Below are 72,089 nucleotides of genomic sequence, written 5' to 3'. Positions count from 1 at the left end.
ATTCCTAAACCCAAATTATTCCCCCAATGGCATGTTGTGTCCCACTATTAAATGTCTTCTTTAAATAAATATCACATTCCCAACCCATCACCATATGTCCCCCATGCCTACATTAAATAAATGCCACATTACCAACCCATTACAATATGTCCCTCATGCCTACATTAAACAAGTACAAGATTCCTCCCCATTATGTTTTGTCTTGTCCCCCATTATATTAAACAAGTACATCAAAAACCCCACCCCATTATATTTGTCCCCCATGCTTAACATAAAGAATCAAAATAATGTTCAATTACCAAACTACCCCTCCGACCTCATTGCAATTACAAATCTACCCCCGAATGCAATGCAATTTACCAAATTACCCCCATCAGCTCTAAACACTCAATTAATCATAACTTGACCAAAATATTATCAATTTCTCAACAATCTTCAACAACAATCATATGAACACGATGAACAACACAACTCCAAATTGATGGAAATAAATTAACCATATCGGGAACCAATCCTGGTTAATTTAGACCATCAATGGATGAACAAAGAGACAACAATACAAACAACAATATGCATGATTCAAATTAAATCAACAAATCACAAACAAACATAAACTCACATTAAATCACTGGATTTAAACATGAACTTCAAACCAAGACGAACATGAATTAAATCTATTTTTAAGCAACAAAACATGACGGATTCACATGATTCAAACAACATTATTAATTTCTGGAAAATACATAACAACATGAAACAATATGAAGAAATAATTAATTAAATTTCAATTTGAATCCAACAAATATTAGACTAACGAATATTTATATAAACAATAATACAAACATGAAATAACATGAAAAATAATTAATTAATATTTCATTTGAAATCTGAAAAATTAATTTAACAAGAACACATGAACATGAACAAAACAAAAAAAATCATTTCTAACGATTTTAGATTCGAGAAATATCAAAACGAAATACGGACAAACATAAAACTCAAAATCTACTAACCGGATCGAAAGAAATATGTACGGACTGTTTTGACGAACCTCGAATGGGAATGAATCTGTCCGGACTCAACGACGAACTCAACGACGAGCTCGACCAAACGATGATGACGACATCGACCAAAGCTCGTCCATGTGCGAGAGGCAAAAGTGAAGAAGACGAAGTGAGGCAGTAGCTCGGAGACAGAATAGGCTGCTCGTCGTGGCAGCAACACGATGAAGGTACAGTAGCTGCGACGGTGATCCATGGCTGGCCGCAGCAGCCGCTACAGTGACGACGGAGGAGCAGACAGTAGCAGCGGTTGACGCGAAACAGAAGCAGCTGGGTGCGTTCGCTCGTGAATAAGCCATGGACGATGAGCTGGAACCGATGCAACTCAGCCATGGACACGAGTTTGAAACAGAAGTAGCAGCAGCTGGAGCAGAAACAGTGACGAGCTCCGATGAAGCTGGAACGAGGTCGGGGGCAGCTGGGTCTGTTTGGACGTGACTGGGTTTGGACAACGCAGCAGCGGTTGCTGCTGCTTAACGTGGAAGGAGGGATCGTTTGGGCAAGGTGGTGACGACGATGTCGAACCAGCCGTGGTCGTCGAAGGAGAAGAATGCAGCAACAACTGCTCGAGCTCCGACGAGTGGGTGACGACGAGGCTGGACTGCTGGTTCGTGAGGTGGAAGGGAAGTAATGAGGGCAGCCATGGATGGGGTCTTTGAGCTTTTGGAGAAGAAGGAGCAAAAAAAATGGGGGCGGATGGTTTAGGTCCTTTTTAGGGTTTTTGTTTTTTTTTCTATTTTTTTGTTTTGTTTTGTGTTTTTGACAAATGAAGAATGGATGTTGGGCAAATGGGTCAATGGGGCGGACCGGGTCGACCCGTGTGAAGTGGACTGGGTCGTGGACAAATATTTGGGCCTAGGGTTGAAAATTGAAAAAGTGGCCCAATCCGATTTTTATTTGTATTTTTGTTATCTTTTCTTCTTTTATTTTCTAAAACTAAATTATAAAAATACTTAAATTATTATTAAGAACTAAATTAAGTTATAAAAGTGCAAATTAACTCCCAATAACAATTAACGCACAATTAAGTAATAATTAAGCATAAGATTGTTCATTTGGACATTAAATGCTAAAAAATGCAAAAAATGCCTATTTTTGTAATTTTTAATTTTTTTGTAAAACTAATTTAATTACTAACAATTGTAGAGAAATCCTACATGCAAAATGCGACATATTTTTATATTTTTTATTAATTTAACAAATAAGCAAACACAGACAAATACAAATAATTATCCAAAAATATCACAAAAATACTCAAAATTGCACACCAAGGAAAATCATTTTATTTTGCATTTTCTGGGAGTATTTCTCATATAGGGCAAAAATCACGTGCTTACATGTATGTATCCAGTTATTTCTTTTGCCAATGTGTTTGGCCTTGCATGTCTGATATTTCTGTTCGTTCTATTTATATGTCAAGGTGCAGAATCATGTTTCTTTCTTGATTGATCTTGATTTCCTCAATATTACGATTGATTGGAAAGGGTTCCCTTATAAACCTAAATTTTTACTCATTTGTTTAAAATTGATTGATTCCCTCTTTTAATTACTGTGATGTTTTACCTTGCTGAATCCCTTCCCAAAACTAAGCGTATTTTGTACTTAGACTCAATTATTTACTTCATACTTTTACTGCCCCCTTATATGGAAATAATCAATCTGTCTCAAACTGATTTCTTTTCTTAATTAACCTTGTTAGTATTTGTTTGAGCAGTAATCCCTTGAATAAATGGGAGTACTTGTGTTAATTGATTCTGATTGTGGTTATTTCCATGTTTGAGTGGAAACTTTACTGGTTACCTTATTTTTCACTAGTTTTCAAAAATATAAATACCCTACCCTCTCTTCTTTCAAGGACACGAACAATTGAGTTCAAAAACACACTTACACTCAAAACTCTCTCTTTCTCTATTACTACCTGTGCTATTGCTTTGTCTAGCCGGCTAAAAGCCAAGGCTAGATTGTGGAATCCTGCGTACTTTACCTTTCTGTACCTTGCTTTATCTACTGGTATGCCTAGTTAATTTTTTCAAGCCTTAACAATAACATGCTTCTTTAGTTGTTTCAGTTTCCCTTATTCTCGTCTACTCATGTTTACGGTTCTGCAGTCAAGTTACATTATTAGCATGCTGTAATATGTTCCCTTCCCCTTAGATTAATGCTTCCCCTATGTGTGTTTTGAAGCATACTCTGGTAGTCACTTGTTGTGTACTTACTGTCTTGTGAATCCCAAACCCCCATATCCCCTCTATGTGTTTGTGTTCTTTTGGCTGGTTTGTGACTATGTCAGCATCAACTATTGATATGCATGTCCAAACTAGACCTCTGCTAAGGTCATGTGCTTATAGACAAGTGTATTCCCAAAATCCCTTGACCCCCCTTGTATGACTACTGATTTTGTTTGTTTGAGTTTTGAGTTTTATTACTACAACTACTTTCAAATTGCCTCTGTTACTGATTACTTTCAACTCAGTTTTAAACAAACTCTTTTTCCAAACTATGTCAAGCACTCTCACCTATTCCTAAAATCTAGGTTCTGCCCCTCTTGTGTGAGCCATGCCTTGGGACCCTTAAGCTCCCTCTGGACTTGGACACATAAGAGCTGGCCCTTCCACACTGCACTAATTCTGTTTGGTTATACAAATTTGGGTGTGAGCACTGCCCGGGATCCCTTGAGGTCCTTAGAGAACTCTGACACACCCAGATATGAGAATGTCTTTGAAATATTGGTGTTGAAGTGGTTCATTACATAACTCAGAGAGGAAGTCAAGATCAGGCTTCCTTTGGTTGTAATTTCTTATTTCTGCACTTCTTTTGTAATTCAATCATTTGGTCTGTAATAATTTGTAAACAATTATCGGGGTGATTAGTGAAAAAAGGTGGGTAGTTTTATATTGTGGGTAAATTGGGTGGATAACATGCCTATAGGGTCTATTTTTCAGATATGGTCTGTTAGATAACATGCCTATAGGATCTGCTCTGTTTTAAAATGAATTCTGCATGCTTTACTTTCACACAATTAGAAACCATGTCTATAGGATCTAAAATGGCTTAATAATAGAAATCATGCGTATAAGGTTAAAATCAGCTTTATAATTAGATATCATGCCTATAGGGCGTAAAGTAATTGAAGTTTAGATTTCATTACAGCATGTATTCAGATTCGTCTCCCTAGAAAGCATGCCTATAGGTTCAATGTCAGCTTTTAATACTTAGATACCATGCCTATAGGATCTAAGTAGCTATAATAGAAATCATGTCTATAGAACTTAAAACCAGTTTAGTTGGAGAAGCCATTTAGTTCACGATGTTTATTCTGAATTGGATTAGTTAATTAATCTGCCGCTTCTTTAATAAGTTTTCAAACATTGCCTTTAGTTAATACCGTTAGAAAGCATGTCTATAAGATCTCAAGTTGTCCGTCTTAAATTAATCGCTTCTCTACTGCATTCCTAATCATTATAGATATCATGCTCATAGGACATCACTATTACGCCTAGGCAAGCCTTAGGTAATTGCTTGAACAAAAACTGGAATTGCCTTTGTTAATAATCACTGCTACAACCAGCAGGAAGGCCTGATTCAGACTTCTTTTCTGAGTTATATAATGAATCTGGTTGTAACTCAAACTCCCTGCTTTAGGATTTTTAAAATTTAGACCTTAACTGTGTTTAAGTCATGCTATTTATATGTATCGTTTGCGGAGGTATACATAAGCCTTCTAATTATTTATATGTTCCCCCTCTAAATGTAGTCCTACGTGTTTTTGTATGTCGCCTTAGCTTTTTACCTTTAAACCTAAGTGTCAGTCTAAAACCTCCCTCTTATAGGAATAGTAGTCCTAAATTCCTTCGGGACTGATAGGAATGGGACGGGTAACAGCATGCAGTAGAGATGAGACCAATCCGCGCTTTAATACCTTAACGGGGTGGGAAGGGTAGATATGGATATGATGACCGGTGCGCTAATGCCACGTGTATCCTCTCTTCTGAGAAGTGTCATACCGGGTATTGCATTGAGGTGATCCATATTACAAACAAACCTAGTACCCCCCTTTATTTTTTTTACGAGCATGTCTAGCCTGTAACTCTTTTTCAAAACCCTTTTAAATCATTTTTTACAAACGTTTGTGTATTTTAACTTAATTCCCCTATTACTTGAGCCTTTATTTGTTTACTTGCTAATTGCACAAAATCACAAAAAACTATCTGGCCGGGAACCACACTAGTGGATCCTAAGGAGTTCCTAACACCTTCCCCTTGGGGTAATTTCAAGCCCATACCCTATCTCTGGTTATCAAACATAGTTGCAGTTAAATCTTATAGGTTCCCTAACTCACCTTAAAATCGTTAGGTGGCAACTCTTCAAAATACCCAATTCCCAAAAGGAAAAGAGTCATTACACCCCATGAATGTCGAAACTCGGACTCTTTTCCAACGGAGAGGAAAAAGGGGGGCGCGACAATAGTTACATAGCCTCTCGTTGATAAGTACAGACGTCTTTGTACTGATCTGTGAGACTCTAATAAACCGGCTTGAGATTCATGACTCCTATGAACCTAGAGCTCTGATACCAACTTATCACAACCCAAGTTTGCCCTCCGTGAACTGTCGTGACGGCACCTAGTCTCTACGACTAGGTAAGCCTAACAATTTGCCGAAAAAGGAAACGAAAGATAAAACTAACCAAAAACTGCAGATAAAACATAATTAAAACGTTCAAGATGCCGCTTGGCATTTACAATATAAATTCTCAAACTGAAACAACTCCCAAAAACCGAAATCTCATGAAATTGCAAGCTATGGATACTATATAGTGTTCTAACTCCAGAATGTCTAAATCAAAAGAAATATGAATGGATATAACTACAAGAGAGAATGGCTATATATATATAAAGTACTAACAGTATGAAGTAACACATGATAATAAGAATAACAACAACTACAATAGAGAGAAAAATCATAGAAAGAATATAGCTCCACATAGAGATAGCAACCGGGGATCTCCCAGGATATCGTCCTGTAGTCGCCAAATATAAATATCCAGTGGATCTTCCCAGGATATCGTCTCGTAGTCCAAATCATAATGCGCAGGGGATCTACCGGAATACCAATCCGTAGTCCCAAATGTAAATATCCAGTACAGGGTAAATCTATCGGGTGCAGTCCCGCAGTTCCAATGTAAATGTGCGGGGGAATCTACTGAAATACCAATCCGTAGTCCCAAATAAACAGGCAAGGGGGATCTACCAGGATATTGCTCGTAGTCCCAAAATAAACGCACAGCAACATCACGAAGAATATTCAATTCTATCCAATTCCATACCAAAGAAAAATAGGTATTTCTATCCTAGCATGCTTCACAGAATTCCAATAAGGCAGTTTGAGCAAGTAAAACAGTTGTCACTTAGACATGCTTACTTAAACTAACAGTAGGCTTAAATTGCAAGTAATGTACAACAAGGACAAAAAATACAATTATAGTTACTTAATAAAAACAGGATTTCCAACAATTAGCACATGTACACACTCGTCACCTCACGTACAAGGCATTTCATATATCAACAATACCAAATCCTAAGGGGAGCTCCCCCACACAAGGTTAGGCAAGCCACTTACCTCGAACCAGCTCAATCAACTCGAAATCACATTCTTGCCACGAGTACCTGACTCCAAATGGCCCAAATGTATTCAAATCAATTACATAATGTAAATATAACTTCAAGTAATTAATTCCACTAATTAATTCGAAGCTAACATGCAAAATTAAGAAAATTGCCCAAAAAAGTCCCTCAGGCCCACGTCTCGAAATCGGGTAAAAGTTACGGATTATGAACCCCCATTCACTCACGAGTTCACTTATACAAAAATTATCCAAATCCGATGTTAAATTTCAAATCAAAACTCGAAATATTAGTTGAAGAACTCTATTCCATTTTTCCAATTTTTCACCCCAAATCCAAAATTAGATTATGAATTCATGTTTAGATTATTGGGTTATAAGCAAAAAGGAGTTAGGAATCATTACCCACAAACTTCCTCCGAAAATCTCTCCAAAATTCGCCTCCTACCGAACTCCCAATTAAATTTTTGTGATATAAACTCAAAACCCTCGCTTTTGAAATTTATGATCTGCCCAGACGTGTTCTTCTTCGCGAATGCGAGACCAATTTCACGAATGCGATGCACAAAAAATACAGTGGCCAGTGTTTCCTCTTCACGAATGCGAGGGTCCCCTTGCGAACGTGTAGCTTACACTAGCGGACCCTACGCGAACGCGAGGACCATGCCGCGAACGCGAAGGCTAAATGGTCCATACCTTCGCAAACACGGGAACTTCATCGCGAACGCGAAGCACAACTCAGCTGCTTCACTCAGATGCTCTGTGCAAACGCGAGACACCTCTTGTGAATGCGATGAAGGTTTTCTCTGCAACACAACAACATAAAATCTGCAACTTCTCTAAACCCAAAAATGATGTGTTGAGCATCCGAAACACACCCGGTAAAACTAACTCCACCAAATATGAGCCCCCGGTACCTCAACCAAATATGCTAACCAATCCTAAAACATCATATGAACTTATTCCAATCTTCGGATCACATCAAATAACATTAAAACCACAAATCACTCTCCAACTCAAGCCTTATGAACTAGAAATCTCAAGAATCCTACATTTGATGATAAAACCAGCCAAACCAAGTCTGATTGACCCCAAATTTTGCACACAAGTCACATTCAACACTACGGAGCTGTTTCAACTTTCATAACCGGATTCCGACCCCGATATCAAAATCTTGCTATCGATCCGGAAACCTCAAAAATTCAACTTTCGGCATTTCAAGCCTAAATAAGCTACGAACCTCCAAAACTCAATCCGAAGACGCTCCTAAGCCCGAAATCACCCAACGGAGCTAACGGGAATTCCATTCCAATGTCGTCTTCACACTGCTCCGACTACGGTCCACATTCTAATGCGTAAGCTCTCATTGAGGGACTAAGTGTCCCAAAACACTCGAAAACTAAAAATAAATCATCCAGGCAAATCAAAATAGCAGAAACAAACACGGGGAAAGCAGTTAATAGGGGATTGGGGAGTTAATTCTTAAAATGACTGGCTAGGTCATTACAATCATATTCCACTCGTACCCAATTAATACCATAGTGTCACTTGATGAGTGTCCGTGCTTTTTCAAAATTGCCCTTTAAATTTGGAAATTCTTATTTGTGGTAAAACTAGTCGGTCAGCGGTGCAGTCGATGGTTCCGTACCTTTCCCTCTCAAGTTGTCCACTTGAGGGTACCAATCTAGACTCTTCTAGAAACCCCACTCTAATATCAACTGTACATGCATCATGTCAAACATAGTATGGGTTAAAATGTTGTCTGCATGATAATCCGCTAAGGCAAGCCGTGTCCAAAGTCTGACGGTATTTCCACAATTCCAATGGACATTATCACGTTTTATGCATTACTTGGAGAAAATATGCCAATATGTTGATCATTAGTGTGTAAATAGTCGAATCTAGAGAGGAAAGGCTAACTCTATTCGTTTGCAAAAAAAGCACGAAGTCCCCAGGTTCGGCATGGGGGAAATAAGAGGTTTCGCTAATTTTCCATGGGATAGTCCCGGATTACTAGTCACAGAGAATCGCACTTCTCATCGTTTCCTCAAAATGTTAGGTTTCAAGAAAAATGATGAACCGCTTTGTTTGAAAAAGTCGTACATTCCATTTGAATTTCTTTATGAACGATATGGTACAGCAATTCATACCGCCTTTATCACGATAAACTCGCCATTACTTCCTTGGGTTGGACGCACTGTCGAGTTTACGTGTTCATTGTATGTTTCTTAGGGTTGCTGATATTTTCAATGAAAGAGGGAAGGATCCATACTCGTCTAGCCATAGTCGCCAGAACCTTAATGGAAGGTATTGAGGGACAAACCTACACTATCATCCCCATGATCTTGGCTGAAATGTATCGCGCTCTAGATCGGGGCAAGAAGGGTTTTGGGCACTTCGAGGGTTATAATCTGCTACTGCAAGTTTGGTTACTAGAACATTTTCAAAAAGAAAAGTACCACCTGGAGATCCTGCGTCGACCATTGAATGATCACATATCTTACCATCACCTAAAGAGAATGACATTTATCCCGGACAGGTTTGCACAACCTGGAAATGTTGTAAGCTGGGTGCGCTTCTTCAGCAATCTGATGGACGAGCAGGTACATTGGATGTTCAAATAGTTCGCTATCAGTGAGTTCATCATCAGGTCAAGGGAGACTCCTCATCTAGTGCCGATCGGGTTAAGGGGAATTTATCCTTATGCTCCTATAAGGGTAATGAGACAAGTGGGAAGAAAATAGGTTATACCTCGGGTCTCCAACATGGTCCAATACAAAGCAGATTTCAAAGGGGACGTTATACCATTTAAGTTTGAGGCACTGCATATGTGGAATCAAAAAGTCGTTGTGGAAAAGCGATACTGTTTACTAGACAGATATCACGCTGGTCATGTCTACTTCTACCCATCATGTCTAGTAGATGATATAGCAGGAGACGTCAAGCCGAGAACTAATCTTAAAAAACGGAATCATAGATGACGTTGTTGCAGCACAAGTTAAGTACAAAAGGTTACACAAAAGAGTCTTTGAATCTGAAGCTATGCATCTTGAGCAACACAAATTGAATATGGAAGTAATCAACGAATGGAAGGAAATTGCCACCAAGTCAACAGAAAGACTGGAATATCTAGAGCAAAGGTTGTTGGAACTTGAAGGGAAAATGAGGAAAAGGATTGCAGATTATCAAAACATGGATGGTAATGAAGGAGGCCTCCTAGCAAAGGCTTATTTACTGTTGGATATGTGCGACTTAGAGAATCTGATCGATGGAGTCAAAAGAGACAAGCATAGGGAAGGTCCTTCTGGGACAGAATAGATTAGGAAAATGCCATTTTACTTCTAGTTTAGTTTATATTTCGATTGTAATAAGGCACATGCCATCAGTGACTCTCTTATTATTGTCGTTTTAGCAAATATCCGATTTATTTTTGCATTAATGGAATGATGCAGTTATTGACATCAATTTTCTCCAAGTCTATGTGTCGTTAAGACTACCTCGGGTACAATGAGGTCCCCAAATAAGGACATGAATTTATAATTCTGCAATACGTGTTTGTATACCACAAATGTTCTTTTAATACTCCTTACTGACTTGGTTACCTTTTGTTTTTCTTTTTCTCTATTTATTCCCATTCACCAAGGTTGGTTCGTGCATACTGCATCATCAGCATATCATACCAGATCTCGAGATCCTCTACCTCCTCCTCCTCCACGTGATCCCAAAAACAAAGGAAAAAACAAAACGGATGATATGAGCGGTATCAGGAAAGATAATGCTACTCATGTAGAGAATGTTGAAACTTCGGATGGTCGGAGTACTCCGGCACAGAATTATTTGGTCTTACAGTTAGAATAGAAAATATTGGAATTACAAGGGGAGATTAAGCAGGTCCGGAACTTGTAAAACCTTTCCCTAACCCTGAGCATCCCTGATATCAACCAACAAAACACAAATGCCAAAATACAGCACCTCGTCAAAACACACAAAACTAAAATACGCAAAACCGTCCCGCACCTCATCAATACACCACACCTCCTCAAAATCTTAATCCTCCACCAGTACCTACCCCTCCACAGAATCATCACCATCTAACTCAGTATCCATAAACCACCACCTATCACACTCCTTAAAATGCACCACAACCTACCCCTGATCCCTTAAGCTCAACCAATGACCATCACTATGCCATATTCTTGGAGTCCATCAAAGCAATCCCATATACGTAGAAACCTTACCCCCACACTCCACAACAAAGTTATACATACCTGAATCCGCCGAGAAGGACCTGCTCATCAAGAACATGGCGGAAGAACTTAAGAAGCATACTGGCAGAGTTCAGTGCGTCGAAGGTGGCAAAGGCATTGAGGGTTTGAATTATGAGGACTTGTGTATTCAGCCAGATGTTTAATTGCCGGTGGCCTACAAACCTCCTAAGTTTGAAATGATTAACGGAACAGGTGATCCAAAGGTGCATTTGAGAACATATTACGACAAGCTCGTAGGGGTTGGCAAGGATGAAAGAATCCACATGAAGTTATTCATGAGGAGCCTCACCGGAGATGCCTTATCCTGGTATATCAGTCAAATGGGTTAATTGGGTGAGCATGGCATCAGATTTTATGGACCGATTTAGGTCTAACACATAAAACGCACCAGACATTTTCTACATTCAGAATCTTAAGTAGAAGCCCACAGAAACTTTCCGTGAGTATACTACTCGGTAGAGGTTTGAAGCTGTGAAAGTAAGGCCAGCAGTGGAAGAAGAACAAATGAATAAGTTTTTTGTCCGAGCCGAGGAATTGGGAGAAATAATAGAAGAAGAGATTAAGAGCGGAATGGTGACAAATTTTGAAGTTCTCTAGGCTACAAACAAAGCCTTTCAGTCAGGTGGTATTTCCAAAAAGAAGGAAGTAGGGGAAGTGATGATGGCCCAAGGTCCAAAGTCTCTTCTCGCATACCAATTAGCCCCACCCACATATCAGCCTTCACCTCCCAGATATCAACAACCTGCCGCCACTTACCATACCTCCAAGGCTCAACCTGTATATTACCATTCATCTCAACCCGCCCGCCAAAACTACCCAAATTCACGTCCAAATTTTGACCGCAGAATTCCAAGACAATACACCCCAATTGTTGAACCCATAAACCAACTGTATGAAAGGCTAAAGGTCGTTGGTTACGTCACCCCTATTCCTGCTGTTGCTATGGTAAATTCCTCCTAGTGGATTAATCCAAACAAGACATATGCCTACCACTCGGGCATGAAAGGTCATACTATTGATGAAAGTTGCAGTTTGAAGGATAATATCAAGACATTGATTGACACCAATATTATACAAGTAAAAGAGGTTGCACCTAATGTCCATAACAATCCTCTCCTAGATCACAGAGGTGAGGGAGTGAACGTGATAGATACAGAGGAGGAATGGGATCCACAAGGGTCAGTTGGAATTATTCGGGAAGGGGATGATCCGAAAACATCTCCAGTTATCCTCACACCCATTATAGTGCAGATTCAAACCCTGATTGAATTTGAGATAGACACACCTACTCCGTTTAAGGTGGAAGTGACCATACCCTTCACCATGATGGTAGCACCTACACCGTCCTTTAAGTCCAATACTATACCCTGGGACTATGCTGCGAAATCAAGAAGGAAAGGAAAGGCAAAAATGGAGGAAACAGGTGTAGCGCATGGCATGACCAGAACCAGTAGGGTTTATACACCCGATCATTTATGAGGAACATGCAAAGAAGATGATTCTAAGACGCCTGTCATTGAGACTGGCCCAGAGGATCTTTAGAGAAAGGTGCAAGCAAGAGAATATTTTGTGGTTGATCATCTGAACAAAACCCCTGCTCAAATATCCACTTTATCACTACTAAAAAACTATGAAGCACATAGGAATGCCCTGATGAAGCTGTTGAATGAAGCCTATGTACCCAATAACATTACTAGTGGGGAGATGGCCAACATGGTAGGGCAAGTATTGGAGAGCCATAGATCACTTTTCATGAAGAAGAACTACCGCCCGAAGGACTCAGTCACAATAGGGCACTACATATCACAATGTAGTTTGAGGACAAATTCATTTCTAGGGTCCTAATAGACGGGGGTTCAAGTCTCAACACATGTCCATTAACCACTTTGAAGAGGTTGGGTAAGGGTTTGCATGAGATACGAGCAGAGAGTATGAACGTGAAAGCATTCGATGGGTCCCAAAGGGCCACAATTGGGGAGACCAACCTCTGTTTGCAAATGTGCCCGACCTGGTTTGATGTCGAGTTCCAAGTGTTGGATATATCTGCAACCTACAATCTACTATTAGGACGACCCTGGATACATGCCGATGGGTTGTAGCTTCCACTATGAACCAAGCTGTGAAGTTTGAATGGAATTATCAGGAAGTGATCATCCATGGAGATGGGAGTAATCATATTTATACCAATTACACTATTTCAGTCATTGAGAATAGAAGGAAGTTGGGTGGAGAAACATAACATCGCATCGATCGCGTCAATGCAATTGAGAAAGATAAATGGTGCAGCAAAAAAATAGAAAGCATATTGTTGTGGTCAGGGTATGAACCCGGCAAGGGTTTCGTCAAGAATTTCCAAAGTATCACCAAATCGGTGCAGCCAAAGCATCATGGCACAATCTTTGGGCTTGGATATAAGTACGCCTGGAAGGAGTATAACGATTGGTCGCCGCCATGGCATGGTCCTTATTAGCCTATTGAGCAGCCAATACCGCATTTGCACCACACATTTCAACAAACTAGCATGATATGGGGATCTGAAGAAGATGGGGCTTTAGCTGGCCTAAGGAATTTATATCTAGATGATGAAGACATGGACTGAAATGCAATAAGAAGCAGGAGAAGGAGAAGGAGGAAGACCTTACCATTCAAACCATGGAGAAAGGAGCTATCCTCAAGAATTGGACTGTTGCACTGTCCCGGGACTGTCGAGTTTCTGGTTAGCCTGGCAATTAACAAAATTTATTTTATTTTTTTAAAAAAAGCATTTTGAGCATTTAAGATATTTTTAGTATTTTGTTTTGAGCGTATTTTGTTTTGAAATAATTGATCGAGTCATCGAGTCATACTAGTTTGATGTTTTCAAAATTTATTTAATGCATTGCTATTTTATTCATTATTATCCTTTACGTTTTCTCTACAGCATTATTATTACTTATTCCGATGAACCTACGACTGTGACATATAATGAGACAATGCACCATAGGGATAATGATATAGAGGATATGGAATACGATGTAATACTTGAGGAAATTGTCAGAGAAGTGAAAAATTTTGAAAATTAACCTAAGTCTAACTTGGACGAAACCGAGACAGTTAATTTAGGAGATTTTGAAATAGTCAAGGAAACCCGTATAAGTATTCACCTATCACCATCAGAGAAAGAAGAGTATATTCAATTACTGAAAGAGTATGAAGACATCTTTGCATGGTCTTATGATGATCTGACCGGTCTGAGCACATCCATAGTGGCTCACAAGCTAGCCACCGATCCCATGTGCCCACCAGTGAAATAGAATCTCAGAAAATTCAAGCCAGATATGAGTTTGAAGACAAATGAGGAAGTTACTAAGCAAATCAAAGCCACGGTTCTCAAAGTGGTTGAATATCCAAGCTGGATAGCCAACATCGTGCCAGTTCTGGAGAAAGATGGGAAGGTCAGGTTATGTGTCGATTAATGGGATTTACACAGAGCAAGTCCCAAAGATGATTTTCCATTGCCCAATATACACATACTGATCGACAATTGTGCCAAGCATGAGCTCTAGTTATTTGTGGATTGCTTCGACGGGTATCATCAGATCTGTATGGACGAAAAGGATGCCGAGAAGACTGTCTTTATCACTCTATGGGGATGTATTGATATAACATAATGACGTTTGGCCTGAAGAACACTAGAGACATGACAACCATTTTCCATAACATGATTCACAAAGAAATAGAGGCCTGTGTGGATGACGTCATCATCAAATCCAGAAGAAGCATAGATCATATAGCAGACTTGAAGAAATTCTTTAATCGGCTTCGAAGGTACAATCTGAAACTGAATCCTGCAAAGTGTGCCTTCAGAGTCCTTGCCGAAAAATTTCTAGGTTTAGTCATCAATCGTCGAGGGATTGAATTGGACCCGTCAAAGGTCAAACCTATCCAAGACTTGCCATATCCGAAGAACAAGAAAGATGTGATAAGTTTCTTAGGGAATCTCAACTACATTAGCCATTTCATAGCGCAATCAACAGTGATCTGTGAACCAATTTTCAAAATGTTGAAGAAAGATGCTGCAACAAGTTTGACTGAAGAATGTCAGAGATCTTTTGATAAAATCAAGGAATATTTGTCCACACCACCAGTCTTGGTCCTGCCAGAACCTGGGAGACCTTTGCTACTCTATTTGTCCGTACTAGATGGGGCTTTCGGTTATGTCTTGGGAAAACACGATGAGACAGGACGAAAAGTGTATACGGCAAAATCAGAGGGGACAATTTCTCATTGTTAAGGCATCTCGGAATATCACCTCGAAGGCTCGGGACCACGTATCAAGTACCCTCCGTAAAGGGTCATCGACATTCGAACTCAGGATAACAACGACCTCGGTAATGGTATAAGTGGGAAGCTTCTTAGGCACACGGCTAGGACTTACAGAGCCTAGTGGACTACTCTAAGACCCGAATCAGGGTGTCATCTAGTTGTCACATCTCCGTATCTTTGTAATTAATGCTTGTTGTACTATGATGGGATTCCCCTCCTATATAAAGGGGATCCTTGCCACTTTGTAAGTGGTTGTTGCTTCAGTTGCTCTACACAAAATATACAAGAACATTCTACTTGCTCTCTAACATACTCTCTTGATATTATTGTTTTCATTTATTATCTTCATAGTTGTTCTTCATTTATTGCTTATAACTGGCCATAAGGAGCCTCCATTAATTTTATCCAACTGTTAGTCATATTTCCCCAGACCCCACTTGTGGGACTATACTGGGTCGTTGTTGTTGTTGTTAGTCATATTTCTACCCCTCCCCCCCCGATAGCTCCCTACTGAGCTCCGAAATTGACCTCGAGGCCCCGAATCGACAAGCTCGAGGCTCCGATAATTGGCCTATCGGTTTGGTTATCACTTCGCACCTTGCTCTTATCCCATTTCTAAACTTCACACATAGCATCAACTGCTTAACAACTAGCATAAAAATAGATCACGTATTTTTAGAATCCCATAATCAAATTTAATTGTTATTACGATTTTCACGGTAAACAGTTTGGCGCCCACCGTGGGGCTAAAAATTATAGTGATTATTTTCTTGCTGGTTTCGTCACACAACGCAAGTTATCTTTCACACCTGTTCTTGTCCAAGATCTTCGATTTCAGGTCGAAATGTCTAACTCAATGAATGGAGGTGGAAACAACAACCTTAAGGACCACAGATAAAATGGTGTTGGTGTTCTAGGTGTTGGTGTGCCACCACAAAACCCTAGAAATGCACTAGAACCAATCCCGTGGATGCGGTCTCGTGCGACGCTCAACAGGCCGATATAAGCTCACACTAACAGGTGCGTGCATCAAGGAGACCCACAAGAAGGTCAGAAAATCCCAAATAGGGAAGAACATGAGGTTATCCTTCATGTTATTTTTGAAATGTTGAGGGCAAAACAGCTAGCTATTGCTAAGCTGCAAAGTCACCAGAAGACTCCTAACACGGTAGCGCAGTGGATAGCTCCCCCGGCCGAACAGGCACCGGAGAGATCGAACAATAATGGGCCGATGACCGATCCCGCCATCCTAAAAATGCTCGAGGACCTCACCAGAAGGATCGAGTCGGGCAGAAAATGATAGAAGCCAATGACAAGAAGGTCGAGACCTACAACTCCAGGGTCGACCAAATTCCGGGCGCACCCCCGGTCCTGAAATGTGTGGATTCGAAGAAGTTCATACAAAGGTCATTCCCAGAGGAAGCGGCCCCGAAACCCATTCCAAAGAAGTTCAGAATGCCGGAACTCCCAATATACAACGGGACCTCTGACCCCAATGAGCATGTTACTGCTTACACTTGCATAGTGAAGGGCAACGACATAAAGGATGACGAGATCGAGTCCGTCCTATTGAAGAAGTTTGGGGAAACGCTCTCGAAGGGGGCCATAATATGATATCATAAGCTAGCTCCTAACTCCATAGACTAATTTTCCATGCTAGCAGACTCCTTCATAAAAGGACATGCCGGTGCCACCAAAGTAGCAATGAGGAAATAAGACACCTTCAAGATCAAGCAAAGGGAGAACGAGATGCTGCGAGAATTCGTATCTCTCTTTCAAATGGAATGAATGCAACTACCACTTGTCTCCGACGACTGGGCGGTGCAGGTCTTCGCTCAAGGTCTAAATGAATGGAGCTCGATGGCTTCAAAGCAGTTAAAACAGAATTTGGTCGAGTATCCCGCTGTGACCTAGTCGGACATCCACAACTGATACCAGTCAAAGATCAAGGTCGAAGACGACCAGCTAGGATTCCCCTCGGGCTTAGTATACCCAAGCAGGCTTCTGGCGAAGGAGCCAAAGACAAACAAAGAAAGATACCAGCCGTACACCGAAGATAGGAGGAACGCCTCGAGGCACAATCCACCTCGCAATGATCAAAGGATAGATCAAGGATAGAATCCTCGAGGACTCATCAACAGAGCCGGATTCGATAGAAACGTGGGGCCAATAGAAGCACCTCGCTTAGCAGAGTACAACTTCAACATCTATGTGTCAGACATCGTGTTCGCCATCAGCAAAATCAGAGACGCCAGGTGGCCTAGGCCTATGCAATCAGATCCCTTGCAAAGAAATCATAACTTAGTATGTGAATTTCACAACACGCACGGCCACAGGACCGAGGATTGCCACCAACTCCGAGAAGAGGTAGCCCGACTACTTAACAAAGGTCACCTCCAGGAATTCCTTAGCAACCGAGCTAAAAATTAGTTCTGAGAGAGAGAGAGAGGCGACCTAAAAGAACGAGAAGAATGAGCCACAACATGTTATCCATATGATTTTGGGAGGCATCGATGCCCCACCGGAGCCCATGATGAGAAAAACAAAAATACCTATCATCAGAGAAAGGGGAACTCAGGGTTACATACCCGAGGATGCTCTCACGTTCAGCGACGAGGACATTGAGACCTTGTTTCAGCCTCACAACAATGCACTGGTAATCTCTTTCCTTATAAATACATTTCAAATTATACGTGTACTTGTGGATCCAGGTAGCTCGACCAACATTATCAGGTCGAGGGTAGTAGAGCAGCTCGGACTGCTCGACCAAATCGTGCCCACCACTCGAGTCCTCAATGGATAACATGGCATGTAAAACAATAAAAGGAGAAATCACCCTCCAAATCAACATGGCTGGCACGACCCAGAATGCCAAATTCCATTTCATCGATGCAAACATGAGATACAACGGCTTGCTAGCAAGGCCATGGATACATTGCATGAGAGCAGTACCATCCACCCTCCATCAAATGATGAAATTCCCGACAAAGGATGGGATAAAAACCGTCTATGGGGAGCAGCATGCGGCAAAGGAAATGTTCGCGGTGAATGATGTAATGTCGGCGCCAATACCTCCACCACCGAAGGAGCCAAAGGATAAGCAAACAATAAAATAGCGATGACTAGTTACATTCTCGGCTACGCCCGACTTAACGAAGCGAAGGACCGTACCGAGTCCTCATAGTAAACGATCGAGTCACACCGAGATCGGAAGCGCCATTCACACTAAGGTATGATCGTTTCCCTTTTTTAGTTGCATTTTATACCAACTAGAATACAGGTATCCGGTCAAAACAAACGAAGCTCTTCCCAGCCCGAAGGCTTTAGGTTTCAAAAGCATGCGTTGTACTTTTTTCCTTTGGCCGGGTTTTATCCCAGAAGAAGGATTTTTACCGGCAAGGTTTTTAACGAGGCAACATCTATGTACTACCTAAGGAAGACCCAACAAGTATTCAAGACTTCTTTTGCAATCCACCTCAAACACTAGGGGCATCCCCCCAGAAGGTCACCCACTCGAAAAAGCTAAGAAACGCCAAATGGGGTCCCAATAGGAAAATGATGTACCGGGCCAAACGGTCGAACGAACCGTGTCCGTATAGCCGAACCCCCGATGGCGAAGACAACATCTACACTTGTACCAAATAATTGAAGAATATCTTTTATCAAAGCATCTCACACCCCAAAAGAAGCTCTGCACCTTCGCAAAAATGACTCCTCCGCCGAAAACATCCCAAACACTCGGGGACTAGCATCAACAATTCAACATCTAAACGACCTCCGGGTTGGGACTCCAAGCTCATAAGCCCTCAATGAGGCAACATGAAATTCACAAAACGTCTCCAAGGCCGAAAGTGCCCCGAATACTCGGGGACTAGCATCAAAACCTCAAAAAATGCACGACCTCAGGGTCGGGATCTCTAAAATTGTAAGCCTTCAATGAGGCAATACCAAATTTACAAGTAACGTCTTCTGCCCCAAGGTACCCTCAATGACTCGGGGACTGTCGCCAATCGACATTCATTAAAAAACCCGAGCCCGTAAGACCCCGAGCGGGCAGACTTGTAAGACCTCAAGCAAGGCATGAACAATACTCATACCAAGTATCCAAAACTATAAGACCTCAACGGCATGTAAAACTTGTAAGACCTTATTAAAGGCATAAACCCGATTTCAAAGTTTCGGCTATATATCGAACTTGTAAAACCCCCTAAAAAGGAATACCCCTGATATAGATGCCGAAACTACTTCACTCGGGACTCAAAGGCTCCAGCCAAAAACAAATGACACCGGTCACATGGATGTACCAGCCGAACTAACGCGACTCGGGGATGCCCGACCGTCGCTACAAAATCACATGCCTTTAATTACTTCGAATCTACTTTGAAAAGAACTAGTTAAATAGGTTACCCTCGGTCTAGGAAAAAGAGCTTTGGCCGTGTCAGCTCCTAAACATCGGCTTCCAGATACTCAGCCTCCGAGCCAAACCTCCTGAGGTGCTCGATTATCGCCATACACCGACTCACAATCGAGGTTTTTTATTAAGCCATCGAAGAGCCAGGAAAACACTATTTCAAAAATCCTTATCGAGTGAAAAATAAAGCCCACATAAATGGTCGCATCGACCAAAGCGTAAGAGCCATTGTCGCCAGCCTAATGAGCCTTAGGGACACACACATAAAAGGTTGCTTCGACCTAAGGCGTAAGAGCCACTGTCGCTAGCCCATACAAATGCAAAACTTGAGGGTCGAATGATCTCGAGTCGTAACCCGATTCTAAGACTGAACCCAAAATAGTTAACTAAATATGCTTAAGATCAAGGCGCAAGAGCAATTGTCACCAGCCCACACTAAAAGGCCACATCGGCTCAAGGCGTAAGAGCCATTGCCGTCTGCCCACAAAAAAGGCCGCATCGACCAAGCGCGTAAGAGCCTACAGGCCAACCTAATGATCCCCAGGGCCATATTGCAAATCTAAAGGATTCCTACCAATTCAAAGACCATTTCACCTGGCCAAATTCAAGACAGGAAGAGATACAAAAGAAATAAAGCCGCAAAGTTTTCTTTTATACATATATGCAAAAAACAATCTTCGTCTACAAACATACTATGAAAATGCTACATATAAAAGGCAGAATCTATGCGTCCCCTCCCCCTCGGGGGCTACGGCCTGCCAGCCTCATCTTCGCTTTCTTCAGCATCAGGCAAAAGTAACCAAGCATCACGCTCGTCCGCCCTCGCTCGCGCCAACTCTTCCGAGAGGGCAAAACCCCTAGCACGGATATCCTCGAGGCTCTTTCTTCGAGATTTGTAGCGAGCGTATTCTTCAAACCTCTCTTTGCGGTCGAGGATCCTTCTCAGCTCAGCTTGAGCATCGACAACATCCTTTGAATAGGTCACCATCTCTTGATCGGCCTTACTTCGACTCATTGCAGCTTCTGCTAGGGCATCAACGACCTCAGCCCTGACCTTCAAAAGCTTGAACTCGAGCTTCACAATCATATATGTCTGAATCGAAGCATTATAACGAACTAAGGAAAGTTGAGCTTCAAAAGCAGGAACTTTAGCTAGAGCATCCTTCCCCTCTAAAGCCTGAGCCTCTGCCCGAGCTTTTAGCTTATCACGCTCACATCTAGCCCGGCCAACTTTATCCCGAAGGCACTTCAAGGCCTCCGTCTTTTTCTGCAACTGAAATAAACAAAGTGTTAGCCTCTTAAACTAGAAGGCGGAATGCACGCTCACCCAGGATATGAAATTACCTGCTCCTTCAAATAGCTCTCATAATTCAAGCTCCGGCATATCTCATACCGCAAGTATACCAACTCGACCTCCTTTTCATCACAAAAGAGCCTAAGGGATTTCTCCTCATCTAGAGCTTTCCGCATCCTGGCTTCATGATGAAGCATCCCAGACTTAAGCTTGTCAAAGGCCTGCAAAAGAAAACCCAGTAAGGAAAGGAAGGCACGAAGCCCGAAAGGCCTATGAAAAAACTCACCACAAAGTGAAGCCTTCGGGCTTCCTCGAAGGCCGAGCGCACACTTTCCAATCCTGTTCCTTCAGCCTTGAAAGAGTCGACTCCGGTCGAAGCACGGTCGCTCGGTGTATGCGACCCCGAGTTTCTAGTATCTCCCGTAGTACTGTTGACAAAAAAAAAAGTGACGTTAATGAATAAACCCTCTCTCCAGAACTAGGAACTGCGAATGCGGCAGGCTCAGACGATGCTTCCGCTCCGAAGCCACGGTCCCGTTTTTCCTTGCTTTGAACGCCATCTCTCGCTTATTGCCCTGTAAAAGCATCTCTCGCTTATTGTTTTTGTTCTTTAGCCCGAAAGCTGGAAACCCTTTCCTATCTCTAGAGAAGCGCGGCCTCGCCTCGAATGGCTCTCTGATGCCTATGATGGCAACATTAGTACGCTTAAAGGGAAAATTCCTCTCCAAATGAAGGAAGAGAGAGGAAAAAATATCACAAACTCACCATATTGTTTCCCTTCCCATTTGCCCCGGGACAAAGCTCGCCACTTGCGCTCATCACAAGTCGAGTGTGTCGCCAACTTTCGGACCCAATCCGGCAAATCAGGAATGTCGCCCGGTGCCCATGAAACTGCGGCAGAAAAAGAAAAGAGGGCACAGTTACGAAACCAGTTTTCGCCATAGGCAAAATTGAGAAGGCACGAAGTGCACCACTTTTGTGTATAGTTTCATTCCTCGGGGAATGGCATAAGCTCCTCGGTGATAATGTCAGCGGTCCGCACTCGGACGAAGCGACTCATCCACCTCTGATCTCCATCTTCCTCATCATCAACAACGAAGGGCATGGTTGATAGGCATTGCAAGGTTAGCAAACCTCGATGGTGAAAGGGCTGGTATAGCCTAACAAGATGACTGAGCGTAAATTCAAGCCCTCATTCTCCGCAAAAAATTGCACCATCAATCCTGTTCGCCAAAATGATGGATGGATCTGTGCCAAGGTAACTTGATACTCTAAATAGAAGTCGAGCACGACCCTATCAAGGGGACCTAGTGTGAAAGGGTACGTGTACACATTCAAGAATCCATCGACATAATCCGTGATGCCCTCACGCGGGGGAAGTATCTGTAACACTACTTTTTCCTCCCATTCGCAGTCCTTTCTCACTAACAAAGGTGCTCCTCTCCTATCAAAGAAGCAATCTGCAAGTTATGCACTCGTTGGTCCTGAGTGCAGGAGGCAGAACTCTTACATCCCTGCCGGACAAACCCTGACGTAGAGGCCATAGCTATGGAAAAATTAGAGAACTAAAGCAGGAATCTATGCAAGTACATTGGTACTGAAATAATGAAAGACTTGATGAAGAGAAAGAAGGGTAACTTATTAAAATGGTGGGATCTCCGAAAGAGCAGAAACAACCCTATTTATACATGGAAGAAATGGCGACGATCCTCCTGCCTCAAAGCCGATTAGAAACACTGACTGATGTCATCATCCCTAGTCCCGAGGTGTTACCTGACCTCGAGGACCTCCATCAGAACAAGGTTAGGCTCCAGAAATCCAATAACACCTTTGCCAGTCCCAAGGTGGTACCCGACCTCGAGGACCTCCATCAAAAAGAAGTTAGGCTCTGAAGGGCCAACAATATCTTTGCCAGTCCCGAGGTGGTACATGACCTCGAGGACCTCCATCAAAAAGAAGTTAGGCTCTGAAAGGCCAACAACATCATCACCAGTCCCGAGGTGATACCCGACCTCGAAAACCTCCATCAAAAAGGGATCAGGCTCCGAGGAAACAAGTTCCCGGATCTATCTACACCACCCTAAGACTGTCTGCACTAAGTTCAAAGCAAGTTTCTAGGTGGTCCGAATTTGAACGAACCTCCACTCGGGGACTGGCCTCAAAAGTTCAAAGGTAGTCCCTGTCCACGGGCCCCAAGAAAATTTCTCCTCAAAAGTTACTGCATAGCCTAAGTGATAAATCACGGTTTCAAGGCTCGAGGCGTTACTTTCATTCTACTTGAAGTAAAGGTCCTAACGACCCGAGTTTATGGCCTGATCCAGACTCGATCCAAGGAAGGACGAAGGACTCCACGAGAAGCCACACTAATCAATCAAAAACACTCACATATGGGATCGATATTGGCACTGACCGGTAGAGTCATACATTCAAAATCTCTGTAAACATAAATAAAAGGGAATACAACAAGCGTCAAAGACAAAATTGAGGAAACATTTTCATATTCATAAAAGTTCAATTACAGAAGCCCATAAGGGGTCTTTACATATGATTACAAAAGCCGACAAAGGGTCCTTACACAGAAACAAAGAAGCAATAAAGCATACATATAGTAAAAGCCTAAGAGCCTGGCCTACTTTTAAAGGTGCATCCTCGGCAGCAGCATCTTTGAGCACCGTCTCCTCGAGCATGCAACCTCGTCAGTGATATCTTCGACCACCACCTCCTCTAGGTTCCCATCTCAATCTCACAGACCAATATCTCCGAGGGCGAAGATAAAGAAGAGGAAAGTGGGAAGACAAAGAAGAGAAAAGTGATGCAGAAGAGGCAAAAAAAGAGACATAGTCTACCGAAGCCAAAGGTTGAAGATTCGGCGGGCCTCAACCCTACTCGCATGGCTGCCCCGAATCCACCTTTTGGGACATTGTGTCATGAAATTTTAATGGCCGGTTGTGCCATTTTATCCCTTGAGAAAAAACCCGAGGGATGAAGTACCACACCAGGCCAGGGTAGGAGAGTGAGCAGCAGTGTATAGTCCAAACACTCTCCTGAGCAGTGGTGTAGAGTCCAAACATCCTCCTAAGTTGAAATAGGTCGATCCCCTTTATCTCGTCACCTCAATCCAACAACGACGAGACGGCATAATCTCGCTTGGCACAAGAAAGCACATGAAAAAGGCCATGGAGCAGCTGATAAGAATGTCGCCATAAGACCTTAAGGCGAGAAACCCCAAACATGGAGGGTAGTAATTGAGAAGGATAATAAGAAGAAAAGGATGAAAAGATGTTGAAAAGCACTTGGATAAAAAGATAGTATGGAAAGGCCCCCATTTATAGGGGATGATAATGTGGCCAACAATGCCATCAATGCCTTTGAAAGATGGATCGACAGGCGCAATCAATGCATTATGGAAACATAGTCGACGGCGGTATAGTCGCTCTGAAGAATGGGAATTGGCAGCGCATTGAATGATGCTGAAAAGACAAGTCTATGAGACCCCCCGGTTATCGCGAAGGCTTACGTCACAAGTTGATACCATCAATATGACGCCATCATAGGGAGCCCAAAGAGTCGGATGTCAAAATCATTTCTTGTTGCTCCTCTCTAAGAAACGCGTAGACTATTTGTATACGGCAAAATCAGAGGCGCCAATTTCTCATTGTTAAGGCATCTCGGAAGATCACCTCGAAGGCTCGGGACCACAGATCGAGTACCCTCCCTCGAGGGTCGTCGACATTAGAACTCAAGATAACGACGACCTCAGTAATGGTAGAAGTGGGAAGTTTCTTAGGCGCACGGCTACGACTGACAGAGCCTAGTGGACTACTCTAAGACCCGAATTAGGGTGTCATCTAGTTGTCACATTTCCGTATCTTTGTAATAAATGTTTGTTATACTATTATGGGATTTGCCTCCTATATAAAGGGAATCCTTGTCACTTTGTAAGGGGTTGTTGCTTCAGTTGTTCCACACGAAATATACAAGAACATTCTACTTGCTCTCTAACATACTCTCTTGATATTATTGCTTTAATTTATTATCTTCATAGTTGTTCTTCATTTATTGCTTATCACTGGCCATAAAGAGCCTCCGTTAATTTTATCCCAACTATTAGTCATATTTCGACCCCCCTCGATAGCTCCCTTTCGAGCTCTGAAATCGACCTCGAGGCCCCGAATCGACAAGTTTGAGGCTTTAATAATTTGCCTATCAGTTTGGTTATCACTTCTCTCCTTGCCCTTGTCTCGTTTCTAAACATCACACATAGTATCGATTGCTTAACAACTAGCATAAAAATAGATCACGTATTTTAGAATCCTATAATCAAATTTAATTGTTATTACCATTTTTACAGTAAACAAAAAGAGCAGGCCATATGTTATCTGAGTAAGAAGTTCACACCCTACGAAGCACGGTACTTTTTGCTAGAAAGAACCTGTTATGCTTTAACATGATAGCTCAAAATTTGAGGCATTACTTCTGTGCCTACACCACATATCTCATATCAAGGATGGATCCTCTAAAATACATTTTCCAAAAACTCATGCCTACGGGGAAGTTGGCAAAATGGCAGATATTATTGATTGAATTTGACATCGTTTATGTAACTCAGAAGGCGATCAAAGGGCAAGCGTTGGCGGATCATCTCGCAGAAAATCCTGTAGGTGGAGAATATGAACCACTGAAAACATATTTACCTGACGAAGAGGCATTGTTCATAGGAGAAATTATCACTGAAACATATGATGTTGGAGAATGTTTTTCGATGGAGCTACAAACTTCACTCAATTCGGCCAAAGTTGGTCATCATTTCTTTACCCAACAGCTCTTTCATTATTCCCGGGTAAAGAGAGGCAGTTGTTGATACCCAATCTTGACCTCATATTTTCTCAAATAGTGTATATACTCTTAAATAGCATGTTTGCATCATTATTTAGTTTACGAACCTATACAAGTATTTTATATAATTTTTCATAATTTTTAAAGCTCTAAATTAATTTCTTTCTACATTTTTATTATAAATATCTAATAATTATCCTTTAACTTATTTTTATGATGACTTAATTTCTTAGAATTATTATTTTACATCCATAAATTATTTAAAATATTTAATTCTATTTCTACATTAGCCTTTTAAGCTATTTATCTAATCTTGCAATAATGGCCTATATTCTACAAATAGTTGCGTTTATTATATTATTTATGCCAAAGTATCATTTTTATATTTTATAATGTTGAGTTATTATTTTAAATAGTTTTACAACATAAATATTATTTTTACCATTTATTAGTGGTTTTAATAATTTAGTTTTAATTAATTTTCAGAGGTTTCAAAACTAGCCCAATTCTAGGAAACTTTTCAGACCAATTTTGGCCCAAATCCTAAGCCCACATCCTCTTCCCTCTCAACAGCTCAAACCAGCCCAACCCTTTAATGAACCCGGTCGCGGCCTGTTTTAAACGATCTACCCCACTCCCCTTTCAATCTTGGCCGTTGAACCCAAATGATCAATGGCCCATAATAATCCCTCATCCCTCCTATAACCCCTCAACCCCAAACCCTAACTTCACTTTACCCGTCTGTCGCCCCCAAATCGTCTCGAACCTTCTCTTCTCCTCACAAACCCTAATTGTCGCCTCTAGTTCTTCTTCTAATCCAGCACATACATGGATTCTTACACTGATTTGCTTACCTTTTGGGGATTATATCATTGTTACTTGCATAAATACGGTATTACTTAGCACTCGCCCAATTTTGGCAAGTATGCATCTCTGAACCAAAGGAAATCTTCCTTATTCTTCAAGATTTGGACGATATTTCGTCCTTATGCGATCATAGCAAGGTTATGAGGTTCAGATTCCCCCAGATCTCTGGCTAATTTCTGATCCCAGACAAACTAGGGCTTACCCGTTTCTTCTCCTAATCTGATTCTAAATTGATTTGTGTGTTCTTCTTTCCTTTTATGTTTGATTGAGTGTATTTCCTTATTTATGTGTCGATTTTAACTACTATATAAATCCCTCCCCATTTCCCCTTTAAGGGAGACTAGAATCGTTAAAAAATTTCACTAAAACTAAACTTATTGCTCTTTGTCCTCTAATTCTTTTGTTCTATACTCTGGTTCTTGACCGGCTGAAAGCCAAGGCCACCGAAATTCTTGGCTCTTGCTCTTCGTTGATATTCAGAATATTGTGGACTTTTGTTCATTCTTGTTCTTCGCTTAACTTGTGAGTTCCTGGACTTCGTAGTTTCATTCCTATGTATTTGTGATTACATATGTTTTCACTCCTGAAGTTTGCTTAATGTGTTCTTATGGGTTGTTTTGTGTGCAATTTTGCTTGCTTTACTTCAATTTTTAGGTCTATTTAGCTTTTAGCTTCGTAATGTTGATAGTTTGAAGTATGCCTAAACCTGATTCTATTAAATTAGATATTTTTCAAGTCTGACTAGCCAACATGTTACGAACTACTACTGTTTGGGACCTTTACACTTGTTAGCATCTTTTGATGCTTAATTTTGCCTTGGGCTATCAATCCTATCATTTGAACATGTTTTACCTGCATAATTTATGCTCTCTCTTTCATTGGCTAGTCAATTGTATTCAAAGCATGAGTGTTTACACCCACTGTATGGCACAAGTCTATTTTCCCATCTTATTCGGCATTTCTGTGATGATAGCTTGACTATATAGCATGTTTTGATATTGTTCTCTATCAATATGCCCTTTAGCATGTTTTAACTCCCCGATTCACTAGTAGTTGTAATCTGCTTTTTATTTTGTCTAAATGTTGTTCTAGCACTAAATTAGTATGACTGTTTCATAACATTAGGACCTATACTTAGCATAACTAGACCTTTCCCTTTATTATGAATCAGTGTATTTCATCAATCCTGCATACTTGTTCTCCCTTTAACTCTTCTAATGAATGACTACTTATGCACTAAATTTTAAACTTGTTATCTGAATCTTGGCTAAGTTTATTCTTAAAACCTAAATCATATCTGATTATCTACTCTATGTGCTCAACTTGACTATCCCTCAGTTTTGTCCCTCAACCTTAGTTTACTCTCCTTCACTTGTTACCCGGGCTCTTTGGAGTTCTCATTCTTAGCCGGCTAAAAACCAAGGCTACCTTGGTTTTATCATTGACCTCCCTAGTGTGAGCATTGCTCAAGGTTCAATTGAGACCCTTGTGAATTTTGACACACTAGGACTTGGTCCTTAGTCATTCTCTGAATCTCAAACTACTCCCATTCATCCCATTCTATCCTGTTATTTGATGTATACCTGAATTGGCTGATTTAAATGGTGCAATATTTAGCATTATGGCCAAATAAATTGACTTTGGGCTCCTTTATGGATTATGGGGTCATGTGTTAAATATGGATCCTTATTAGAGGCTTGGGTATGCTTAATAAAGGCCCAGAGCTGAAGGCTTATTGCCATCATTTTGTAAAATGCTTTAATTTTATTCATTATTGGACATGTAATAACTTTTGTATAAACAATTGGGGTGCTAGTAAAACGAAAATTTGGTAGACTTTAATATTTGCATGCAAAAATAGGTAGATAATATGCCTATAGGACTTGATAATTATTTGATATACATGTTGTTCAATTACTATGTGCACTATAGAAACGATGCCATTAGAGGAAGCGCACGCACACACATACTGTTTGCTAGCAAACACAAGTAGAAAATACTGCAATTATGTTTATTGCACTTGAGTCACTTGCAAATAGGTGCCCCATCGCACCTTAAAAAATTTGTAGGTGGCGACTCTTCTCTTTTAACCCTTCCTTTAAAAGAGTTGTCACACATAAAAACCCAATTTCGTAAGAAAAAGGGGCGCGACATCAGGAACTGATCCCAAGAACCTCTAAACTCCATCACACATGCACGGAGTATATCCTCAAGAATCTGAATAGTGCGCTTGGACTGCCCGTTCGTCTGAGGGTGAAATGTTGTGCTCAACTCCACCCGATTACCCAACTCATGTTGTACGGCACTTCAGAGCCGTGATGTAAACTGCGTACCCCGGTCAGAGATGATCGATATCGGCATGCCATGAAGTCAAACAATCTCACGAATTTAAACTCGAGCCAGTTGCTAGAAAGAATAGGTAATCATCAAAAGAAGGAAATTAGCTGACTTGGTCTGTCTATCCACAATTAGCCAAACTGCGTCGAACTTCTACTGAGTCCGTGAGAGTCCAAAAACGAAATCCATAGTGATCCTCTTCCATTTCCACTCCTTAAATCTCCAACTTCTGAAGCAATCTACCCAGTCGCTGATGCTCATACTTCACCTACTAGAAATTTAGACATCGGGCTACATATTCCACTATGTCCTTCTTTCTTCTACGCCACCAATAATGTTGCCTCAAGTCCTGATACATCTTCGTGGCACCCGGATGAATAGAGTACCGCGAGCTATAAGCCCCTTAAAGAATCAACTCATGCAAATCGTCCACATTAGGCACACATAACCTACCCTGCATCGATCCCTGCATACTCAATGCACCATATCCCCAATTGTGACCTCTTTAGCACTCCCGTGTTGAACCATGTCTGTAAGGACAAGTAGATGGGGGTCATCATACTGATGCTCCCTGATACAATCATAAATAGAAGACCGAGAGACCACATAAACCAATACTCGACTCGGCTCAGAAATATCCAATCTCACAAATTGGCTGGCTAAGGCCTGAACATCTAATGTCATGGGCCTCTCTACTGCTGGTAGATATGCTAAATTCCCCAAACTCTCTGCCCGATGACTCAAAGCATCGACCACCACATTGGCCTTCTCAGGTTGGTACAAAATGATGATATCATAATCCTTAAGCAGCTCTAAGCACCTCCTCTAATGCAAATTAAGATCCTTCTGCTTGAACAGATGCTGCAAACTTCGATGATCAGTGTAGATCTCACAAGGGACACCGTACAAATAGTGCCTCCAAATCTTCAAGGCATGAACAATAGCTGGTAGCTCAAGGTCATGGATAGGATAGTTCTTTTCATGCAACTTTAGTTGTCTAGATGTGTAGGCAATCACCCTACGGTCCTACATCAACACTGCACCGAGACCAACTCGTGATGCATCACAATAAATAGTATAAGACCCCGAACCTATAAGCAATACCAATACTAGGTTGTAGTCAAAGTTGTCTTGAGTTTTTGAAAGCTCTCTTCACAATCCTCTGTGCACTTGAACGGAGCACCCTTCTGGGTCAGACTCATCATAGGTGCTGCAATAGATGAGAATCCCTCAATAAATTGATGGTAATAACCTGCCAAACCAAGAAAACCCGGGATCTCTGTAGCTGAGGACGGTCTGGGCCAACTCTGCACTGCTTCCACCTTCTTCGAATCCACCTTTATCCCTTCACTCGACAATATATGGCCCAAAAATGCAACTGAATTCAACTAGAACTCACATTTTGAGAACTTTGCATATAACATCTTTCTCTCAATGTTTGAAGTACTGTCCTCAGGTGTTGCTCATGATCTTCCCGACTCTGGGAGTACACTAGAATATCGTCAATAAAGACAATGAGGAATGAGTAAAGATAAGGACGAAATACACTATATCAAATGCATAAATGTTGCTGGGGTGTTGATCAGCCCAAATGACATCACAAGGAACTCGTAATGACCATACCGAGTCCTGAAAGCAGTCTTCGGGATATCTGCCTCCCGAATCTTCAACTGATGATAACCTGAACACAAGTTAATCTTGGAAAACACTCGAGCACCCTATAACTGATCAAATAGGTCATCAATACAGGGCAAAGGATAATGGTTATTCACTGTGACTTTGTTCAACTGGCGATAATCAATGCACTTATGCATAGAACCATCCTTTTTGTTCACAAACAAGACTGGAGGACCCCAAGATGACACATTGGTCCGAATGAAGCCCTTATCAAGCAATTCCTGTAACTGTTCCTTCAACTCCTTCAACTCAGGAAGGGCCATACAATAAGGAAGAATAGAGATGGGCTGAGTGACCGACAACAAATCAATGCCAAAATTAATATCTCTGTTGGGCGACATGCCTGGAAGATCAGCTGAAAACACATCAGAGAAATGCCTCATTACTAGAAATGACTCAATCGTAGGGGTATCAATATTGACATCTCTCGCATAGGATAGATACGCGTCAAACCCTTTCTCAACCATTCGTTGAGCTTTAAGAAATGAAATAAGTCTGCTGGGAGTGTAATCTAAGGTACCGCTCCAATCTAATCATGGTAAACCTGGCATAGCCAGCGTCACGGTCTTGGCATGAGAATCAAGAATAGTATAATGGGGCGACAACCAGTCCATGCCTAAAATAACATCAAAGTCTACCATGTTGAGCAATAATAAATTGGCTCTGGTCTCAAAACTACTTAGGGTAATCAAACACGACTGATACATGCGGTCCACAATAAGAGAATCTCCCACAGGAGTAGACACATAAATAGGGAAACTCAAAGAATCTCGAGATACGCCCAAATGCGGGGCAAAATAAGATGACACATAGAAATAAGAGGAGCCTGGATCGGATATAACCGATACATCTCTATGACAGACCGGAACAATACCTGTAATAAGAGAGTCAGAAGCAACAACCTCTGCATGATAAGGAAGGGCATAGTATCTTTCCTGGCCTCCCCCTCTAGGGTGACCTCTACCTCCCCGACCTCCACCTCGAGTTGGCTGTGCAGGTGGAGTTGCAGCTTGTCACGACCCAAAATGATGGGCTGAGACGGGCACCCAATACCTTACCCTATCGAGTACCAACATAACGTATCTTTTCATGTCATATTATCATAGATATCTAAGCTAGAAGGCTGCCGTGAGTTAAGTATAATACAACATGTGATACAAACGTGTACATAAGACATACGGGCCTATAAGGTCAAAATAACCACTCGTATACTGAACATAGGCCGACAAGGCCATACAATCTTTTACGTACATGACATCTGTCTACAAGCCTCTAAGAATACATAATTTTCATAAAGGTCGGGACAGAGTCCCACCATACCAAACAGTACATGTCTAAATCATACTGACCAAACAAGTAACTCCGAAGCAAATGGAGCGCACCAACATATTCTGCTGAGCTGATAGCCTACTTGGAGGGCTCTCGACCTGTCTATCGGGACCTGCAGGCATGAAATGCAGCGTCTCCAGACAAAAGACATGTCAATACAAATAATGTACCGAGTATTAAGGCACATAAATAAGTACATAACACACATGAAATAAATATAGAGTAAATTACTAAACTTGTAAGTCTGGAAAACTTTGTAAATCATGAAATACTTATACTGTCATGCATATGCGTATGAATGTCATGTCGTGCATAGGTACATGTTTCATAACATCATCAGCCTCTGAGGGCATCCCATCATATCATCTCGGCCACTGTGGGCAAAATCATCAACGTATACCAGCTGATCAGGTGGTGGTGCGTATATAACGTCGTAACCTTTTCCCATATCCCATATACATATAATATACATATACGCGTATATAACACCATCTGGTCATGGGTCAATGTACATGAATGCAATGCATGAGAAGTACGTTAATAAAATCTTTCGGAATGTCATAAGACCATTATGTCTTTGAGTAATATCATGAAGTAAACTTTTTTAACTTATGTATTTTTCTGAGACCCATGAACAGGGGATAAGATAATAGGATACATGGAAATTCAAGAACGTAGGCATTTCTAATACTTCTATGAATAGATTCATTTGTGGAAGTTGTGCGTTTGCTCGTTTTGTTTGTATCGTATGGATTATGCCAAAAAAAAAGGATAGCCTTAACATACCTGAGTCGATTCTCTTGTGAAAGATTACGCCATACTCCATTAATATTGCAAAATCTAATGTTAATTTGAAATCTTGGGCGAAGATTATATGTTATATAGTATGCATTTGAATATTGAATATTATATAATTTTACTTCCCATTCATTAGCCACGGTAGGTGTCACTTTCCTTAGGAGTTCTTACAATGTTGTTTTGAGACTGTTGTTATAAGAACATTTCCTCTTTAGGTCACTGAGTTCAGGTTGAAGCCTTCTTCCTTATTTTCCTTAGCTTGGTCTTTCATTGTAGTACTTAGGGAGGATCATTTGACTCTTGTAAAGTTGTGAGCTTATTACATTGTATATTCGACAGACCTTCTGATGTCCTTCCTTGCCTATACTTATTTGTAGTTACTTATCTCTATGCCCTTGTGTTTGTGGGGTTGCTTCTAAACTGACATTTTGACTGTCTTCTCAGTGGCACTCTCTTTTATCCCCGTAACACTCATACGGTACCTTTATCTACCCCGACTCCTATTTGAATATATCTCAAGTATTATAATAACATTACTATGAGGCTGAATTCTCCATGTCGGGGTTTACTACATTTATCTTGCATGATCTGCTGATTTATCTGTAACTTCTTATCTAGTCATGACTAGGCTCTTCTTGAATCTACTACTAACTACTCGTTGGCCCATTCTCATATCCATATTTCGCGTAATCTTTCTTGGGTTATTTCCTTTGTCTTAACTTACCTCACGTACTGGCTCCTTATCTATCAACACATCCTGGATGGGAACCCTTACTTCTTTTTCTTGATGTCGTGCTAACATAATGTTCTGTAATCATAGCATATCTGTAACATCTGATCATCTCATCCCTTTCTTATTTTTATTGCATTCTTCCTTTATCATTCTATAGTTACTAGAACCACTTAATTCTGGCTTAATGCCACATCATTCCATATTCCCTCCTTTAAGGGAGTACTAAGAGTTGGAGCTACGACGATCTGCCTATAAATGTTCTACCTCTTCATTTTTGGTGTCCTTTTATATCATCGATGACCCTTACTCTCCTTGCGATAATCCTTCTATACTAAGGATAACGAAACTCCTTACTCGCGAGGTGACAATTACTATAACTGTCACATACAGTCTCTTAAGCTTAGTTTTACTCACATTGCTTACTTTAGGGAAGCGTCTGCCTGAATGACCATTCTCTGAATTTCTCATAAATCTTCTTCTGTTGTCCATTCTATTATTGCCGGTACGAAATATGAAATTCTCATGATGTAGACCATTATAAAATCATTAAATCACTAATTCATGTTTACTTTATCTTGTTCACCAGCTCATATTGATCTCTATTATTCTGGGGTCTATCTTTTCCTATTGGTAATCAAGTTAGAGTCATAAACTTACTTCTTGAAATGAGGATATGACTTTATGGCCTATACTCTTTTGTTGTCTTAAGACCTATCACCACTCGTCTCTTCCTTCACCTAACTATGGGCCTAGTAATACCATCATCTTTTTGATCTACCGTTGTCATCCATGTATCGCATCTTACTCATAATTCTTCCTTGTCACTCTTCTCATTACTCTGCTAATATTTCTGCCTATCCCTTTCTTGTGAAAACTTCAGCAAGACATTCTTTTGATTTTTGCTCCCCTTCCTTCATCCATCGGCTCATCGGGTTGCTCAACGTCCTTGCTCTACTAAGGACGAGAGTCACACTAATGTAATATTTATCCCTTCCAGGCTTTCAGTGCCTATCTTCTAAGGTTTTTTTTATCATGCTAGCATTCACTTCTAATTGTAATGTTCTAGAGTGCACCATCTGAGTGTCTCACAAGAAGATCTATTAGCACATTTGTAATATCCTTCGAAAATGTTAACTAACAGAAACAATCCATTCACCATTTTGGGTTACTCTAACCCCAGTCAGATCCTGATGTTCCGTCATTTTCTTAAACTACACTAGTTAGCCCCCATAGGGCATAATTGAGATGGGTACAGCCAATTGTACGTACCTTTGTTACTGTTGAATATAACCCAAAAGGCTTATATTCCTCTGCCTGAATTATAAACATTGTTGACCTTTATTAACTGGGTGCCTCTTACTCTTCTTCATCTTACTTCTTTTGCTTGTTAAAACTTGTATTTATCTTCTGAATCTCTCATTATCTTTCACCATTAAGGTAGATAGGCATTCTTGCCTCAAGACTCCTTATCAAGAGGCTTACACCTTTCAGTATGCACATGATCCGCTGAAGACCTCACATTTACTTATCATAAGCACGATGAAAAGTCGAGTTCCTCTGACTCAACTCTTCCATAGCCATGTCTTTTACCAACCGTCTTTATGAATGTAGGTATCATCTTATTACAAATAAAATAGAAGTTAGGAATTTGAATTCATACAACTGAGCTCTACCACACGATCTAGAGTAAGAAGAAAGAATGACAGTCCTAAATACCTTGTAGCCTCCTACTTATAAGTTTGGTGCACGACACACCCATAAACAAGACTCTACTAGACACGGCTTGTAGACTCCCTAGGATAGAACTCTCTGATACCACTTTTGTCACGATCCAAACTGATGGGCCGCGACAGGCACCCGGTACCTTACTCAACCGAGTACCAACATAACCTATCTTTTCATGTCATACTATCATAGATAACTGAGCCGGAAGGCTACTATGAGTTAAGTATAATACAACATGTGATACAAATTTATACATAAAATAAATGGGCATATAAGGCTAAAATAACCACTCGTATACTAAACATAGACCGACAAGGCCATACAATCTTTTACATACATGTTGTCTGTCTACAAGCCTCTAAGAATACATAATTTTCATAAAGTTCGAGACATAGTCTCGTCATACCAAACTGTACACGTCTAAATCATACTAACCAACAAGCAACTCCGAAGCAAATAGAGCGCACCAATATCTTCTGCTGAGCTGATAGACTACTTGGAGGGCTCTCGACCTATCTATCGAGACCTGCGAGCATGAAACGTAGCATCCCCAGGCAAAAGGGACGTCAGTACGAATAATGTACCGAGTATGTAAGGCACATAAATAAGTACATAACAGACATGGAAGAAATATAGAATAAATAACCTAACATATAAGTCTGGAAACTTTATTAATCATGAAATACTTTTAGCGTCATGCATATGCGTATGAATGTCATGTCGTGCATAGGTACATGTCTCATAACATCATCAGCCTCTGAGGGCATCCCATCATATCATCTCGGCCACTATGGGCAAAATCATCAATGTATACCAGCTGATCAGGTGGTGGTGCGTATATAATGCCATAACCTTTTCCCATATCCCATATACATATAATATACATATACACGTGTATATAACGTCATCTGGTCATATGTCAATGTACATGAATGCAATGCATGAGAAGTACGTTAATAAAATATTTCGGAATGTCATAAGACCATTATGTCTTTGAGTAATATCATGAAGTAAACTTTTTCAACTTACATATTTTTCTAAGACCCATGAACAGAGGATAAAATAATAGGACACATGGGAATTCAAGAACGTAGCATTTCTAATACTTCTATGAATAGAGTCATTTGTGGAAGTTGTGCATTTGCTCGTTTCGTTTATATCGTATGGATCATGCCAAATGAAAGAAGGGACAGCTATAACATACCTGAGTCAATTCTCTTGAGAAAGATTACACCGTACTCCGTTAATATTGCAAAATCTCACGTTAATTTGAAAGCTTGGGCACAACTTATATGTTATATAATATGCATTTGCATATTAGAATGTTTTAACGTGATTCTATGTAAGAACATCTTGCTGGACTATTAAGTTTGAAACATAATTTTCCTAAAATTTCATGGACTCTTTCAGAAGAAATGTAGTAAATGAATTCTAATTTTTGGAGATTGTTATCTTTAGTTTAGGTGGGTCCCACATTAGAAGATTGGTGTCACCTTAGGTGTGACACCTTTCCCATTTTCATGTCACCTATTAGTAATGACTTATGAGTCATTTTAAATTAAAGGAGGGGTTGCCATCTCATACTTGTTAAATATTTGTCCAATATATCCCCAATTAATTAGGTAATGTCCCGATACCCGGTAATTAATCAATTACCCGCATAATTAAGAATTATCTCAAATTACTTAAAATTCTACTTATTTTTAATTCTCTTATATATATCATACTATCATGGTCATATGGTAACTTGTATGGTACTAGTCCATAAATATCAAGTATTAACGCTCGGCCCATATATTATCCTAACATGCCAAACTTGGACGAAAATTCATTTTCTTTGACTTGCTTCCCCTCTCATCTTTACGAATTTACTCATCACTTGTGAAATAGCATAATCCTTATAATCTCCAAATAATCTTTTCCTTGGATTGATGTCAATTACCTTACGACAAATTCAGCGTACAATACTACAAGGTGCAATATCGTCGTAATTTAATATTGCGAAGCATAACATCATTGTAATGTAATACTGCAAGGCATAACATCATCGTAATATAATACTATAGAATGTAACATCATCGTAATATAATACTGCAGGATGTAACATTATCGTAATATAATACTACGGGACATAATATCGATGTAATATTACGGGGCGTAACACCATTCCCCCCTTTGGAACATTCATCCTTGAATGTTGACTGATGCTCTTATCATTTCATAACTTATAGCTCTTGTGAATACCTTAATGCTCTCCTTTCCATTTAGGCAATTGTTCTGTGGCTGACTCAGGCCAGGTCTGCTAGACTGACCGCTAAAATCACCCTGTGTAGGAGGCACACTAGATACTAGAGGTGCATAATAAGGCTCCTGAGGTCTAGGAGGAGTTGGAATACCACTGGTGGTTGGAAGAGCTTAATGAACTGGGTGACTCACAAAGCCCCTACCATGACGAACTGCAGCTGGGGCACGAGCACCAGAATAATGGCCAGACTCTCGAGACCTCTTGGCCTCTATCTCCTCCATATCTCGAGCAAGCATGCCCTCCACTCTCCTAGCAATACTCACAACCTGCTTATACGACATATGCATCTCTAACTCCCAGGCCATGCTAGTCCTGATGTTGGGATGGAGTCCCTCAATAAACTGACTGACCCTCTCTATATTTAGAAACCAAAGTCGGTGCATGTCTAGCAAAGTCACTGAAACGGACTGCATACTCTGAATTAGTCATAGCACCCTGGCGCAACTGCTCAAACTCCGCGCGCCATGTGTCCCTTGGGCTCTAAGGGACGTACTCTCTCAAAAACATGTCCGAGAACTAAGTCCTTGTAGGGGAAGCTGCCTTAGCCGGACTTCCCAACTCATAAGCACGCCACCATTAACAAGCTGCTCCTCGAAGCTGAAATGTAGTGAAAGAAGCCACACTCGACTCTTCTATGCCCATAGTACGGAGGATACGGTGGAACCCCTCTAGAAAACCTTGAGCATCCTATGTCGCCAAACCAATGAAGATAGGAGGGTGCTAATTCTAGTACCTCTCGAGCTTACATTACTCATCCTCTGAGATTGTTGCCCTACCCTCGGGCTGAACTAAGGCAACAGGTGGTACTGGTATAACCTCTGGAATTTGATCAATCTGGACCCACTGCTCTGGAGGGTGGGCGGCGGCAGTTTGTGATCCTCCCCCAGCCTGAGACGTGGCTAGAGCAAGGGGAATCAACCCTAACTGAGCTAGAGTACCGAACATGCTCAGAAACTATGCAAGGGTCTCCTGAAGAGCTGGTGTAGTAGTAGTAGGAGGAGGAGGAGGCGTCTCGGGTGTCTATGCTTCGACTTGAGCTGCTGGTGGATCCTCTGTAGCAGCTCGCTTGGGTGCTCTGGCTGCACCACGTAGGCATCCTTGGCATCTACCCCAGCCCTGGCCCCGGCCCCGGCCTCTAGTGGCTCTAGTAGGGGCGCGGGTGCCTAGTCATCTTCGGCTGCACGTGTCCTCACCATTTGTGAGAGAATAGAAGACAGAGGTTTAGAATTTCGAAGTCAATAATTTCGTACGACTAGGAATCAAATGAAGTGAAATTTTCCTAACAGTTCCATAGCCTCCCGAAGATAAGTACAAACGCCTCTGTACCGATCCGCGAGATTCTATTAAACCGGCTTGTGACTCATGACTCCTATGAACCTAGAGCTCTGATACCAACTTGTCACGACCCAAGTTCTCCCTCCGTGAACCATTGTGGCAGCACCTAGTCCCTACGACTAGGTAAGCCTAACATTTGCAGAAATGAAATGGAAACATAAAAGCTAACAACTAACATGTAAATTTAAATAAGAAGTGAAGATGTCGCTCAGCATATACAATAGTCACTCTCAAAATGTACATAAACTCTCCCCAAAACCCGGAATGTCGTTAGTCAGAAACTACAAAAAGAAAATAGTATTTCTATACTCCAGAGTCTAACAAAAGGAAATACAAGAAATGTTCGACATGGGGAAGATTAGATAGGGACTCTGAGGTCTGCGGAAGCGGAAAATATACCTTGAAGTCTCTACAACTATCTCGCCTCACTGATAATGCGGCTGATAAGCGGTACCTGGATCTGTACATGAAAAATATGTGTAGGAAAGGGTATGAGTACACCACAACGGTACCCATTACGTGCCAAGTCTAACCTCAGTTGAGTAGTGACGAGGCCAGTTCAAGGCCCTACTGGTATATATATAATAAAACAAAATAAAATGAAATACTGCAGTAATATAAAGAATTAAAATTATACAGGAACGAAATCATAGAAGTCAACAGCTTAGTACACATAGATAACAATAGGGGATCTCCCAAGATACCATCTCATAGTCCCAAACGTAAATATGCAAGGGGATCTCCCAGAATACCGTTCTGTAGTCCCAAAGTAAATATGCTGAATAGGGGGATCTCCCGAAATACCATTTCGTAGTCCCAAAGTAAATATACAGTGCAGGGGATCCTAGAATACCGTTCCGTAGTCCCAAAGTAAGTATGCAGTATAACCAACAAAAGTAACAGTTTCAGCATGAAAACCTACAATTGAGGCTAAGTTCAATTCAAGGAAAAGCAGGAATCTCACTAAACATGCTGCACAGAGTTCAGATAGGCAGTTAAGACACGTAGACATGCTATTCTAAACTAAACAGGATAGTTACATATGCTAGTGTAGCTCAAATAAGGAGAAACAGGTTATTACTTAGTGAAAAGCGGAGTTTTAAAACAAATAGCCCGTGTACGTACTCGTCACCTCACGTACACGGTGCTCACATATAAAAACAGTACCAAATCCTAAGAGGAGTTCCCCCACCCCCACAATGTTAGGCAAGCCACTTACCTCAAACCAAGCTCAAATCAAACCATAACAATGCTCTTTCCACGAATATTCGACTCCGAATGGCCCAAATCTAGCCAAAACCAGTTATATAACATAAATATAACTACAAGAAACTAATCTAGCTAAAAAAATCAAAGCTAAAGCAAGAAATTGGAAAATCGCTCAAAAAGCCTCCCCGGGCCCACATCTCGGAATTGGGTAAAAGTCACCAAATATGAACACCCAGTCACTCACGAGTCTAACCATACCAAATTTACTCAAATCCGATACCAAAATCTCGATCAATACCCCAAAATTTGGCCTAAGAACTTTTGTCACTCCCCAAATCACTAATTTAATGATGAAATTAAAGACATAATCATGAGAATTAACCAAAACTAGGTAAGAATCGCTTAACCCAAACCCCCACGCAAGAATCTCTCCAAAAATTGCCTTCTACAGGGCTCGCAATTCAATTTTGTGATATGATCTCAAAACCCTCGATTTTGAACTTTAAATTCTGCCCAGGTGATCCCTTCTTCGCGAACGCGGTCAAAGCCTTGCGTTCGCGAAGCAAAAGTTTCTTCCGTCCTAAAACACTCCTCGCGAACGCGATGCACTGGTCACGAACGCGAAGCTCACCTTGCTTGACCCTACACGAACGCGGGACACACATCGCGAACACGTTGGCTATTTTGCCTGGAACACATCTGACTGTTGACTCTACGTGAACGCGAGGTCCTTATCGCGAATGCATAGCCTTAATGTTCCATACCTTCGCGAACGCAAAAAACAAAACCAGCTGGCCTATCAGATGACTTATGCGAATGCAAGATCTCTCTCGCGAACGCGATGAAGAAATGGGCTGCAACAAAACACCAGAAACTTTGCCAACTCTCAAAGTACAAAAATGATCCGTTAAGCACCCGAAACTCACCCGAGACCCTCGGGACCTCAACCAAACATACCAACCAATCGTAAAACACCATACAAACTTAGTCGAGACCTCAAATCACATCAAACAACGCTAAATTCACGAATCACTCTCCAATTCAAACTTAGAGAACTTGAAACTTTAAATTTCCACAACTGATGTCGAAACCTACCAAGCCACGTCCGATTGATCCCAAATTTTTGCAGACAAGTCATATTCAATCTTACGGACCTACTCCAACTTCCGGAATTAGAATCTAACTCTGATATCAAAAATTCCACTACCGGTCTAAATCTCCAAAATTTCAACTTTCGTCATTTCAAGCCTAAATAAGTTACGGACCTCCAAAACACAATCCGGACACGTCCCTAAGCCTAAATTCACCCAACAGAGCTAACAGAACTACGAAACTCCATTCCGAAGTCGTCTTCACACAGTTCTGACTACGGTACAAATCCTAATACTTAAGCCTCTGCTTAGGGACTAAGTGTTCAAATCACTCCAAAAACCAAAACGAAACCTCCCGGCAAGTCACAATAGCAGAAAAAGATATGAAAGAAGCAGTTAATAGGGGATCGGGGCTATAACTCTCAAACAACCGGTCGGGTCGTTACATTGATAGAGATTGCAAATGCGAAGCATGACCTCGCAATTGCGAGGTCTAAGGCCTGCACCAGAACTGAAGCACACCAGCACTTACCTAAGCCCAAGACTCACTCCATAGCATGTCCGAAACTCACCCGAGCCCTCGGGCCTCCAAACCAAACATGCACACAAGTCCAAAAATATCATACGAGCTTACTCGCGTGATCACATCTCCAAAATAACACCTAGAACTACAAATCGGCTACCAAATCAAATAAAAAATTTAAGAAAATTCATGAACTTCTACATTAACAATTGGACGCCCGAATCACGTCAAACAAACTCTGTTTCTCTCCATATTTGACAGATAAGTGATAAATATAGTAATGGACCTATACCGGACTCTGGAACCAAAATACAGACCCAATATCAACAAAGTCAAACACTAGTCGAACTTTTAGATTCATTAAGCCTTTAAACTTCAATTTTGAAACAAAACATGTTAACTCGAGTTAAGAACCTCCGAATTCTATTCTAGGCATACGCCCAAGTCCTAAATCATGATACGAACCTACTGAGACCGTCAAAATACGGATCCAGGTCTGTTTGCTCAAAACGTTGACCGAAGTCAACTCAAAAGAATTTTTAAGGCAAATTTTTATATTTTATTAATTTTTAACATAAAAACTTTACGGAAAAACACATGGACTACGCACGCAAATGGAGAAAGGCTAAAATGAGGTATTTGAGGCTTCGAAATACGGAATTAGGTTCTAAAACTCTAGATGACCTATATGGTCATCACAGCTACTACGAACCTTCCAATCTTTCATTACGCAGTTAGACAAAAGGGAACATTGGAAGCAAGGTGGAGGAGGTAAGCAGTAGAAAGCAAAGTTGGTATCATATTTTTTTACTCGATATAAATAGTCTTATGTTTCATGAACAGACTTGTAAAAGTACATCGTAAAACTTTGTGTCCTTTGTTTTATATTCTTTTGTTGCACCTTTCTGGAAAAGGGTGGTGGTAGAACATTTGTAGGGATTTAGATAATACTTGAGTTAAAGTTGAAAAAAAGAGTAACTGAAATTTAAGTTAAAAATAGTCTGTAGCAATTAAGTTAAAGTTGTGTTTGAAAATGAAATACATTTAAAAAAAATAGTTTTGAAATGTTAAAGATTTGTGAGTTAAACCCGAAAAAGGAATGATTGAAAGTTAAGATTTTTGTTCCCTTAATATGTAAGTTTTTGTATGTCACAAATAGAAATATAAACTTAAAAGAAGAGCTGTGAATATATCCAACATCATCATGGTTACAATTACCAATATTCTGAAAATAATTTCCTCTATCAATTTTAGTTCCATCAAATTTTAGATTCTCTTTGAATTCTATCAAATTAAGGAGCGAACTAGTTGATCTACGAACAAGTTGGCACGCAAGGGGCAACGGGCAAAGTTGGTCAAAGTTTAATTCAGGAGAGCAGTAGTTGCACATATATAACAAAACTATTATAGCCCTTACCTATTTGAATACTCTGATTTCTCTACTGCAAATTCTGTTACAAATGCACATCAATATTATGCACTAGGGAGTAAAAAGGAGAGAAATAAGTTAGGTCAAGAGTCAATTCTTTTCATGACCATAACCCAAAGACTTATGTATATAGAAACTAAACCTAATTTGTGCAAACATTTACATAGCTATCGACAAGATCAAGAACAAAATAAAATTAGACCATGTAAATGGTCTCTTGCTCAAAGCTACTCCATTGCTTATAGAAGTATCTGATTCTGAAAGAGCTTGATCGTTAAAATTAGGATTTGAACCGTAAAGAGCTTGAATTCCCTTAATATCATCTATTTTCAAATCGACCTTCTTTTCTCTTGGTCTTAAACTAGGGAACATCACTGCTTCTTGAACTGAAGTATGAGCCAGCCCTAACAAATGTCCAATTTCATGTGTAGCTACTGATTCCAAATCAATAGCCTCATCTGATTTCTCTCTATCAAAGTCCACCGCCCATGTCTCCGCCGCATCAAGGTGGAACCTCCCGGTTTCCGGCGAAAATGCATGAGCTAAAACACCAAGAACTCCATCAAATGGCTCTCCATCCCCATGATCACCTTTGTAAAACCCTATTTTGATATCTGCAAATCCATAGTCTTCGCTTTCCGAGAAAGTAACTGGTATTACCTGTTGAGACATAATATTATTAAGTAACTAAAAATATGCTCTTTTACAGATTAATATTTTATATGAGATATACACAGATCTCAACATGGCATAAGAGTAGGCACGAAGTCTAGGTTCAAATTGTAACTCGCTTCTGTGTGGAAACACAAAATTAGGAAGAAAATAAAAATATAAACTGTTAGAAGGAAAAACTGGAACAAAAAACAGTAAACAATAAGAAATATTCCGAGTCCACAATTTTTTTGTGCGCCCTTAAGGAATTTTAACCCCCTCACACGTTGCCAAGGTAATGGATTAAATCCTCCCAGGATAAAACAGAATAAACCTTCCTGCAACAGTGGCAATACAAACTGCAGGATACCAACGAACTCAAAGAACGGAGCAAAATTACACTTATGAATTTGAGAGAGAGAGATTGCGAATTAGGATGCAGTGTATTCAGAAAGAAATAAGTTCTGGAGTATTTTTCGTATTTAGTAAATGGAGCCTTGCCTCAGAATTTATAGGCAATTATCAGAAGAGGTGTTTGGAAAAGGTGCCTTTTCAGAATAATACGCTGCCTGCCGCGGTTCTACTGCGACCGCGGCAGAACCGCGGTCAGAGAGGCTCTCTGAATCTGCCTGCGGCTAGAGAGACCTTCTAAATCTTCAGCAGGATTCTGGCGTATTTTCAGCAGTAATTTGGCATTTAATTAATTATTAAATAATTAAATAAATTTTGTCCAAAAAATAATCTTATCGATCATTTGACAAATCCAAAGCCAAAGCCAAAGCCGAGCCAAGCGAGCGATGACGACGACGGCGCGAGGGTTCATTCTCTTCAAGTCCTTTTAAGAGCTTTAAGAAGTGATTCTATATATAAGCACACAAATGTGGTTGTCCCTCACCAATGAGGGACAAAGTGCAAGACAAAAGTTCACTTCTTCAAATTTTCATTTTCCCTCCATTTTATTTCCCTCCATTTCCAATTCACACTTCTTCTACTTTAAAGCCCAATGGCTTAAAGTCCAACAATCCCCCACATGAATGGGAATGGCTGTATCAAGAAAGATCATAGATGAAAGCTATGTGATTTTGCAAGTAAGGATTAATTGCATCTGGATAAGTAGGTTTCCCTTTGAACTTTCTGTAGTGAACATATGTCGGATATACTCGGTCAATCGGTAGATTTGATATCTTTGAACCGTCGAACTTTAGTGTATACCTAGACAGCCATATGCCACACAACCAACCCTTAACCGTCTTTTGGTTTTCATTGTTGTGTTCGTTTTAGCCATGAACACCGCCTGGTCTCATAAGTGCGTAGATAATTGGCCTTACAGAATTCTCCTTGAAACGGCTTACACTTCACACTTACGTAGGTGATTCCTAAACGTGTAATCCTTTAGATTGACACTATTTGATAGATACCTCATCAAACTTTGGTAATCATTAAAGAACGTGTAAAGTTCTATCCTTGTTACTGAACATTGTCTTCATCACAAGAATGGACCAAAGATTTTGTTTTGACAATGTTGAACCGGTCAATCACAACTTTGTTTGAGCTCCTTGAACCTAGATCTCGGAACATCCAAAATTCTAGGTAGAGTTACCGCCATGTTGACTTGTCCTCGACCATAGTCCCATTCCCTTAGATGATTTCTCAACCCCCTCTCTAGTTAAGCCTTTTGTAAGCGGATCTGCCACATTATCTTTTGATCTTACATAATCAATAGTGATAATTCCACTAGAAAGTAGTTGTCTAACGGTGTTATGTCTTCGTCGTATATGACGAGACTTTCCGTTGTACATAACGCTCTCTGCCCGTCTTATGGAAGCCTCACTATCACAATGTATGCAAATAGGAGCCAAAGGCTTTGGCCAGAACGGAATGTCTTCTAAGAAATTTCAAAGCCATTCAGCTTCTTCACCGGCTTTATCCAAAGCTATAAACTCTGATTCCATTGTAGAACGAGTGATACACGTCTGCTTGGAAGATTTCCAAGATACTGCTCCTCCACCAACAGTAAAAATATATCCACTTGTGGACTTTGTTTCTGTTGAGCCGGTTATCCAATTTGCATCACTATATCCTTCGATAACCGCAGGATATTTATTATAGTGCAAAGCGTAGTCTTGGGTATACTCCAAGTATCCCAGAACTCGTTTCATTGCCACCCAGTGATGTTTGTTGGGATTACTTGTGAATCGACTAAGTTTACTTATTTCACAAGCTATATCAGGTCGTGTACAGTTCATGATGTACATTAAGCTTCCCAACACACGAGCATACTCCAATTGAGACGTACTTTCACCTTTATTCTTTATAAGATGATGGTTTAAGTCATTTTGAGTTCTTGCACTTCTAAATTCCAAGTGTTTGAATTTTTCCAGTACCATTTTCACGTAATGTGACTGAGACAAAGCTAGACCTTGAGGAGTCCTCTGGATTTTAATTCCTAGAATTACATCGGCAACTCCTAAGTCTTTTATATCAAACTTACTAGCAAGCATACGTTTAGTAGCTTGAATGTCGGCAATATCTTTGCTCATTATTAGCATATCATCAACATATAAGAAAACAATGACTATATAATTTGGAACGTTCTTAATGTAAACACATTTATCACATTCTTTAATCTTAAAACCATTTGACAACATTGTTTGGTCAAATTTCGCATGCCATTGCTTAGGTGCTTGTTTTAGTCCATAAAGGGACTTGACAAGTCTACACACCTTCTTTTCTTTTTCCGGAACCACAAACCCTTCAGGTTGGTTTATGTAAATTTCTTCCTCAAGATCACCATTTAAGAATGTTGTTTTACATCCATTTGATGGATTTGAAGACCATACAAGGCGGCTAACGCTATTAGCATCCGAATGGATGTAATTCTTGTTACCGGCGAGTATGTGTCAAAATAGTCAAGACCTTCTCGTTGTCTAAATCTTTTGACAATAAGTCTTGCCTTGTATTTGTCAATAGTACCATCGTCCTTCATTTTTTTTCTTGAAAATCCATTTAGAACCCAACGTTTTGTTACCTGGAGGAAGATCAACCAATTCCCAGGTATGGTTGCTCAATATGGATTCTATTTCACAATTGACAGGTTCTTTCCAAAATTGTGATTCTGAGGAAGACATTGCTTCCTTGAAGGTACGAGGCTCATTTTCTAACAGAAAAGTCAGAAAATCTAGACCAAATGAAGTAGATATCCTTTGACGTTTACTTCTTCTTGGATTTTCTTCATTAGGCATACCATCTGTTATTTCCTCCCGAGGTCGTTTTGACTTTTGGCAGGTCACTTCACTTTCCTTTTTATACGGATAAATAGTTTCAAAGAATTCAGCATTATCTGATTCTATTATCGTATTAATGTGAATCTCAGGATTTTCTGATTTATGAACCAGAAAACGATATGCCTTGCTATTGGTTACATATCCAACAAACACACAATCAACTGTTTTTGGACCTATCTTAACCCTTTTAGGTTTAGGAACTTGTACCTTAGCTAAACACCCCCACACTTTGAAGTATTTCAAGCTAGGCTTCCTTCCTTTCCACATTTCATAAGGAATGGACTGTGTTTTACTATGAGGTACACGGTTGATTATCCGGTTAGCTGTAAGTATAGCTTCCCCCCACAAGTTCTGTGGTAAGCCAGAACTTATTAGCAATGCATTCATCATCTCCTTCAATGTTCGATTCTTTCTCTCCGCAATTCCATTAGATTGTGGAGAGTAAGGAGCAGTTGTTTGGTGAATAATGCCATTTTCCAAACAAATTTCTTCAAAAGGAGATTCAAATTCGCCACCCCTATCACTTCTTATCATTTTGATCTTTTTGTTTAGTTGCGTTTCAACTTCACTCTTGTATTGCTTGAAAGCATCAATTGCCTCATCTTTACTATTAAGTAAATAAACATAGCAGTATCTCGTGCTATCGTCAATAAAAGTAATAAAATACTTTTTCCCACCGCGAGATGGTGTTGACTTCATGTCGCAAATATCTGTATGAATTAAGTCTAAAGGACTTGAATTCCTTTCAACGGACTTATAATGATGCTTAGCATACTTTGATTCCACACATATTTGACATTTGGAATTAATGCAATCAAATTTTGGCAATACTTCTAGATTTATCATCTTCCGCAATGTTTTGAAGTTTACGTGACCTAAACGCGAATGCCATAAAGTGTTTGACTCAAGTAAGTAAGAAGAAACATTCACTTTATTGATAGGAACTGCTATTACATTTAGCTTAAAAAGGCCCTCATTTAGGTAACCTTTTCCTACATATACATCGTTCTTACTAAGTACAACACTATTAGAAACAAAAATACATTTGAATCCATTCTTGACAAGAAGTGAGGTAGACACAAGATTCTTGCGAATTTCTGGAACATGGAGGACTTGGTTTAGAGTCACTATTTTTCCCGACGTCATCTTCAACGCAATCTTGCCAACTCCTTCAATTTTGGCCGTAGATGAATTTCCCATGAAGATTGTCTCGTCGGGTCCTGCGGGGGCATAAGAAGAAAATAACTCCTTGTTAGCACAAACATGGCGGGTGGCTCCAGAATCTATCCACCATTCTTTTGGATTTCCTACCAAGTTGCATTCAGACAACATGGCACATAAGTCCTCCAATTCATCTTCAACCATGTTAGCTTGATTCTTTTTCTTCTTATCATTCTTTGGCACACGACAATCCACGGCCTTATGCCAGATTTTCCACAGTTGTGGAAATTACCCTTGAACTTTTTCTTACTTGGGTAATTCTTTGGTCCAGAAGCCTTCTTCCTCTTCTTATTTTATGGCGCCCCCTCAACAACGTATGCCCCCATTATTGTCGAGTTTCCACGTGACTTCTTTTCAGCATTTTTGTTGTCTTCTTCTATCCTCAAACGAATAATCAAGTCTTCTAGTGTCATCTCCTTCTGCTTGTGTTTAAGATAGTTCTTAAAATCCTTCCACAACAGAGGTAACTTCTCAATGAAAGCAGCAACTTGAAAGGCCTCATTTATGACCATACCTTCAATAACAAATTCATAATTAATAATAAGATAAATCTTATTAATAAAATTATTGATTCGGGTCATACCTTCAGCAAGGAGGTCATGCACAATGACTTGTAATTCTTGGACTTGAGTTTTGACTGACCTAGTGTCAATCATCTTGAAATCCAAAAACCTTGCAGCCATGAACTTCTTAAGTCCGGCATCCTCAGTCTTGTACTTCTTCTCAAGCGCATTCCATAACGCTTTTGAAGTTTCCATGACACTATAGACATTGTACAAGCCATCTTCCAAACATCTCAATATGTAGTTTTTGCACAAGAAATCAGAATGTTTCCATGCTTCAATTACAACAAGTCGTTCATCATCCAGAGTATTTTCAGCCATGACCGGAGGATCCTCCTTGATGAAACATTGCAAACTCAACGTAGTAAGATAGAAGAGCATCTTCATTTGCTAGCGTTTGAAGTCAATACCGGAAAACTTTCCGGGTTTTTCTGCTGGTGCCATAGCATGAGCAGGAGTTGAACGGCTTGACGAGGCAGCAACACTTGTAACAGTAGCACCCGTTCCCGCAACATTTCCCTTAGTTTGGTTTTCATTCGACATGTTTCTGTAGAGTTGGAAACAAAACAAAACTTTGTTAAATCAGTGAAGTTTTGATATCTTCAAACTGAATACCAAACCAAACACACAACACGTAACAATGGTAAAGTTTTTATATACTTCAAACCCGTACGTTTCTTATTCCGGTAAAGTTTTGTTATACTTTAAACCGGACAGAACAATTATTGGAGTAGAAAGCACGAAGGCTTTAGTCTCCAAACCAGTATTTAAAATATAGATAACAGTTTAATATATATGTTTCAACACAGAACCGTTAGATTATAAAATTCCTTAAGCTTGTAACTCACTTCTGTGTGGAAACACAAAATTAGGAAGAAAATAAAAATAAAAACTGTTAGAAGGAAAAACTGGAACAAAAAACAGTAAACAATAAGAAATATTCCGAGTCCACAATTTTCTTATGCGTCCTTAAGGAATTTTAACCCCCTCACACGTTGCCAAGGTAATGGATTAAATCCTCCCAGGATAAAACGGAATAAACCTTCCTGCAACAGTGGCAATACAAACTACAAGATACCAACGAACTCAAAGAACGGAGCAAAATCACACTTACGAATTTGAGAGAGAGAGACTGCGAATAAGGATGCAGTGTATTCAGAAAGAAAGAAGTTCTGGAGTGTTTTTCGTATTTCGAAAATGGAGCTTTGCCTCAAAATTTATAGGCAATTATCAGAAGAGGTGTCTGGAAAAGTTGTCTTTTCAGAAGAATACGCTGCCTGCCGCGGTTCTACCGCGACCGCGACAGAACCGCGGTCAGAGAGGCTCTCTGAATAAATTAATTACGCGGTTCCACAGCGGTCGCGGTAGAACCGCGGCCAGAGAGACCCTCTGAATCTTCAGCAGGATTCTGGCGTATTTTCAGCAGTGATTTGACATTTAATTAATTATTAAATAATTAAATAAATTTTGTCCAAAAAATAATCTTATCGATCGATTTGACAAATCCGAAGCCGAAGCCGAAGCCAAAGCCGAGCCGAGCGAGCGACCACGACAACCGCGCGAGGGTTCATTCTCTTCAACTCCTTTTAAGAGCTTTAAGAAGTGATTCTATATATAAGTACACAAATGTGGTTGTCCCTCACCAATGAGGGACAAAGTGCAAGACAAAAGTTCACTTCTTCAAATTTTTCATTTTTCCTCCATTTTCAATTCACACTTCTTCTACTTTAAAGCTCAATGGCTTAAAGTACAACACAAATCTCATACCTACCAAATTAAACACAAAGGAATATATATTGTCACGTGTAAAAAACATATTAGATCCTCACGTGAGGGGATGTTGAGACGTAACTAAGTAATCTATACATGAGGGCACGGTGTGACATAACATATGAAGCAATCAAAATGTGTTTTCTTTAACTATCTTAGACATGCTCAAAGAACTGTAACATTCTCAAGCGACTAAGTATTTACATTGTTTTATATTATCAAAGTAATTTAATCAGTTATAGTAGGTTATTATACTATTCCATATTAAGTTTGATACATAGAGCTACTTACTGTTGTAAGTCATCTTAACCAAATAATGTAAAAAAAAATTACAATGTGCATAGAAAATAAGCTCATCTTACCGATGCCCAATGGCTAAAAGCACGTCGAAAAGCATCCTTTATCTCCGACTTGCTCAAAGAAGTTATCACATTCTCCGGCGAGAATGCGTACGTTAAAGTTATAGGTATACTTCTTGACCATCTCGGCCGGCCTGAGAAAAATGCGTAATGTCTCTTTGCATGCATGAATTTAGGGGCAGAATCGGATACGCCGCACCTAGGTGAAATAATCTGAGAAACTGTATTTTCATCAAGTTTTCCAGTGACTGAAAGACCTAACTTTTCCTGATATTTAATCAAGGCATGCTCCAAGTGATCATCAAATAAATCAGTAAAATTCAAGTTGTCCATCTTCAAGTACCCGAATCGATGAAAATATTTCTTGAGCTCAGAAATCCCATTGATTTTGTTGCCTCTAGTGGCATCCACAAATTTCCCAAATTCATGCCATGTATAACTTCGAATTTTATGATTATCTGTGGGGTTTATAGTCTTAGTGGAAAAAAATGGTGATGTTCTAGTAGAAAGACACGGAGAGGAGAAGAGAAAGAAGACAAGGAGAAATAAGGAAGAGAAGAAAGACATATTGAATTGTGAGATATGGGTGAAGATGCTTGGTTATAAAGGAAACGACAAATTTGTTATTGTGAAGTGGATGTGCAATTAATTAGTAGTAACAATATTGAATTGTGACGGCCGCGTAATTTCCGTTGATTTGGCAAAGTGTGTTATGATGGAGAAGTTAGGATAAATCTTCCTTCTTGCTTTTCTAGTTGTTTTTATCTTTTTTTTCTTTTTTTAAAGATTTAATTCTGACTACTAAGGATAAGGGGAATTGGTTGGTGAATCACTGTATTTTTCATTCTATTTAAGTTATATACACAAATAAAATTTATTTACAGTTTTACTAAGTTAACAATTAATGTTTATTTTAGAAACTTATCAGTCTTTATTTTAAGATTTAACTTATATATGTTGATGTTATACAGAACTTTAAACTATCAGTCTATTTTGACCTATTATAACACGATAACTACCTTTTTTATGTTACTAATTATACTTATTATGAAATAATGTTACTTGCAGTTTTCCTTTTGGTGATATGATAGTTACTTTATAATTGAACTGGTAGTACAAATATCTTTTAGACTATCGATGCATAAAATTTAGATACTTTCCGAATTGGTAGCTGCTTCCTATGAGCCAAGTTTCACACAACTTACCATTTTTGCTCGTTCTTCTCATTTCCAGTCTGTGTTAAATCGCTGAATAGACTAATTAATTTCTAAAAGTAAATAAATTGAGAGCAATGTTCTAGCAAACTGACTAGTTACTATTTCTAACACATATCATGTTCTTTGTTTCTGAAAATAAAGAATTTGAGGTGTGGACCGTGTCAGAAGCAAGAGAGCTCAGAATTTGGTAAGGTATGGCCACAATAGAGTTACTATTGTGAATGGGTTTGTTTGGTTTTCAAGTAAAAAGAAAGTGGCAAACTGTTAGAACCAAAGTCGATACACCAGTATAGAAGGTAGTTATGATTATGATTGCTAGAGTCAGAAAAGAGAGGTAGTTTGAGACGTGTAAGAGACTCAAAAGCAACTTATGAAAGCAAGCAAAACTGTCCTTTTCGAGTCTTACTATTTTCGCTTATATTTATATAATCAAACTATTTAAAAGATAATAATAATAATTAACTCTATATAATAAGTACCATTGATTGATAACTTAAAAGAAAATAATACTTCCTCCCTCCCAATTATGTGGTACCGTTTGAATTTCGAGAGCAAACGTTTTAATTTTAAGTTTTTTGAAATAAAAATTATATTTAAAAATTACATAAAAAGTATTATAAGTCATAATATTAATAATTTAAAATAATTAAAAAGTATATAAAAATTTGCGATCAAAGAACAACTCGTTTGACTCTTGAATGTAACGACCCGACCGGTTGTTTTGAGCTCTAGCACGTCGTTCGGCAGTTTGAGGCCATGAGCAGCTTCAATTCAGGTATTATGACTTGTACGCGTGGTCGGAATTGAATTTCGAGAAGTTCGGAGTTCATTTGGAAAGAAAATTCTCACATCGGAAGCTTTAAGTTGGAAGAATTGACTAAGGTTAGATTTTTGGGTAAATGACCTTGGAATCAGAATTTGAAGGCTCCTACATATAAGTATGATGAATTTGGACTTGGATGTATGTCCGGATCGGGTTTTGGATGACCCGGAAGCATTTCGGCGCCTATTGTGGAACTTAGCATTTTGGAAGAATTTCATAAATTTGGGTTGAAGTGTATTTCAATGTTATCGATGTCCGTTTGGGATTCCGAGTCTGGGAATAGCTATGTATGGTGATTCTGGTGTTGGGAGCGTATATGGAAGTGGATTAGGAGGTCCGTAGGTCATTTTCGGGCCATTTGGCGAAAGTTAGAAATTTGACGGTTTTGAGGAGTTTTATCGGAAGTGAACTTTTTGATATCAGGGTCGGATTCCAATTTCGGAAGATGGAGTAGGTCGTAATGTCAAATGTGACTTGTGTGTAAAATTTGAGGTCAATCGGACGTGATTTGATAGGTTTCGGCATCGAACGAAAAAGTTCGAAGTTCTAGAGTTCATAAAGGTTGAATTGGGGTGTGTTTCATGATTTCGGCATTGTTTGATGTGACATAAGGCCTCAAGTAGGTCCGCGTTATGTTTTGGAACTGGTTAGTATAATTGGACGGGGTCCTGGTGGGCCACGAGTGAATTTTGGATGGTTAACGGATCGAATTTGGAATGTGAAGAAGAGTTGAGGCAACTGATATCTGGTGTAACCGAACATGCGAGGTTTTGGCCGCAAGTGCGGAGCCGCAGAAGCGAAACTGGGCCGTCAGGGGAAAGACTGCAGGTGCGGGTTGCTGGCTGCATCTGCGCAGGCGCAGAAGCGAAAAAGTTCAGCGTAGAAGAGGAAGAAGGCGCAGAAGCGGAAGGGTTCTCGCACCTGCGAAGCCGCAGGTGCGGCTACTATTTTGCAGGTGCGGAAAGAGCGTTGGGCAGTAGGTTTCTTTAAAACGGGGATTTGTCCCATTTTCCCTCTCATTTTCATTTGGTTTGGGCGATTTTGGAGAGTTTTAAGGATAGATTTTCATCAAGCAACTCAAGGTAAATGATCCCCATTTATTATAAGTTAAATACATGGTTTGCATAAGGATTTAAACATGGAAATTAATAGAAATTGTGTGGTTTTTGGTAGAAAACCTAGAATTTGGTATTTTGGATTTTGACCACGAATTCGGGCACGAAATTGAGAATAAATTATATATTTGAGTTTGTGAAAGTATGGGTAAAGTTTATCTTCGAAAATTTTCGGAATCCGGGCACGTGGACCTGAGGGTGATTTTATCAACTTCTCGAGCGGAGTTGGGAATTTGTATAAATCGAATTGTTGTGAGTATTAGAGTATATTTTTATGGGTCTGCACGTTTATTGACTAGTTTTGGAGCACTGGGCATCGATTTGAATTGTTGGAAAGGCTTGGGAGTCGGCTATGGAGCTTCGGAGTGAGGTAAGTCTCCTTTCTAACCTTGCAAGAGGGAATTAACCCCATAAGTGAACTAAACTAATACATGCTTCAATTTGTGGGGGACTACGCCGTACGTAGATACTAATTATGCCTATGTCCGGGTAGCTCTAGGTTTATACCATAATTTGCTAATACCGATATTTGATCCTATTCTTTACTTGTGTTGAAAACATTTAGATCGAGTATGCTTATTACATACCCTGAAAAGAGTTGAAATTGAGGATTTCGAGACTTGAAAGTTTCATTTGGGATTTCATGTGTTGAAAAGAATTAAAGAATATTATAAAAATGATTATTTGAGAAATTTTATGTGTAACCGCATTGCAATTATATTCCGTGAGTGGGGTAAATTTCCACCACTCTTATGAGATCGGGTCGTTCACCTTGGTAGGATTATGTATTTCACTCTTATGGGATCAGGTCATTCACCTCAGCAGGATTTATGTACCATACTCTCATGGGAGCGAGGTTGTTCGCCTCGACAGGTTAATAGATGCATCTACGGTTCGTGTCGTTCGACCCTCGACAGTGCACAGTTTAATTATTATGTTGGATCGGATTGTACGCCTCGGCATTTCCTATATTATATCCTCATGGAATCGTGCATAATATTTGGCAAGCAGCTAGTGTATTCATGAGTTATCCGGGTTTGAAACTTATGATAATCTACTTGACGAGGCCTACTACACCCTTATGTGTGCTTCGGTTAATGAGGGAATTTCTAATGGGAAGCTTGAGTTCATAGTAAAGAGGGAAAATTTGTATCATGTACCTTTATGTTTATTTAATTCATTTATTTATTCTGTCCTAAATTTATTTACCTCTTTACTGTACCGGATATTATTGGACTACTAGTAAGCATGGGAGTCGACCTCTCGTCACTACTTCTTCGAGGTTAGACTTGATACTTACTGGGTACGCATTATTTTTGTACTCATGCTGCACTTGCTGTACATTTTTTGTACATGCATATGCACATATAGTGGCCTCGTGGGTGCATCAGCGTGGTTTATGCAGGGACTTAGGTAAGATGCATCTTATGTACGATCCGCAGCCAGCAGGGTCTCCTTCAGAGTATTTACATTTTTCTTTCCTGTCCAATTTGTATTCCAGATAGTTTTTGTATTTTATTTTATTTCCTAGTAAATGCTCATGTACTTGTGATACCGGGTTCTGGGATGATTATGGGATATTCAGTATTGAAAATGGAAAATAATATTATTATTCTGTAATTTTCATCTTTTACTAGTTAAATTAAAGGAAATTTATGATTTCAAATATATTAAAAATGAGAATTTAATTAACTATTTAGTGTTGGCTTGCCTGAAAGTGGTGTCCGACGCCATCACAACCTTTAACGGATTTTGGGTCGTGACAACATGGTATCAAAGCACTAAGTTCACTTAGGTCTCACGAGTCATGATCAAGTCTAGTAGAGTCTTACGGATCGGTACGGAGACATTTGTACTTATCTTCGAGAGGCTACAGGGCTGTTAGGAGCACTTCCCTTCTTGATTCCTCATCGTGTGATTTGATTCCCTTGAGGCTTATCCCTTTGTTTCTTTCCTATTCAATCTTATGCGACGCAAAGCGCTTGTTATAAATCAGGAACTTGAGGAATTGTAATGGTACTACAGATGTGATGCAAGATGTTTCTCGCTCCGTACTTGATTGGGCTATTGTCGTCGCCTTGCGGAAGGTCGTTCTACCATTTCAGCTCAGTATCAGTATTTCCTAAGGCTTTGAGATTTGGCATTGATTGTTATGATGATTCGTGCGTTGCTATTGTGAGCACGTGATTTTTGCCTTACGAAAAATTACTCCAAAATAAATCAAAATAAATTTCTTGTACTGTGTAATTTCTGAATTTGCGTGGTGTTAAATATTTGTTTATGCCCGTAAAATGTTTGCTTTGTTATAATTAAACAAAATTAAAATAAAATACATGTTGCATGCATATAGGATTTAATTATGCATTTAAGAGATAATTTAAATAAAAAACACAAAAATATGCATTAGTTCTATTTTAAATGTTTCACTGTGTGATTGATGTTTTGTCTATGTGTTAAATAATTATTATAGAGTAATTAATATTTTTTGTGTAAGGTTAAAAAATTGTTTATAATTTTATTAGGATTTTTTTTTATTTACTAATAAAATTAGAAAATAATTGAAAAGGGAATAAAAATTGGACCTGGATTTAAATCCAGGCCCAAAACAAATTACACTTCCTCAGCCCAATCCAAACAACCTGTCCGGTCCAGTCCCAAGCTAAGGCCAAACGACGTCGTTTGGTCACCTCTCATCAAGAAACCGTTCGATCAAATCCAATCAACGGACAAGATACATTACCCTTACCCGTAACCCGTTACCCGATCCATTAACCCGATTCAGTCCGACCCCAACTTTAAACCAAACGACGTCGTTTGATTTAATGAATTAATCTCAGCCACCCATCCTTCCTAATCCAACGGTCCATATCCACCCACCATTCCCCTATATAAACCCGTAACCCTTTATCTGGCCCCCTAACTAAACACCCCCCCCCCTCTCCGCTCCTGTTCATCATCGTCCCAAACCCCCACTCTTAACCCTAGCCGCCCTAGGATTCCTTCGCCTGAAACCCGGCGGCATCAACGCCGCCGGTCACCAAATTAACACCCTAGGACCTCCTGAACCTCCCTTACACAAATCCAACCTTAGTTTCCTTCGAATCAGGCCACAACTCTTCGAATCTTAAATCGAAGGTTGGCCTGAAAACTTGATCTAAACCAATCAGCCCCAAATTAACACCATGGCTTCCCCTAGTCATCCTGAGTATGGATCTGTTGGTTGTTAGGTTCGAATCCGTTTGGAACTTCTCGAATCTTCTTTTGAAGATTCGGACCAAACAAAAATTTACCTAGATCTGTTTCAAACTCACACCAGTTACCCTCCTGGCCTCCCTCGTGCCTAGAATATCTTTGGTTCTTCTCGAATCTGACCAGAAATGGTTAAATTCCAAATCGTGTTTTTAAGAACCCTAAAAAAAACCAAACTTCCGGATTCTGTGCCTATTAAATGAAGATTGAGGTTTAATCGACCTTAGTCGAAGTATTTTCAGTGGAAAATACTTCGACTAAGGTCAGTTTGATTTCAAACAAAAAGGTCCAAATCCAAGTTGAGTTCGAGTGAAGATTCAGAGGTATTTTTTCTATTTCTTTTGTGTATTCTACGTGTATTGTTGTCTGTTTTAATAGCTTTTTAATTTTTCATATTCATTTTTGATCAATTCTGTCCTTTCTGTCTCCTACCTATTTACTTGATCCGAATGTGAATAGTTTCTATTGTTTGTGATTGTTTGCAATGTGTGTAATCGACTCGATTAAGTTCGTCGATTAGTTATATTACGAATTTTTCATTTCTGAAAATGTTGACTGAAACAGTCTGATTCTATTGTTTGGACTAATTATTGACAAATGTTGTAAATAGTCAATTGATTAGTATTCGTCAATTAAATCATGTTTGTTTATGAATTAGTGAATTCAAATGTATGTTGTATTGTTGTTTTCTAAACGGGACATTGTCAGTATATTGACAATGCTCCTGTATTTGTTTGCTTTTAATCCAGTTTTGAATTCCAGTTGAAAGAATCCTGCATGTTCTGTATAATGTTAAGTTTGTTTTATTCAGTTGATAATTCCCTGTTTTAATTCAGTTTTTGTCAGTCAGCTATTAGAGATGTAATACTGTTTCAAAATCATAGGATTGGTTATAGCTGTAAATCAGGAGATAACTAAGTTTGTACAGATTTTAGAAACTGTTTTGCTATAGGTTCTGATTTTTCAGTAATAACATTAGGATTTCAGGGGCATTTTTGGGAATGAGCAGTAAAAAACAGGGTGTTAGTACTAGTATATTATAATATAATGTTAGTTGCTATTAGTTAATAATACTAATGGGGAACAAGGGATAATGGGCTGCTGAAAATCAGGGAAAAGGTTTTACATAATGGGATTTTCTGTTTTTAAAAAGAAGAAGGGGGTCCAAGAAGCACTTAAAGTGCCTAGGACCAGCCCTGTATAAATACAGGAGCTGGACAGACAGTTAAAGGAGAGAATTTTTAAGAGAGAAAGAACAGAATTTTTAAGAGAGAAAGAACATAATTTTTGAGTGAGAAAAAACAGAATTCTGAAGAAAAACAGAATTTTCAGAAGAGAATTTCTAAGCGCAGAAAATTTTCAAAGGGAAGATTTTAATAAAGAAAAAGAAAGGCAGAGAGAATTTTTAAGAGAGAATCTTTAAGAGATTTTGAGGGCTGAGATTTTAAAGAAAGGAAACATAAAATAGCACATTCACATACACACTCACATACAGATACAGCAGCAGAAACAGAAAATCAGAAACAAACTGAATTTGAAACTGAAAAAAAAACTGAAATCTGAAATGTTGTTCTTTTGTTGAATCTGTTCAACTTTATGTGATTCCACTGTTCAGTTAAAATCTGAAGTGTCTTTCAAAGTATCTTACTGTGAATCTGGGCTCTTCGAATCCTATTCTTGATCAGATTTACTGTGTTATCAGTATATTCTACTGAATTTGTTACTGCTGTAACTGCTGAAACTTACTTCTTCTACCTCCATTTTCAGGTATATGTCTTTTAAATTTTAAGTCGGAAAGAGATTTCAGCATGACCCGTCAATGAAGCTTGAATTGAAATGTTATTTTCCAATTGTCCAAGTTCATTAGTTCTAATTTTATTTTTATGTTAGTTAACTAATAGTGAATTCAATTTGATAGCTATGAGTTAAATTGTCTTATTTTGAAATTCATATAAAGTTTTGTAATAATGTTAGCTATTCCGAAATCTCATTGGTATAGATATACGTGAATTGTCAAAACAGGGAATGAGGCATAAAATTGGGTCATTGATTACATCCCATAATACCATTAGTTGAATGTAATGATTAAGAAGTTACATTAGTAGAATATTTTGTAACAAATATGATTTTTTGTTTAGGTTGGTATAAGTTATTATATGGTATGATGACAGGTATAATCATATGAGTAAAGTAAGTTGGTATAGCTCATCATGATGTTAAAACGTTATGAATATTTACGCCAAATAGTTAGGTTATATGTAAGGTAACTTTGTTGAATTAACTTGCATAATAACGCCTTTTCTATAAATTTGATGCTTATCTACTTTCCTAAAATAAAGTGACCAAATAATTAGGTCTATTAAGATTAAAACGAGCATGTGAGAATAAGTTGATTTGTATATACACAAATGGCAACTTCTTAAATCAATGGTAATAAAAAATAGAATTTGCATTAAATAATCATGAAAATTCCCGGAAAATATTTCCTTCCTTTATGAATCATTTATTTTTGGTTTCAAATGCAATTTATTCTTTGGCATATATATATGTCACATTTGTTTTAAAGTTAGTATTAATCATATTTTTATTCTGTCCTTTGACTTTGAATAATTGGAATGAATATGATTTATATTCGGAAATTATAGTCAATGGTCAATATTTAATAAATTGTGGTTTACTTTCCAAAGTTTAAAGAATATCTTAAAACAAGATTTTTCGTGATATAACAAACATTTTTTTAAAAAATTCCTTAATATCATTGCAAATATTTTTGCGCAATTAGGGATACGTTCGCGTACCCTGATTATATTTTAGAAGCAAAAATTCGGATTATGCGTACGCGCAATTTCGAACAAATATTTAGTAAAAGGATTTTTCTAAAAGCATTAAATCAATTTCATAAAAAACCAATATGTATGGTTCACCATTTAAGAAAAAAATAAATATTCTTGATTCAACACAATTTCGAAAAAATGTGCTTAATAAATATATTATCAAAAAATTATTGTGTACACGTACGCGTGACACAATTCCGCATTTTTAAATTTGTAACACGAATATACATACGCGTAATTCGATTCGAAGAAGGGTCCTTAATCACGATAAGTATAAGCGGTAGCAAAATCAGATAACATCAATATATTTAATAAAATCAAGATGATTAAGCCAATAATAAAAACAGTTAAGCGACCGTGCTAGAACCACGGAATTCGGAAATGCCTAACACCTTCTTCCGGGTTAACAGAATTCCTTACTCAGGATTTTTGGTTCGCAGAAAAATAAACAGAGTCATATTCTCCTCGATTCAGGGATTATAATTGGTGACTTGGGACGCCTCAAAATTCCCAGGTGGCGACTCTGAAACAAATAAACAAATCTCGTTTCGACTGTCCTTTAATTGGAGAAAACTCCCCACGCGCCCCGCGGGCGCGGGAAAAAGGAGGTGCGACAGCTCTGGCGACTCTGCTGGGGATAAAAGTGTTGCCGTAACCCAGAACCATTGGTTCAGGGTTTAAAGAATTCGAGCTTAAAATATCTGTTTTATTGGCTTTACTTACTATATAATTTTCAACTGTTTATATGCTAATATGCTAAATGTTTTTTTTACCGCTTTAATATTATTTGAATTGTGAATATATACAACTGCTACGAAACCCCCTTCTTTCTGAGTCTTCTGAATTTATGGTGTACACGTGCGCGTGACCCACCTTTCTGTTAAAGTCATACCAAATAAGACGGAGTTGGGACAAGTAACTAGGCCGGGCAGACTTTCGTGCTCCCGGTACATTACCCCCGCTTCGGCTCAAACTGTCCGTTTGGGTAAGCCAGGTTTAGAACAATTAACCTAAGGTTTTACACTTAGAATAACTCAGCCATGTACCGGATCCTTAGTAGGAACGAATATTTGCATCATATGCATTTGGCCTTGGAGACTCAACACAGAGGTTGGGTCTGTCTAGGACAGGTGAACCAAAAAATTAAAAGACCATCATGATGCATCCTATTTGTTATTTGTGCATTCATTCGCCTCGAACATGCTTGTTGACCAGCTTAAATAAAATCATGGTGAGAAGCAAGGAATAAAATGGGTTGCCTTAAAATTTTCGAAAAATATAGTTTTAATTTTTTTTTTTAAAAAAAAAAAAAAATTCGAAAATAAATTTTAGTATAAATTTTCCCAAAATAAATTTTGACTTTATTAAAATTAAATTTCAGATACAAAATGAGCACCACACAAAGCCCCTCATCCACAAGTACGGAGGAATTTCTATGTCAGCTTCAAATGTGGTGGTATGATTTGGGCGAAGACGGTCAAAAATGGGTCGTCAAGCATTTGGGAAATCTCACGGACATTATGAAAGTTGAGCCTCGGGATGATCTGATTACGGCATTAGTAACTTTCTGGGACCCTGTTCACAATGTGTTCCGTTTCTCTGACTTCGAGCTTACTCCTACATTAGAGGAGGTAGCTGGCTATGTTGGTTTTGACGGAAGTTTAAGAAATCAAAGCTTGATATTCACAAAGGCTCCTCCAATACATCGATTCTTCGGTTTTCTGAACATCAGCAGTCAAATCAGGAAAAGCAATGTCATCAATGGATGTTGTTCCTTCAACTTTTTGTATTCCAGATTTGGAAAGTCAGATAGGTTCGAAATTCATGAGAAAGGCCTTACTAATAAGCAAAACAAAGACACTTGGCAGATACACCGACGATTTGCTTTCATGGTGGCTTTTCTAGGAGTCATGGTCTTCCCAAATAAAGAGCGAACAATTGATATTCGCACCGCAAAAATTGTGCAAATCCTCACCACTAAAGAAAATCACACCCTTGTCCCCATCATTCTGTCAGATATTTATCGGGCTTTGACTTTATGCAAATCAGGGGCGAAGGTTTTCGAAGGATGCAAAATTTTGTTGCAAATGTGGGTGATTGAACATCTCCAACAACAACCCAAGATCATACAGTATGGGTCGAACAGAGCTAATTGCATCGAGAGCTATGAGGAAAGAACAAAAAATTACCAAGCTCCAGAAGGGATAGAAGCATGGGTATCTCATCTAAAGGCTTTAACGGCAAATCAAATTGAATGGACTCTGGGATGGCTCCCGATGAGAGAAGTAATACATATGTCAACCTCAAATAGTTATCTACTACTATTGGGATTGAGAAGCATTCAGCCATATGCACCACTAAGAGTCCTAAGGCAACTAGGGAGATATCAAATAGTTCCTGATGAGGAAGATTTGAGTATGCAAGTAATCGAATTACACCCAGAAGCCACTATTCCCGAAGCTCTACTTCAGCAGATGTGGAATGGGTGCCGATACTTGAAAAGTGATACTCAAGTCCTAGACGCTACCAAGGGTGAGATAAATCCTGGATATGCAAGGTGGTTCGAAAAGCGGTCCCGCGTGGATGATGCACCGGAACCTGAGCTAAAAAGGCCAACAAAAAGACCCCATGTTCAAAATTTCAATGATAAAATCCAAGAGCGGTTAATCTGGGGAGAAAAAGAAAAAGGGTACAAAGCCACTATCCATGCCCTAAAAGAAAATCTAAGAAGCCTCAGTTTGGAGAAAGATTTGCAAGAACAAGAAGCCAAAGGCGAGAAAAAGAGTCTAGCTTGTGAGAATGAAAATCTTCATGCTCGATTCCAAAAAATGAAAAGAGTCTCTGAAACGCCAAAGAGAAGCTGGAAAGATCAAAAAACCATCGCCAATCTCTTCGAAAAAATGCAAGATTTTGACTCCATTCTTGCAGAAAACGAAAGGGCATTGAGCAAAGCAAAAGAAAGGATCCAACAATTAAATGAAGAAGCCAGATCTAACAAGGAACGCCAGGATAGGCAATCCGAAAAAGACAAGGCTCAATTCAAGAAGGAAAAAGACTATTGGATGCGATCAGAAGACCAGCTTCGTGCACAACTAGAAGAGGCAAGAAGATGCAACAGAGAATACTAACAAGCAGACCTCGACAGGGAAAGATCACAAGCAAGATTAGAGCAGGCCAGACTCCGAGCTCTATTAGAATCAGCTTTAGATCGTAAAAACCGTGTCAGAGACATAGCCACCACTCGTCAGCAGCAATTGCAAGACCAGGACCAACGTCTCCAAGGTTTCAGGGCACAAGTCCACGACTTGGCAGTCTTCACATCTCAAAGTTATGTAAACTGCCAAGGAATAGATTATGAAAGGTTTACAGAGCATGCGCCCACTTTTGCTCGTCATCTAGCAATAGAGTTGGAAAGGATGTATCGTACGCTGGGAGGCCATCCAGGTCAAGCCCCACATTGAGCAGATAATCCAATATTAGAGAACAAAAGTGGAAAGTGGGGCATTTTGTGAGATGTTATGAATTGTATCTTTTATTCTGATTTAAGTGTGTGTGTTTCAAGCTATTTTCTTAAAGTTTTCGAATGTAATTCCATCTTTGTGTAATAAATAAACATGATTGACTTTGGTCCGAACTACGCAAGGTCTGATTCATGTAAGAGCATGATACGTAGGCAATCTCTCAGATTCGACCACCACGATAAAAGATATATATAATAAATAAAAATGAATGACAATTTTTCAATTTCAATAAAGCTGGGACGATACAAGCAACCGAGCGAATGCATAATAGAAAGGGATTATTTGTCTAGGAGCATTGCATCTCAACGTGTGATTATATATGTGTTAAACTCTCAAAACTAACAAGTTTGTCCATTTTCAGAATTCAACCAGTTAGTTTCTCTAAAGAGTATACTGGCATATTATCACTATCACACAAGATCAAAAGGACCAATACCCGAAAGTATGTCTATCCCAGATGTTGACACAAGTATGGAGATAGAAGAGATGGATGTCGGGAAAATGAAAGAAGAAATGCTTAAGCTCAAGCAGCAAATGGCAGAAATGTACCAAGCTTGGTCTACAGGACAGTTGCCCCCATCTTACCCAAATAACCCTGCTCCATCAATAATCCAAACTCAGGATAATATCACCACTGAATTATCCCCAAGTTTCCCCATTTATCAGCACTACCGAGGCACCACCTCTCAGACACCACAGTCTCCACCTCCAAAACCAGTTCCGTACCTTCCTCCACCTATGACTCCTGTTTTTGTAGCACCTCCCCCTGCTACATTTCACAAATCTCCTAGTGAGCCTACATTTCAGGCCCAAGACAACCAATATTACCCCCCGGAGCCCACCTTCAAAGCCTCTGAAATCAATTCACCTGCTCCTCGGTTTGATCTCCCAACCGAAATTGACAAGCCAGCCAAAAATGCTGAACAAGAAGAGATGTTCAGGAAGGTCAAAAGTCTAGAACAGTCGTTCCGAGACATGCGAGGATTAGGTGGGCAAGTCAGTGTAGCCTACAAAGATTTATGCTTATTCCCTAATGTACAATTGCCATTTGGCTTCAAGATGCCCAAATTTGACCTATACAGCGGGCACGGCGACCCAGTAGCCCACTTAAGGGGTTTCTGTAGCAAGATGCGAGGAGCTGGGGGAAAGGATGAATTATTGATGGCTTACTTCAGTCAAAGTCTAAGCGGATCAGCTTTGGAGTGGTATACACGCCAAGACCATGGAAGATGGTACACCTGGGATGACCTGGCACAGGCATTCGCATACCATTTCCAATACAATCTGGAAATCATCCCAGATCGATTATCTTTGACCAAATTTGAGAAGAAACACAATGAAAGTTTCAGAGAGTATGGTTTTCGGTGGAGAGAACAGGCGGCAAGAGTGGATCCTTCTATGAAGGAGAGCGAAATGGTAGACTACTTCCTCCAAGCCTTGGAACCAACTTACTACGCCCACTTGGTTTCAGCGGTTGGAAAATCATTCAACGAGGTAGTGAAGATGGGAGGTATGGTAGAAGAAGGCCTCAAGACAAACAAAATCATGAGCTATTCAGCAATTAAGGCAACTACTCAAGCTATTCAAGGCGGGGTAGGAGGAATCGGAAGAAAGAAGAGGGAGGAAGCAACCGTAGTTGATTCAGGAATTTGGCCGGGACCCAGGGGTTCACCGCTTTACTATAATCAGCAACGACCTCGCCAATCAGCTTACCACCATGATTCATCCCAACATTACTATCACCCTTCAGAGCCTCATTTCGCCATTAACCACGCTCAAGCATACAATCAACCACCTGTTCACACCAATTGGCGTGCTCCTGTCACACCAAATACCTACCCCCGAGCTTATCCCGGACCAGGTTTCAGGCCTAGGCCAGCATTCAGGGGAGAAAGGGAACAGGAAAAGAAAACTTACACTCCATTGGGAGAGTCTTACACTAGTCTGTTCCACAGGCTGAGACAGTTAGACATGTTGAGACCAATACAATCCAAGCTACCCAATCCTCCACCAAAGAATCTGGATTACACCATTAGCTGTGAATATTGCTCCGGTACACCAGGCCATGATACTGAGAAATGTTGGCATTTGAAAAATGCAATACAAGAGCTGATTGATACTAATAAAATCGAGGTTCAAACCCCTGAAGCTCCAAATATCAATAGAAATCCAATGCCAGCCCATCAAGAGGCTAATATGATAGAAATCATACAAGCTGATGGGGAGACAAAGAAGCCGTCACAAACTGTCATGATGATCAAGTCTCATGAAACCAAGCCAGATAAGCAGTTAATGGAGGAGAAGCCGGTGTCTAAGCATAACAAGAATGGTGGTGAACCGTCTATGATAGTCGATGAGGGATCATCGAACAAAGTTGCCGCAAAACATGAGAGGACAAAGGTGATAGTACCAGGGGTTGCTAACAAACCCGTCGTAATTGTGGAAGGAGCACGTACAGATCGAGTTATTATTGCACCTGTAATTCAGCTGCCAATCATCAACAACAAAGCCATCCCATGGAACTATGAACGGGTGACCGTAATTTACAAAGGCAAAGAAATCAAGGAAGAAGCGTGTGAGGTACAAGGCTTGACTCGTTCGGGAAGATGTTTTACTCCTGAAGGGCTGAGAAAAACTAAAAACAATCCAATGCCCACGAAAAAAGCTGTGACAGAAGAAGAGGCGGAGGAGTTTTTAAGAAAAATGAAGCTCCATGATTATTCTGTTGTGGATCAATTAAAGAAGACCCCCGCTCAAATTTCATTGTTGTCATTACTGATCCATTCAGAGGAACACCGTCTGGCATTGATGAAAATCCTGAATGAAGCTCATGTTCCTGAAAAGATCTCTGTAAATCATTTGGGCAAAATAGCCAACAGAATCTTTGAGACGAACAGGATTACATTTGCTGATGATGAATTACCTGTGGAAGGTACCGAGCACAACAGAGCTCTTTACCTCACCGTGAAATGTGAAAACTCCGTAGTAACCCGGGTATTGGTCGACAATGGGTCCAGTGCAAACATATGCCCTCTCTCCACTTTAAACAAATTAAAAATTAAAGAGGAGAAGATCCAAAAGAACAGTATCTGCGTACGAGGATTTGACGGTGGAAGTAGAGATTCATTTGGCGACATAGTGTTGGAACTAACTATAGGGCCAGTTGAATTCACAATGGAATTCCAAGTTTTGGACATGACTGTTTCTTACAACTTGTTGTTGGGTCGACCATGGATCCATGCTGCTAAAGCAGTCCCGTCAACATTACATCAGGTTGTCAAGTTTGAATGGGACCATCAAGAAATAGTCGTGCATGGAGAAGAAAATTTAAATGCTCACAACAGCACCATTGTACCAGTCGAGGGAGCAGAAATTGACCAAGGACCATGGGTATACCAAGTGTCAGACACAGTGTCGGTAGAGAAAATTCCAGAAGGAAAATACCTTGCGAATCCAAAGGTATCCTCTACATCAGTCATGGTAGCTTATGAAATGCTGAAGAATGGCTTTATACCTGGCAAAGGTCTGGGCTTATCTTTGCAAGGAATTGTACAACCAGTATCTCTCCCCGAGAACTGGGGAACATTCGGTTTAGGGTTCACACCTACCGCCAATGACGTGATAAGAGCCAGGAGGTTGAAACACCAAGCATGGGTTCTTCCAAAACCAGTACCACAGCTGTTGAAGTCTTTTGTCAAGACCGGTGCTAAAAATCGCCTGATAACAACAATTCCTAAATCCCAGGTCAATCCTGAGGAGGAATTAATTGAAAGGTTCGAGAAATTGTTTAGTGATGTAAATATGCTGGAAGACGGAGAAGGGTGTAGCAACGCAGAAGTTCAATTCGTTGGACCAGAAACAAAGCTCAATAATTGGAAAGCCACTCCTCTCCCAATTCGAAAGGAGTCTTGGTAGTTTATTTTGATTTTCTTTCATTTTGTTTGGGATATTTCAAGGTTGTAATCCCAAAATTTATCTTACAGTTGGTTTGAAGCGTGCAAAACCTTGTTATCTTTCATTATCCAATAAAAAGCAGTTTCCTTTTTATTATCATTCCTAATAGCTTTCTTTTCTTTTTCTTCTTTTTTGTACAGTTCTTTTTATGCTGGCTCTAGTGATATGGCATGCATGAGGAATCTTCAGCCCAGTCTTAAAAATCAATCTGATTCCGAAATATTAATTCAAGAAACATATTGTGATTATGAATCAGAATATGATGAAGATGAGGTTTTTGAAGAGATTAGTAAAGAGTTAATTCACTTTGAGGAAAAAATCAAACCTAACTTGAATGATACCGAGGATGTCAATATAGGGGACACGAGTAATGTCCGAGAAACTAAAATAAGTGTCCATCTCGAGCCAAAAATCCGAGAGGAGTTAATTAAAGCACTCATAGAATTCAAAGATATTTTTGCATGGTCGTATGACGACATGCCGGGCTTGAGCACTGATTTAGTGGTCCACAAATTGCCCACCGATCCAACAGTGCCTCCTGTCAAGCAGAGGTTGAGAAAATTCAAGCCTGATATGAGTGTGAGAATTAAAGAAGAAATCACCAAACAATTGGAAGCAAAGGTCATTCGAGTCACTCGATATCCTGTTTGGTTAGCTAATATCGTTCCTGTGCCAAAGAAAGACGGCAAAATTAGAGTATGCGTCGACTATCGCAATCTCAACAAAGCAAGTCCAAAGGATAATTTCCCATTACCCAATATCCATATTTTGATCGACAATTGTGCCAAGCATGATATAGGATCTTTCGTGGACTGTTATGCCGGATATCATCAAATTCTAATGGATGAAGAAGATGCAGAAAAGACGGCATTCATCACACCATGGGGAACTTATTGCTACAGGGTAATGCCATTCGGTTTGAAGAACGCCGGAGCAACCTATATGAGAGCAATGACCACAGTGTTTCATGATATGATACACAAGGAAATTGAGGTATACGTGGATGATGTAATCATAAAATCAAAGCATCAGACCAACCACGTTGGGGATTTGAGGAAGTTCTTCTTAAGACTTCGCAGGTACAACCTCAAGCTTAACCCTGCCAAGTGCGCATTCGGAGTTCCATCTGGAAAATTGCTGGGATTCATAGTCAGTCGACGAGGCATCGAGCTAGACCCATCAAAGATCAAAGCCATCCAAGAACTGCCACCCCCAAGAAACAAAACTGAAGTAATGAGTTTGTTGGGAAGGTTAAATTATATCAGTAGGTTTATTGCTCAGCTCACAACAACCTGCGAGCCAATTTTCAAATTGTTAAAAAAGGATACTGCAGTCAAATGGACCGATGAGTGTCAGGAAGCGTTCGATAAAATAAAAGGGTACTTATCAAACCCACCCGTGTTGGTCCCGCCAGAACCAGGAAGAGCTTTGATTCTTTACTTGACGGTTTTGGAAAATTCATTTGGTTGTGTATTGGGGCAGCATGACCTCACTGGCAGAAAAGAACAGGCCATCTACTACCTTAGCAAGAAGTTCACAGCTTATGAGGTTAAGTATACTCATCTGGAAAAGACATGTTGCGCCCTAACATGGGTAGCTCAAAAATTGAAACACTATTTGTCATCTTACACTACTTACCTCATTTCTCGGTTGGATCCATTGAAATACATTTTTCAAAAGCCTATGCCAACAGGAAGACTTGCAAAGTGGCAGATATTGCTCACAGAATTCGACATCGTCTATGTGACTCGAACTGCAATGAAGGCTCAAGCACTGGCTGATCATTTAGCCGAAAACCCGGTCGATGAGGAATATGAGCCGCTGAAGACTTATTTTCCTGATGAGGAAACAATGCATATCGACGAGGTGGATCAAATTGAAAAACCTGGCTGGAAACTTTTCTTTGATGGAGCTGCTAACATGAAAGGAGTCGGAATAGGAGCTGTAATCATTTCTGAAACAGGGCATCACTATCCTGTTACGGCTCAACTACGATTTTATTGTACCAATAATATGGCTGAATATGAAGCTTGCATTTTGGGGTTAAGGCTAGCTGCAGACATGGGTATCCAAGAAATCTTAGTCATGGGAGATTCGGATCTTTTGGTACATCAAATTCAAGGAGAATGGGAAACCCGAGATTTGAAGCTCATACCATACCGACAATGTCTACATGATCTTTGTCAGCGGTTTCAATAAGTGGAATTCCAACATATTCCAAGAATCCATAATGAAGTTGCTGATGCATTGGCTACTCTAGCATCAATGTTGCACCATCCAGACAAAGCTTATGTGGATCCAATACATATTCAAATCCACAATCAGCACGCTTATTGCAATATGGTTGAAGAAGAATTTTATGGAGAACCATGGTTCCACGGCATCAAGGAATATATCAAGATGAGCATATATCCCGCACAAGCCACAGGAGATCAAAAGAGGACCATCAGGCGATTAGCAAATGGATTCTTCTTAAGCGGAGGAGTTTTGTATAAAAGAACACCAGATCTTGGATTATTAAGACGCATAGATGCCAGACAAGCTACAACTGTCATGACTGAAGTACATTCAGGAATTTGCGGACCCCACATGAGTGGATATGTGTTGGCAAAGAAAATCCTCCGAGCTGGTTACTATTGGCTTACCATGGAGAGAGATTGTATCAATTTTGTGCGCAAATGTCATCAATGCCAAATACACGGAGATTTGATTCATTCTCCACCATCCGAGTTGCACACAATGTCGGCACCATGGCCTTTCGTTGCTTGGGGCATGGATGTGATTGGACCAATTGAACCGGCAGCATCCAATGGGCACAGATTCATTCTGGTAGCTATTGATTATTTTACCAAATGGGTTGAGGCCAAGACATTCAAATCAGTGACCAAGAAAGCTGTGGTCGATTTTGTCCACTCAAATATCATATGTCGATTCGGAATCCCGAAGGTGATCATCACAGATAATGGTGCTAATCTTAACAGCAACTTAATGAAAGAAGTATGTCAACAGTTTAAGATTACACATCGTAACTCTACCCCATATCGGCCCAAGGCGAATGGAGCAGTAGAAGCAGCCAACAAAAACATAAAGAAGATACTGCGGAAAATGGTAGAAGGTTCAAAACAATGGCATGAAAAATTACCCTTTGCATTATTGGGATACCGCACTACTGTTCGCACTTCAGTAGGAGCAACTCCTTATTTGTTGGTATACGGCACCGAAGCAGTAATTCCTGCAGAAATTGAGATTCCTTCCCTTCGGATCATTGCCGAAGCAAAGATTGATGATGATGAATGGGTCAAAACCCGTCTAGAACAGTTAAATTTGATTGATGAAAAACGGTTGACCGCAGTATGCCATGGTCAATTATATCAAAGAAGAATAGAAAGAGCATACAACAAAAAGGTGCGTCCCCGGAAGTTCGAAGTAGGTCAGCATGTGTTGAAACGCATTCTTCCACATCAGGTTGAAGCAAAAGGCAAATTTGCTCCGAATTGGCAAGGACCATTCATTGTGACCAGAGTATTATCGAATGGTGCACTATGTTTAACAGATATTGAAGGCAAATGCATAGATATGGCGATCAATTCTGACGCGGTAAAGAGATATTATGCATAACTTTTGAATGTTTGTATTTAGCACTATTTCAAAGATTGAAATGACAAAGGCAATTTATTCTGCTATCCAAACATTATACCATTTGCTTCCCCTTTGAGCCATACTTGTTTCTTTCCTAACCTCTCTTGGAATCAATAAAAAAAATAATAATAATAAAAAAAAAAAAAATCTTCACTATTATGGAGTGAACTACGTTTGACCTGATTCCTCAAAAAAGGATACGTAGGCGCCTCACGGCTCGGTCATAGGGTGCACAACATGCACAATGTGCACAGAAAAGAAATATCAAGAGACCCCAATCAAGAAACTGGGGCAGGAATTGTATTGGAAATAAGAAAAGATTCCAAGAGTTGTAATTTTAAACCCATACCACAGCTATTTAACTTTTAATACCTTTTCCATTCCTAACCTTATACCAAAAAGACCTTTCGATCAATCTTAGAAAAATGCTGATGCAAGTAAATGAAGTGGTACAAACAAGGAAAGAAAGTAAAAATGAGAGAGTCTTATAGGTGAAAACCCACACGGGCACCATAAGGCGACGGAAGTTGAGAGAAAAGTAAAATGAGAGAGTCTTATTGGTAAAAACCTTCGCAGGCACCATAAGGCGAAAGGGAAGTAGAGAAGTGAAAAATGAGGAAAATTGATCAATGAAAACTTCTTGAGACAATTGAAAAGGAGATTGATTAAAAGACTGGGTTGATTAATCCGAAATGCATACCCTGATCATTGGTGCCAGTAATTCCAATCAGATA

The 72,089-nt window shown here is 39.8% G+C and overlaps 1 protein-coding gene across 1 annotated transcript; it reads right to left on the bottom strand.

Moving 5' to 3' along the window:
- Positions 1–43,134: 43,134 nt before the first annotated feature.
- On the bottom strand, positions 43,135–51,718 carry LOC107760134 (metalloendoproteinase 1-MMP-like). Its single transcript, XM_075254386.1, has 2 exons — positions 51,007–51,718; positions 43,135–43,815 (listed from the first exon to the last, which is right to left on the bottom strand). The coding sequence occupies exons 1-2, from the start codon at positions 51,568–51,570 to the stop codon at positions 43,315–43,317; spliced, it is 1,065 nt and encodes a 354-aa protein (XP_075110487.1). The 5' UTR covers positions 51,571–51,718; the 3' UTR covers positions 43,135–43,314.
- Between the last annotated feature and the right edge of the window lie 20,371 nt (positions 51,719–72,089).

The sequence above is a fragment of the Nicotiana tabacum genome, chromosome 1, assembly GCF_000715075.1.
Source record: "Nicotiana tabacum cultivar K326 chromosome 1, ASM71507v2, whole genome shotgun sequence".
Lineage (NCBI taxonomy): Eukaryota > Viridiplantae > Streptophyta > Magnoliopsida > Solanales > Solanaceae > Nicotiana > Nicotiana tabacum.
Note: the sequence above shows the minus strand (reverse complement) of the source record. Positions and strands in the feature narration are given on the sequence as shown.

Coding starts and splice junctions, on each gene's coding strand:
- LOC107760134 (XM_075254386.1), bottom strand. CDS start 51,570: ATGTCTTTCTTCTCTTCCTTATTTCTCCTTGTCTTCTTTCTCTTCTCC. Junction 43,816..51,006: donor CTTTTAGCCATTGGGCATCG/GTAAGATGAGCT, acceptor ATGTCTCAACAG/GTAATACCAGTTACTTTCTC.